Here is a 52,500-nt window from a genome sequence, read left to right as displayed (position 1 = left end):
ATGATGATGATGACGATGATGATGACGATGATGATGACGATGATAATGACGTCATGTCCGGCAGAGAACAGTTCGAGCCCTGGTACTGTAAGGGCTCTTAAACAGCACCAATGATCATGATGGTGATGGTGATGATTATGAGGATGATGGTGATGGAATCTTCTTCTTCTTCTTCTTTCACTGCCGTTTCATCGTCTTCTCCATCACGGTCACGTGATAGTTGTGCCTCCCACTCCCAACATCCGTTATTCATTAGCATATGACCTAAAAAAAAAAAAGAAAAAAAAAAAAAAGAAGAAAAAAATACTTAAAAAATTGCACAGCCCAGCAGTGCCACTGACTCACTTTCCAGCTGACGGATGGCTTCTTGCAACACGTCCTCCACAGTCTTTTCGTTGATGTCGATGGTGATGGACTGGATCGTCTCACTGCCCGACACGGCGTCCGTCACGTCACTCAGGTCCTTCTCGTACTTCTCTCGTTGCTTCCGGTACGCCTTCACCTCCGGACACTTCAACAGCTGTGTGTGGTGTGCAGGAGTGTGGGTGGGGGCGGGGGCGGGGGGGGAGGGGGGGAGGTAAGAATGAAAGAGCAAGAAAGTGTCTATTATTATGGAGACATCAGAATCGTATTGCTTTAATGGAATTGAGGTGTATGCTTTCTGAAAAAAATAAATAAATAAAAACCACGGTGAAAAAAAGTGGATGTTTCTCCAAGTGATCGTGGTCTTTGTCAATGTCAGTGCAAGTGCAAGTGCAAGTACGCGCGCTATCACTTACTCACTCTCTCTCTCTCTCTCTCACACACGCACACACACGGGCGCATCCCACCTCCACCTGCCATCACACACACACACACACACACACACACACACACACACACACAGAACTTGGCTAAGGACAACTTTTTGCTTGAAGGACGTATATGTATGCACTCCCACATTCGCGCAAACTATACATGTTTACACAGACGATTTTAGTTTTTACCTCCTTTACAGGAATATCTTCCCCTTCTTTGATTTTGACTGGTTCCACACCTGAAGTCACAAAGAATTAAACAAACGCAGGCTTGCAAACTGTCACCTTATCATACATGTATGTATATATATATATATATATATATATATATATATATATATATATATATCGCTAAAGGCGGTGTAAATTGCAATTCTACTTTATTGGTCTGGAATTTCATGTGAAATTGTAATGGAGGCATTCTGTGAAAGGGAGAAAAAAAAAGTAAAAAAAGTAACCAAACGAACAGTGAGTTTGAGGAGAGAAAGGACATAAAGTGATGGAGAAAGAAAGAAAAGAACAAAGAAGAGAAAAGAAATAAAGAGGAAATGAACGAAGGGAAATTTAAAAAGAAAAAAAAAAGAAAAAAGGGAAAGACAAGAAAGAAGAATCTAGGAAGAAGGAAAGAATGAGAGAACTAATCTTGAACAAACGAACAAAGAAAGAAAAGACAAAAATCAGCTAAAAGAGAGAGATTTATAATAAGAAAAAAAGAAAAAAAGAAAAAAAAAAGCAACACAGAAAAAAACCACGTTCAGTTTACTCTCCCCACACAAACACACTTCTCGCACACAACACCTGTACATAACCCCCAATTCCCCCACCCCACCCCATTCCGCCCCCCTTCCTTACACGTTTCTGAAGAACATTCCTCAACCCCCCCTACACCCTTCTCTCACACGCCCTCTCTACACTCACCCTTGAGTTCACTGTTGTATATTTTGTTTTGTTATTCCTGATCTATTCTCGGTAAGATGGGTGTGCAACACGTGTGTGGTGTTATATCGCCATGTGGTGTTGTTCCCATATGGCTCGAAGTTCTAAATAGTTCACTTCCGTTCACCACACCATGGCGACTTGAGTGGAATTGTCTATGCGGCTGTGACATAAAAACACCCGCACACATACATACAGCCAGTCCTGACATGCCATCATGCCACACCATGCACCCTGGATGTACATAGGTCGGTGACCTTACATTCATATTCTGGAGTTCTTGAGTTCTGCATCCACCCTTACTGTTTCCTCTCCCGACATACTTCCACTCACCCCATCCTCACCCTTCCCTCCCCCCAAAAACCCCATCCCGCCTCCCTTTTCTGATTCATTCTCTCATACATCCGTCTCTGAAGCCCGGAGTACAAAGAAGAAAACTGAAAGCTGGCGTGCAAGCTTCCAAGGATGGTGCCTCTTCAGGATTTACACGGAGCAGCATGTCGCCAGCAAAGAAGTGAACAGACACACAGGCATCAACAACATCGTGGATTAGGTGAGACAAAGCAACGTCCTGAGGATAAACAAAATCAGACGTTCTTTTACGTGCGCTATGTGCATGCTGCACACGGGAACTCGGTTTTTCGTCTCCGAATGACTAGCGTCCAGACAACCACTCAAGGTCTAGTGGAGAGGGAGAAAATATCGGCAGCTGAGCCGTGATTCGAACCAGTGTGCTCAGATTCTCTCGCTGCCTAGGTGGACGCGTTACCTCAAGGCCATCACTCCACTTATGATGCCCTTAGATGAGTGCCATCAAGGAAAAGAAAGAGAGGCAGACCACTGGACTCATGGGGAAAAAACTGTGGAATAGGAGATGAAAACAGAAGGCAAGACTAACATGGTTCATGCAAGACTAACATGAAGATTTGTTGGTGCCTAATGCTCCAGCCGGAGTGAAGACGATTTACGGTAACTTTCTTTTACACACCGCCTCACCCTCATCACCACCCTCATCCTCTTCGGTGGACTCTTCCTTACCTCCATCACCAGCCTTATCCTGTTCAGTGGACTCTTCCTAACCTCCATCACCACCCTCATTTTCTTCAATGGACTCTTCCTACCTTTATCACCACCCTCATCCTCTTCAGTGGACTCTTCCTTACCCTCATCACCACCTTCATCCTCTTCAGTGGACTCTTCCTTACCCTCATCCCCACCCTCATCCTCTTCAGTGGACTCTTCCTTTCCCTCATCACCACCCTTATCCTCTTCAGTGGAATCTTCCTTACCTCCATCAACATCTTTATCCTATCAGTACTCTCCCTTACCTCACCTCCATCACCACCCTTATCCTATCAGTAGACTCTCCCTTACCTCCATCACCACCCTTATCCTATCAGTAGACTCTCCCTTACCTCCATCACCACCCTTATCCTGTCAGTAGACTCTCCCTTACCTCCATCAACACCCTTATCCTATCAGTACTCTCCCTTACCTCCATCACCACCCTTATCCTGTCAGTACACTCTCCCTTACCTCCATCAACACCCTTATCCTATCAGTAGACACTTCCTTACCTCCATCATCACCTTTATCCTATCAGTAGACTCTCCCTTACCTCCATCAACACCCTTATCCTATCAGTATTCTCCCTTACCTCCATCACCAACCTTATCCTATCAGTATTCTCCCTTACCTCCATCACCACCCTTATCCTGTCAGTAGACTCTCCCTTACCTCCATCACCAACCTTATCCTGTCAGTGGACTCTCCCTTACCTCCATCAATACCCTAATCCTATCAGTAGACTCTTCCTTACTTCCATCACCACCCTTATTATCTTTAGTGGACTCTTCCTTACCTCCATCAACACTCTCATCCAGTTTCTTCGCGTCCATCGAAGATTCAGTGACGGACACATTCGGTCCATTTTGGTCTTGCTCTGGTGGTGGTTGTTCTTCTCCTTCTGCGCCGGTGGTGGCGACGATTTCTGCTTCTGGTGCTGTTGTTGGCGATTCGGTGTTTTCTCCTTCAACCGGTGCTGTAGGCTGTTCAGGAGATTCTGGTGCTGTTGCTGGCGATTCGGTGTTGTCTCCTTCAACCGGTGCTGTGGGTTGTTCAGGAGATTCTGGTGCTGTTGCTGGCGATTCGGTGTTGTCTCCTTCAACCGGTGCTGTGGGTTGTTCAGGAGATTCTGGTGCTGTTGCTGGCGATTCGGTGTTGTCTCCTTCAACCGGTGCTGTGGGTTGTTCAGTAGATTCTGGTGCTGTTGCTGGCGATTCGGTGTTGTCTCCTTCAACTGGTGCTGTGGGTTGTTCAGGAGATTCTGGTGCTGTTGCTGGCGATTCGGTGTTGTCTCCTTCAGCCGGTGCCGAGGAAGGTTCAGGAGATTCAAGCACTGTAGCCAGTTTTGCCTGGCCAGCTGAAATGACAGGATGATTGAGTGGGTGTACTTTTATTGTACACTGGATATAGAGACAGAGAGAAAAAGAGAAATAAAAGTTGATAAAGAGATATAAACTGCTCTAACCTGTAAATTTTCCAGAAAATCTCCCATCCTCCATCTCGTTTCACCTGTGTCAGCCATTTCGTTTGGCACTTCAAGAATAAATAAGTATGGAACTCTACTTACCTGTGTCAGCCATTTCGCTTGATACTTCCAGATTAAAAAAAAAATGGACCTGTACTTACCTGTGTCATCCATTTGGTCCACTACTTCTAGACTAAAGAATTAGGGAACTGTACCTACCAGTGTCTGCATTTCTTTCCACCACTAATTAACACAAGTGCTTTGGACCTGTTCGTTCGTTCTTTTGTTCAACGCCAATCCATAATTGTGATTTTTGCGACCCCCCACCCCCTCCTCTTGCATCATCCAGTCACTCCCATACTATTACCCTACTCACTCTCTCTCTCCTCAATTTTTGATATGCATTGAAAAAATAGAATAACTAAAAATGCAAATACAAAAAAATAAAGAAAACAGTACCAGATGTTTACTAGTCGACCGGTAAAATTACAACACAGAGCCAATGGGCTGTTGATTAAACTTTGAACCACTTCAAACATAACGTGATGGTCATAATGCAACGTTTTCAATTGAAACAGATGGGACTGGAATTCACTCACAGATGATGTGCAAGGGGGTAATCACTACATAAAGTTACTTTGAATGGAAGCTTTGTTGTTTGGACATCCAGCCAGTCTGTAAACTGGAATGGAGAGCTTTTATGCTGGTGAGCTTCTGTACTGGTGAGGTGAGCTTTTGTACTGATGAGCTTCTGTACTGGTGAGGCGAGCTTTTATACTGATGAACGTTTCTGCTGGTTAGGTGAGCCTTTGTCTGGTCAGCTTTTGTACTGGTAATGTGAGCTTTTATACTGATGAGCTTTTCTACTGGTGAGGTGAGCTTTTGTACTGGTCAGCTTTAGTACTGGTAAGGTGAGATTTTGTACTAGTGAGCTTTTGTACTGGTGAGATGAGCTTTTGTACTAGTGAGGTGAGTGAGCTTTTGTACTGGAGTGGGGTGATGGCATGGAGGTAACGCGTCCGCCTAGGAAGCAAGAGAATCTGAGCACACTGGTTCGAATCCCGGCAGAGTCGCCAGTTTTTCTCCCCCTCCACTACACCTTGAGTGGTGGTCTGTACGCTATTCATTCGGATGAGACGATAAAACGAGGTCCCATGTGCAGCATGTACTTAGCGCACTTAAAAGAACCCACGGCAAGGAAAAGAACCCGCCGCAACAAAAGGGTTGTCTCTGGCAAAAATTCACTTCGACGGGAAAACATTAAAAAACTGCAGGCAGGAAAAAATACACACAAAAAAAGGATAGCGCTCTCAGTGTAGCGACACGCTCTCCCTGGGGAGAGCAGCCCGAATTTCACACAGAGAAATCTGTTGTGACAAAAAGAGTAATACAACGCAATACAATACTGGTGAGGTGAGCTTTTGTACGAGTGAGCTTTTGTACTGTTGATGTGAGCATTTGTACTGGTTAAGTGAGCTTTTGTACTAGTGAGCTTTTGTACTATTGGGGTGAGCTTTTGCACGGGTGAGACAAGCTTTTGTACTAGTGAGGTGAACTTTTGTACTGGTGAGGTGAGCTTTTGTGTACAGGTGAGGGTTTTGTACTGGGAAGGTGAGCTTTTGCATTGGTGAAGTGAGGTTTTGTATAGCATTAATGAACTTTTGTGTACTGGTAAGGTGAAGTTTTTGTACTGGTGAGTTTTTGTACTTGAGGTGAGCTTTTGTACTGGTGAGGTGTTTTCGTTTTGGTGAGGCGAGCTTTTGTACTAGCAAGGCGAGCTTTTGCACTGGTGAGTTTTCGTACTGGTGGTGAGCTTTTGTACTGGTGCGGTGAGCTTTTGTACTGGAAAGGAGAGCGTGAGCTTTTGCACTTGAGAGGTGAGCTTTTGTACTGGTGCTGTGAGCTTTTGTACTGGAGAGGTGAGTGTGAGCTTTTGTACTGGTGAGATGAGCTTTTGTACTGGTGAGGTGAGCTTTTGTGTGCAGATGAGAGTTTTGTATTGGGGAGGTGAACTTTTGCATTGGTGAGGTAAGCTTTTGTGTACAGGTGAGGGTTTTGTACTGGTGGGTGCGGGGAGGGGGGGGGTGAGCTTTTGCATTGGTGAGCTTTTGTGTACTGGTGAGGTGAAGCTTTTGTACTGGTGAGTTTTTGTACTGGCGAGGTGAGCTTTCGTACTGTTGAGTTTTTGTACTGGCGAGGTGAGCTTTTGTACTGGTGAGGTGTTTTCGTACTGGTGAGGTGAGCTTTTGTACTAGCGAGGCGAGCTTTTGCACTGGTGAGGTGAGTTTTCGTACTGGTGAGGTGAGTTTTCGTACTGGTGAGGTGAGCTTTTGTTCTGACCTGTGCCCGCCGTTACGTCATGCTCTGCGCGGGCGGCTTCTTCTGCCGCTCCGATCATGTCCTCTTCCTTCTGCCTGGTGAACACAAGGCTCGTGTCATGCAGCGCTATCACTGTCATATCCATCGTGTCAGAAAACTGTGCGGACCGAGTCGTCAGATCCACTATCGCCGTCAACAACAATAACAAAATAAAACACTTTTGCACGAAAGGTGGTGTGTGTGTGTGTGTGTGTGTGCGTGCGTGCGTGTGTATGTGCGCGCGCGCGCGTCTGTGTATATGTTTATGTGTGTGTCTGGGTGTTTGTGTCTCTGTGTGTGAGACAGAGAGATTGTGGAGGAGAGAAAGACGTGTTTGTGATCTGTGTGGGTGATCAGTAACTCCTTTTCCTCTGTTTTCATGTTGTACTCCTGCTGAATCTCTCTCTCTCTCTCTGTCATCCGAATCCACATCCCCACCTCTCTCTCTCCTCGCTCTCTCTCACACATAGAATCCAATCCAACCCAACCCAGCCAACCACCACATATCTGGCCTGCTCCACACAACACAGCACAGCACAGCACGACACGACGCATCACAGCACAACACAAAACAACACAGCACAGCATAACACGACACGACACAGCACAGCACAGCACGACACGACACAGCACAACACAGCACGACACGACACAGCACTGCACAGGACATAACAAGACACAGCACAAAACATGACACAGCACAGCACAGCACAGGGCGACACGACAAGACACGGCACAACACAGCACAGCATGACACAACACAGCACAGCACAGCACAACATGGCATGACTCGACACAGCACAGCACGACACGACACAACACAGCACAGCATGACACGAAACACAACACAGCATAGCATGACATGACACGACTCGATACAGCACAGCACATGACACAGCAGAGCAAAGCAAAGCACCGCACAGCACAGCACAGCACGACACAACACAGCACGATACGACACGACACAGCACAGCACGACACGAGACAACACAGCACAGCACAGCACGACACGACACAACACAGCACAGCAGGACACGACACAGCACAGAGCGATACGACACAACACACACACACTTCTTCTGATCCTCCTCGGCTTTCTGCGCGGCCTTTGCATGCTTCTGCCTGGCAATGTGGGCCGCCCGCTCCTTGAGGATCGCCTTTCGGTTGATGGCGTAGTAGCGCTGGACGAGGAAGAGGCCGTTGGGGCTGCCGTCCGTGAGGAAGATGATGCTGTCGAACTCCAGTTTCTGCTCCACACAGGCCTCCCACATCTCGAGTGTGTGGGGGAAGTCGTCCAGGATCCAGCCGCCGCGTCTGGGGGGTTGAGGGGGGGGGGGGAGGCAGAGAACTTCACTTTCACTTGCACTTTCTCCAGGAGGCGCACAGCGCTCCAACAAAGCTATGTATCCCACACCACATCTGCTTTTTGGCAGATGCCTGCCTGACCAGCAGTGTAACCCGACGCGTTTAGTCAGGCCCTGAGAGCATGCATGTTGTATTTATATATACCTATCCGAGTGGATTTCTTCTACAAACTTTTGACACAAAATTTTTCACAGGGGGTTCATTTTCAGTGCGTCAAGTGCCTACTGCACACGGACCCTCGGTTTTTCGTGTCATCTGAATGACTGGACGCTCAGTTTGATTTTCAAATCAAACCTGGGAGAAAGGGCGAGACAAAGATTCGATCCCAGACCCTCATGGACACAGTGTAGGCAGATAAGCACCTCGACCATTCTGCTGCCTTCCTCTTAATGGGAACGGGAATGGGGACAGGTGAGGGGGTGGGGTGGGGGTGAAGGAGTGTGTGGGTAGGGGCATAGCAACAGGAATGGGGACAGGAATGGAACAGGTGACCAGGTGGGGGTGAAAGAGTGTGTGGGTAGGGGCATGGCAACGGGAATGGGAACAGGTGACCAGGTGGGGGTGAAGGAGTGTGTGGGTAGGGTCATGGCAACGGGAATGGGGACAGGTGACCAGGTGGGGGTGAAGGAGTGTGTGGGTAGGGTCATGGCAACGGGAATGGGAACAGGTGACCAGGTGGGGGTGAAGGAGTGTGTGGGTAGGGGCATGGCAACGGGAATGGGGACAGGTGACCAGGTGGGGGTGGAGGAGTGTGTGGGTAGGGTCATGGCAACGGGAATGGGGACAGGTGACCAGGTGGGGGTGAAGGAGTGTGTGGGTAGGGTCATGGCAACGGGAATGGGGACAGGTGACCAGGTGGGGGTGGAGTGTGTGGGTGCGTGGGTGGCAATGGGAATGAGTGGCAGCGTTATGTATTCATACTGAATGTCTTTGAGTCTCGTATCATTTATGTAACATTTACCGCAAAGGAATTTCTGTTATTGGAGACAATGATCTGTATTCTAAACGGGAATAAGAATGGATGGATGGGGAAGGGAGAGAGAGGCGGAGGAGGGGTGACAGACAGACACGCAAACAGCAACAACCAAAACATAAAACCACCACCAAAAATAAACTAGCACCAAAATACTTTTTAAAAAAAGAAAAGAAAAAAGAAAAAAAAGTTAACAAACCAAACCAACCGAAAACAGAACACACACACACACACACACACACAAGCGCGCATTTGCACGCACGCACAAAACACGCATGGAAGAAACACGTGTATGTGCATCCTTAGAGTACGGATATGGAATTGAGTGCCTCATTTATGCAGAGACTGTTTGAAAGGAATGTTTGAAGGATTGTGAGGGAATGAAAAAGGCAATAAATTCCTGGTTTGTACAAATGAAAATGAAAGAGCTCTCTTGCCATGTTTCTCTCTATTGAATCCATACGGGAACGCAAAAGATTCTACGCTCACCTGAAGAGAGGACAGGGAAACCTTGGAGGGACATATCTGCTTGAAAGGTGAGAAACACACTGAGGTGCATTTTCCAGAAATTACATTCTCTCCCTTACCCGCCACTCCATCACCTATCTAATCCTCTACTCTCTCCCCACACAAACCAGACATGCACGTTGTCTGGACCAATCAGCTTCACGAGCAGCAGAGAACTCAAATACATAAGCAGCACCTCTCTGGTGCCATGCTGTGTACATCTTCATTCCTTGGCTAGAGCACCACAATCCCGGTCTTCAACCCCCCTCCAATAAACCGTCTTTAATCACATCCACCCCTCACAACCCACACAGTTTGGAGACCATGCATCCCTATTGCTCTCATTCACTGAGGAAGGTGAGGGCATCCCTATCACTGAGGAAGATCAGGACACCCCTATCACTGACAGGGGAAGATCAGGCCACCCCAATCACTGACTGGGGAAGATCAGAACATCCCTATCACTGACTGGGGAAGATCAGAACATCCCTATCACTGACTGGGGAAGATCAGACCACCCCAATCACTGACTGGGGAAGATCAGGACACCCCTATCACTGACTGGTCCGGACACCCCTATCACTGAGAAGGTCAGGACACATCTATCAGTGACTGGAGAAGGTCAAGAAACCCCTGACCACTGAAGGTCAGGACACCTCTGTAAATGACTTGTCAGGACACGCCTGACCGGGGAAGGTCAGGACACCCCTATCACTGACTGGGGAAGGTCAGGATACCCCTATCAATGACTGGGGGAGTTCAGGATACCCATATCACTGACTGGTCAGGACACCCCTATCACTGACTGGGGAAGGTCAGGACACCCCTATCACTGACTGGGGAAGGTCGGGACACCCCTATCACTGACTGGGGAAGGTCAGGACACCCCTATCACTGACTGGGGAAGGTCAGGACACCCCTATCACTGACTGGTTCAGACACCCCTATCGCTGACTGGGGAAGGTCAGGACACCCCTATCACTGACTGGGGAAGGTAAGGACACCCCTATCAATGACTGGGGGAGTTCGGGATACCGCTATCACTGACTGGTCAGGACACCCCTATCACTGACCGGGGAAGGTCAGGATACCCTTATCATTGAATGGGAAAGGTCAGGACACCCCTATCAATGACTGGGGGAGTTCAGGATACCCATATCACTGACTGGTCAGGACACCCCTATCACTGACTGGGGAAGGTCAGGACACCCCTATTACTGACTGGGGAAGGTCAGGACACCCCTATCACTGAGGAAGGTCAGGACACCCCTATCACTGAGGAAGGTCAGGACACCCCTATCACTCACTCGAGGCCCTGATACCTCTATCACTCACTCGGGTAGGTCAGGACACCCTTATCACTCACTCAGGTAGGTCAGGACACCCTATCACTCACTCAGGTAGGTCTGGACACCCCTATCGCTCACTCCACTAGGTCTGGATACCCTTATCACTCACTTGGCTAGGTCTGGATACCCCTATCACTCACTCGGGTAGGTCTGGACACCCATTCCGCCTGTCCACCTCCATCCTGTTGATGGCAATCCGCACCTCCTCCACCACCACGTTCGGCGGCAAGATCATGGCCTTCTTCTCCGCTGCCTTCACTGCTGCCTCCACCAACTCAACCACCTCTGGGTGGTTGGCGTCCACCTTGCTGGGGTCTTCCTCCTGGCCCTCCTCAGCTTCCTCTTCAGGTTCATGCACCAACACTATCGGTTGCGGGGCTTGTTCTGGTTCCGTGTGTGCCTCTCCTTCAGGTTCCTGTACCACCACTTCCGGTTGCGGGGCTTGTTCCGGTTGCGAGACTTGTTCCGGTTCCGTGTGTGCCTCTCCTTCTGGGTCCTGTTCCACCGTTTCTGGTTGAGGGGCGTGTTCCGGTTCCGTGTGTGCCTCTCCTTCCGGTTCCTGTACCACCACTTCCGGTGGCGGGGCATGTTCCGGTTCCGTGTGTGCCTCTCCTTCCGGTTCCTGTACCACCACTTCCGGTTGCGGGGCATGTTCCGGTTCCGTGTTTGCCGCCCCCTCTTCAGGTTCCTGAACCACCACTTCCGGTTGCGGGGCGTGTTCCGGTTCGGCTTCCGTGTGTGCTGCATCTTCTGGGGCGGCTGTGCCTGGTGGTGGTGGTGGGGGAGGAAGACAAGACAAAACAAACAGTTTCATTTTCAAGGACACCCCTTACATTTTTTTTTATAGATGTGTGTGCGTACATATATATATATATATATATACACACACACAAATACATACATACATACACAGCAGATGTGGTGTAGTGTATATGGATCAGTCTGCATGCCTCGACACTTCCTTGAAACTTAAACTTCCTGGTCATCTGCACAGCAGGTGAGTAACTTCTAAAACTGTACTGTCATTTTCTTTGAGGAAAATTTGGATTACTCATATCTATTATCGTTTTTTATTGCCATCTTGAACCCAAGTTCTGAGGATAAGTTGCTGTGCCTGTGTCCTCTAAAACACATTGCGCGCATCAACTTTTAATTCTATTCTTCTGTTTAATTACTCAAGAATGTAGAATATCCAAAGGATTGATGCTCCTTTTCTATTCATTACACATGTATATACCCTCCCCCTTTCCCACGCGTGGTTAAGGCAGCAGAAAAATATTAACGTTATCTAAATATGGAGCACACTGAACTGAAGAATAATGTGGTTTCCATGCGCGAGACTTGCTGAAAGATGAATCCCTCCTTTTCTGTCTGTCTCCTGTTTACGATATTTACGAACCGATTTTGCACGTGTACCAACAGGGAAGAAATCCGAAATCTACTGCATCAATATTTCTATTTAAGTCAGGTTTATTTATTCATGTGTCATTTAAGATATTTTATAAGTACTGCTTGTTAGTTTTTCAAATTACTTCCGGACTGCCTAGCTGGTTTGTGATCTTTTTTAATAGATAATTTATGTTCCTCTTATACAGTAGATGAAAATAAGAATGATAGCATTTATTGAAATAATGATAATAATGACGGCTATGATGATAACAACAATAACACTACTACTACTACTACAAGAGAGGCAAAGCCTTCAAGACTCACTTGTGATATGCACTTAATCCAACAAAGGAATTAAGAAGTACAAGAAAAAGAAGAAGAAAAAAATGGATAACCTGGCAAACACACACACACACAATTTTATCTAGATCTATATGTGTTTGAAAAAAAAAGTGTACCACTGAGAACGTGGGTTGCTACAGATGGAATTGTTCCGTTTCAAACATGCAATTTTCAATTCTACGAATTCTCAATCTTAACGAAAAGCAGATAATATTATTTAGATCAATATATGTTGATAGGCCCACTGGTAACACTAATTAATAAGAGGTCGCTTATTCACCCACAAGGTCAGTCAGTGGATGAGACATTTGAAGTAGAACATCGAGTATTTTACTGGCCTGAGTAAGAAAGATGCTGCGTCAAACTAACTGCCGAAGCTACACCTTGCCTCAAAAGCCCACGGTACTAGCAAACTATTTCTACCGTCAGATGAGAGCAAATAAACAGCGGAGTTGTTACACGCCAGTTCTTTCAAAGGTATGCGATATACTGCATTTCCCGAACTGTACCATTCCATTTTATATGGGTTACTTTGTGACGTCAATCAGCCATGGCACGACTACTTGCATGTTCATTGTACCAACCTGCTGCCCCTTTCGTGTCAACTGAAAGGACTATGCTGCAACAGCTATTTTCAGACAGGCAGCGATCAAACAAAACATCCTTCGGTACCTCGAAACATTGCTGTCTGCTAGGAGTTGCTTGGCATATTTCTACTTGGCCTCCGAATGATATGGAAAACCGTACATTAAAGATTATGTCAGTGTTAAAAAAAAACCCCACTTAATACATCTTTCAAAGCTAGGTATTATATGTTTTACAGACTTGTACGCTTGGACTACTATAGATCGACGTACAGTTGGCAAAGGTCAGAGTTGTCTTCGTGCATACAGAATGCGACGTGAGGTAACTGAAATTGTGCTTGGAAAATCGATTTTTTATGTTTGTATGCTTGTTGGGGACATTTATGCAGTAACTTTTCAGGCCAATACGCAAATCTCTCTCTGCATAAAAATTCAGCTGCGTTCTTCGCCTCCTGTCAGTTCTATATGTCATCGTGAATTATTGAGTGAATGTGGCACACCGTAATCCAAGATGTCCGCCTCCGTCGATTGGCGTGGGATCTGTCAAGTACAGTTTCTGTTATGTTTATTTTAGTTAAAATGCAGTAAACACGTCGATGTTGTAGTTAGCATCTTTCTCAAATGTAAATAGTGTAAGACCTTCCCACTGAGTATAAAATACACAAGCCTTTTTGTGCTTCGAGTCGTGTTTTTAAAATGAAATGTTTTAGATGAGTGAGATATGTTATAAGATAATTATCTCCTTGCTGATAATTACTTTTCAGCCTGTAAGTATAACGTCCCATTAACAGGTACATTGAGAGATATGTGTGTAAATGTAACTTCCATATCGAACAAAAGAAGTTCCATTTTCAGCAACGAAAATATCAATGAGCTGCTATTGTTTATTGTGTCAGTATGTCACATAAAAATGCTAAGTTTTGTGTATAAAAAGAAAGATGTAACAGCAATTTTTTTGTGATTTCCCCCCCCCTTTAATGAACAGAATACATGAATACAATAAGGGCATAATACATTAAATTACATATATATTACGAAACGTAAAGTGGTAATATATCAAAATAAAGAGGCTGGTCTTTCACATTTCGCTTTCCAAAACAATGCACCAAATACAAAAACAGCAAAGTGCATTCGACGCCAGCACACAATTTTTGTAAAAATATTCAAATCTATTTTATGCCCTTCCCAAGGATGCAATTCCATTATGATTAGAATGTATGGAAAGTACTGATCATTTGCTATATATGTGCCAGATTTGGTATCAACTGACTAAGTATTTCTAGAGAAAATAACAATGTTAAAGTTTACCACACACACAACCGAACACAGGGTTATTAAATAGACTCACATTGTTTACACAAGTGAGCCAAAAATGATGATAATTATGGTAACAACAATTATTATTATTGTGTACATTTGATTATTTATACTGATATTGTCAAAAAAAAGTTTCCATGCATATGTCGATTGTGTGTGTGTGTGAGTGCGTGTGTCTGTGTGTGTGTGCGTGTGTGTGGAGAAATGATTATGCCACTGTAAGACTTGGAATGAAATGAACAATCTTGCATCTCTACAGAAGATGGTTGACCGGCCTCCTTTCTCATGCCCCATATACCTACCTTCTTTCTGTGTGTCGTCTGCCACATTCCCGTCTGCCTCCTTGTCTTCTGCTGGTGCTGGCTGCTCTCCTGTGGCCTCAACTTTCGTTGCTCACCGATCAGCACGCACACGCACACACACACACACACACAACACACACACCACCCCACACCACACACACAAACACACCACACACACATACATCACACCACACCACACACACGCACACAACACATACACACCACACCACACCACACACACACACCACACACACACACACACACCACACCACACCACACCACACCACACACACACACACACAATTTAAACTTTGAAAGCCCTTGACCGCCGCAGGACGTAGCGCTTACGTCCATAGTGACGTCACCGATGACATCATCAAAAAAAGAAGTTAGAATATCTTCAGAAGGCTTTAAATACACACAATTGGTCTAGAGTGGTATATCTCCAGACCATTTTCTCAGAAATGGCCTGATCGTTTTTGGATAGATTTATGACTTGAGACACCACTTTCTGTTGTTGTTGTTTTTTTTTACCCCGGGCAGTCAAGGTGTTTTAATGCAGCATATAATTCTGTATGCAGAACCACTCGTGGAGGAGAGGTGGTCCAGTGACTATGCGACCGCCTGGGAAGCGAGAGAGTCTGAGCGCGCTGGTTCGAATCCCTTTCTGACCAGTAGCTTCTCCCCTTCCACCAGACCTTAAAAAATTAAATGGTGGTCTGGACACTAGCAGTCATTCCGTGTGTAACATGCACTTAGCGCACGTCAAAGAACCCACGGCAACAAAAGAGTTGTAGAAACATCCACTTATAGAAGACAAAAAGGAAGTATAAAGGGTCAACGCTGTACGGTAGCGACACGCTCTCACTGGAGAGATCAGCCAGACATTTCTGTTGAGGCAAAGAATAATACACTACAATACACTACACTATAAATACGCTACAATACACTACACTGCACGCATACGAACGAAGACGCGTTGGCATGTGCACACTCACGCACAAGGACGCTCACAAAAGATCTTACGTACGCATGGAACTCGTCCACATGGAAAGCACACACATGCCGAAATAGAGAGGCTCGTTCTTACACGGCGCACGCATGCTCATGACAAGTAGGAAGTCATTTGGTTTGTTGGTGGCTTGGTTTGGCTTCTGTTGCTGCTGCTGTGGCGACTACTACTGCAGCTGCTACAATTAATGATGCTGCCACAACTACTATTACTACTGCTGCTGTTGTTACTGTTATTGCTGCTGCTACTACTCCTACTACTGTTATTATTATTGCTGCTGCCACTACCACTACTGATGCTGTTACTTGCAGCTGCCATTACTACCAGTATTGCTGTTGCTGTTATTGCTGCTACCACTACTATTGCCGTTACTATCATTGCGACTGCCACTACTACTACTACTACTACTACAGCTGCTACTGCTGTTACTATCATTGCGACTGCCACCACTACAGCCACTGCTGTTACTATTACTCCTGCTGCCACAACTACTACCACTACTGCTGTTACTATTATTGCTACTGCCACAACTACTACTGCCACTACTGCTGTTACTATTATTGCTGTTGCCACTACTACTACTACTACTGCTGCTGCTGCTGCTACGACCACTACCAGTAAGAACCAGGAAGGCGGTAGAATGACTAAGACGCTCATTGCCAATACAATGTCCGCGGGGTTCTGACTTCCCAAACCCACTCTCTCCCTTTCTCCTCCCAAGTTTGACTGCAAAATCAAACTGAGCATCTAGTCATTCGGGTGAGACGGTACACCGAGGTCCCGTATGCAGCGCGCACTTGGCGCACTGAAAAACAAACTAGCCAGCGACAACATCAGTAAGTGTTGTCCTCTAGGCCAAGTCTGTAGAAGAAATCCACTCTGACAGGTACACAGATATATAAGCAGGCACTCAAGACCTGACTAAGCGCGTGGGTTATGCTACTGGTCTGGCATCTGACTAGCAAATGTGGTGTATTGTATTATGGAATTGTCCGATCGACCATCATGATCTAACTATCACGTGTACAATACGAAATTTATGAAATATGATTTATTTCTAGCAGGGTTTCTTATTCCGGAATCTTTTATTTCAATGTTCGTGTTACTTTAGAACAGATCTCTTTTACTGCATATCACTTTTCTGATACTAAACCTGTCAGTTAACAATTCATGATAATTTTATAGAAGCATTTCTTGTCCTGAAATTGTGTTTCTTGATATTCATGCTATTTTACAAAGTGTGTGTGTGTGCGCGTGTGTGTGCGTGCGTGTGTGTGTGAGGGGATGGAGTGGGGAGGGTTGGAGGTATGTGTGGAAAATGTACCCGCGGTGTTGTATTACTTGCTTGTGTGCATTCAGCTTTATATATGTCGCTTTTTTGTATATATATATATCTTTGGTCCAACCTTTGTTTTGGCGTGTGTGTGTGTGTTGAGCTTGGCTGTGGACTGAATTATTGTGTAGGGTGAGTGACGAACCTGTTGATGCACAATTAATATCCAAATAGATGAATGAAGGTGTATTGTGTTGTATTGTACTGTATTGCATTGTACCACCACCACCACAACCACAAGAGCACTTCACCTTGCTCTGTCTCTTTGGCCTTCTTCTTGGCTCCAGCACTTTCATGGATCCGTTTTCTGACGGTCTCTATGCTTTCGGCCGTCACTTTTTCTCGCACCATCTCCACCATCTTCTCCTTCTCCAACCCAATCCGGGGCTGAATGATCTGGTCCACGTTCAGTACCTGTGCACGGAGGGAAGGGGTGGGGTGGGGTGGTGATGCAGGAAGGGGAGGTACAGGTGTGAAAATGTGGGTGAAGGACTGTTTCGGTGAGTGGGGGAGGGGTGATTCACTGATATATATATCTATATATATATATATTTTTTTTTTTTTTTTTTCCCCCCGAACAGACAGATTTCCCCCGCACAGTATCGTATTCATGTGATTGAAAACATGACAGATGTGCGACCGTGAAATGTCAGTTCTCTCTCCACACACAATCGACCCCAAACGCCGTCTCCACCCCCACACAACACAACACACACACACACCACACACACACACACACTGACCTCCGCGCCAAACGTGTGGGCCAGCACATAGCAGAGGGTGGTCTTTCCGGACAGGGGAGGGCCCAGCACGGACAGCTTGCAGGGGGGCCGGGGCTGGGGGGGCAGCAGGTAGGGGCGGGGGTCCGCCACGAACTGCTCCATGGTGTCCGCGCTCGACAACACGTACATCTTGTCCAGAAACCTAGGGGGAGGGTGGCGGGGGTGAGTAAGGGGGTCGGGGGAGGGCATACCCAGGGAGAGATTAAAAAGGTGGAGGGTGGATGTATATGTAGGCATGCAGGTGGGTAAGGAGGTAGGTAGGTAGGTATGTAGGTAACAGGTAGGTTGATATAGAGAATAAGAATAAAGAATGATTTGGCAGGTGACTGAAATTGTTGCCCAATGGGTGGTAGGTAGATTAAATCTTTTGGGCACTTTCACAGGGTGATTTGACAGGTAGCTGAAAACTGTTGCGCAGGAGGTGTGTAGAAAAGTCTTTTAGACACCTCAACAGGGTGGTTTGACTAATAGGTGAAACTGTTGCACAGGAGGTCTGTAGAGAAGTCTTTTAGGCACCTTTACAGGGTGATTTGACTAGTAGGTGAAAACTGTTGCACAGGAGGTGTGTAGATAAGTCTTTTAGGCACCTTTACAGGGTGATTTGACAGGTAGCTGAAAACTGTTGCACAGGAGGTGTGTAGATAAGTCTTTTAGGCACCTCAACAGGGTGATTTGACAGGTAGCTGAAAACTGTTGCAAAGAAGGTGTGTAGATAAGTCTTTTAAGCACCTCAACAGGGTGATTTGACAGGTAGCTGAAAACTGTTGCAAAGGTGTGTAGATAAGTCTTTTGAGCACCTCAACAGGGTGATTTGACAGGTAGCTGAAAACTGTTGCAAAGAAGGTGTGTAGATAAGTCTTTTAGGCACCTCAACAGGGTGATTTGACTAGTAAGTGAAACTGTTGCACAGGAGGTGTGTAGATAAGTCTTTTAGGCACCTCAACAGGGTGATTTGACTAGTAGCTGAAAACTGTTGCACAGGAGGTGTGTAGATAAGTCTTTTAAGCACCTTCAAAGGGTGATTTGACAGGTAGCTGAAATTGCTGCACAACAAGTGTGTAGGTCAGTCTTATGCACCTCAACAGGGTGACTGGGTAGGTAGCTTAAATTGTTGCACAATAACTAGGTAGATGAGTCTATTATGTTCCTCAGTAGGATAATTTGGCAGGTGACAAAATTGTTGCATGTGGATTCATCTTTATGTACTTCAATAAGATGATTTCGGAGGCAGGTAAAACTGTGCCACTACCCATGTGGATAAGTCTTTATGTACCTCAATAAGATAATTTGGAAGGAAGGTAAACCTGCATCACTATCTCACCCAAGTTCCATTAACGATACATATACAACCAAACTCTTTTTTTTTTTCACCATGCTCTCCTCTGTCGTTGCATATATTGTTTTTGAGATTGGATTTTCTTCTATAATCATTTCTCCTTAATTTCCAAACCCCAAAGCATACTCAATCGTTTCAAATTGTTTCTTATTAAGAATGTCACTGCAAAGGTTAATTTTCGGTTTTTAAATCATTATTCTACATAACATTGACAACTGATCATCTTTTGAAAGTCGAAGGTCCCTATTGCCACCCGTCTGTTTCCCCATCCTGAACCGGGCAGATATGTCCATGAATGTTTCAAAGTTAATAAACTGATGATCATTGTTTTCTTCTGCAGATATGTATTTCCCATTCAGTCTGCAGTCACGCACTCTTGGGTGTGTTCTTTAATCACTTTTTTTTCATTAATTCCTTTATTAACGTTTTTCTGTTCCCTTGGTCGATTCTGTTATGAATAAATGAGTGATTTCTCTCTCTCTCCATCTCTCTCAACACACACACACACACACCTACCCACGACCTAACACACACACCCACTTCCCCACCACGTCACTCCCCCTTCACCCCCACCCCCAGTCACACACTCACCACTCCCCTCTCCCTCCCCCCCCCCCCACCTACCCACGACCTAACACACACACCCACTCCCCCCCCCCACGTCACAGCCCTTCACCCCCACCGCAATTCACACCCCCCCACCACCACCCCCACACACGTACACACACACACCTCCACCCCACACCCCTAGCCCTCCCCCCCCCCCCCCCGGCCCCCAAACCCCCCACCCCCTTGTATTACCCGACAGCAAAGTTGGCTTTGCCAGGCACCCTGTTCCCATCGAACAGGGCAACTGGACAGTGGCGGAGCCAGCGACTTCGCCGCCAGCGGTACCGTGGAGCCACCATCCGCCTGGGGGCCAGGGCCCGCATCAGTTCGTCCGTGGGCAGGTTGTCCTCTTCGTTGAAGTCCGCCCCTGGCCCCCCGGCCCCCTCTTCCTTCTCCTCCTCCTCCTCGTCGGCGTCAGGCTCCTTCAGCTGCTGCACCGTGGCTGCCGGGGTCACCAGGAAACACTGCAGTCTGGTTACCACTTGCTGAACAAACAACACGTGTGTGTGTGTGTGTGTGTGTGTGTGTGTGTCACGAGCCTTTTACTGGGGAAAAAGACTATTTGTATTTGTATTTCTTTCTATCACAACAGATTTCTCTTTGTGAAATTCGGGCTGCTCTCCCCAGGCAGAGCGCGTCGCTATACAACAGCGCCACCTTTTTTTTTTTTTTTTTCCCATGCGTGCAGTTTTATTTGTTTTTCCTATCGAAGTGGATTTTTCTACAAATTTTTGCTAGGAACAACTCTTTTTTGCTGTGGGTTCTTTTACGTGCGCTAAGTGCATGCAGCACACGGGACCTCGGTTTATCATCTCATCCGAATGACTAGCGTCCAGACCACCACTCAAGGTCCAGTGGAGGGGGAGAAAATATCAGCGGCTGAGCCGTGATTCGAACCAGCAAGCTCTGATTCTCTCGCTTCCTAGGCGGACGCATTACCTCTAGGCCATCACTCCACCTGGAGACAAGGTGTATGATAAGTCAGACGTGTTCGACTAGGACCATCAGAACAGCAGAGGTGATAACAACTGCTGTCCTGACTATTTAGGCTAGAATTTTTTTTTTTTTTTTTTTTTTAGAGAGTGTCTTGCCCATGTTACATACCCACTCTCTCGGCCAAGAGGGTTTTTCGGATAGTCGGCGTTGGGATAGTTCCCCAAAAGGCCAGCTAGCCCCCAAGGCTGCAGCACTAAGAGCCAGTGCAATTTTGCCTCCTGGTTTGAGAGTCACAGTCCTTCACAGGAGACATGTAGAAATAACGACAAAGGAGAAAGAAAACAAAAACAAAAACAGGGAGAGACAGAGACAGAGAGAGACAGACAGACAGAGGAAGAAAGAGAGAGAGAGGAAGGGGAAGAAAGAGAGAGATAGAGAGAGAGAAAGAGAAGAAGAGGAAGAAACAGCGAGAGAGAAAGGGAGAGAGAGAGGGGGGGGGGAGAAAGAGAGAGAGAGAGAGAGAGAACCGTTGAACAGTCAATGACCTTGGCAAGTACATCAGCGGGCTGGTTTCCGTCCAGGTTGATAATGTACTCTGGGTCATGGGCTGCCAACAGGTCCTGGCGTGAGAGAATGGAATGCATATTAACCCCATGGCTGCTGTCACACACACACACACACAAATGAACACCTAACACTCACACACATGCACACGCACACCAATCACAAATAAACGAAGAAAGAAAGACCCCCCACACACACACACCTCCATCCCCCGACACACACACACCCCTCCACCCCCCCCCCCCACCGTCCCGACACACACACACAACCCTCCACCCACCCCCCACCCCCCCGACACACACACACACGCACACCCTCTCAACTACCTGGAAGACAGGAGCTATCTTGGTGTTGTAGAAGTTGAGCGTGTTCTCAGCGTGCGGACTGGCGTCCTCCGGCCTGACCAGCAGGCGGGCCAGCACCTGTTTGCTCAGCTTGTCCGACGACCCCTCCTCCTCCTCGTCCTCCTGGTGCAGTCCAACACCCACGCCCGTCAACCACTTGACCATCAGTACTTACAGACGGGCTTCGCCAAACAATGGGTCGTTGTTAGGCTCAACTTCACATCTCCACATAAACTTCCTTGTGGAATCTAAGCCTTTGACAACTTGACTTCATCTGGTATGGACGTTTGTGAACAGGTCGTTATTCAACTCAAACTCAGTTATCCCATGTTGTGGAATAAATTCAGCAGGGTCAGATTCATTGATTATCTTATAAATAACCCCCCCTCCCTCTCTCTCTTTCTCTCTCTATATATATTGTACATACGTATAGAAAAAGTGTGTGTGTGTGTGTGTGTGTGTGTGTGTGTGTGTGTGTGTGTGTGTGTGTGTGTGTGTGTGTGTGTGCATACATGCGTTCCTGTACGGGCATGCATTCCATGTCAACGTGGGACAAAATAGTTTTCCATAGCTGTTGCAAGGGACAGAGAGGACCCCATTAACCTCTGAGTGTCTTCAACGCGTGTTTAACTTGTCACTTACAAGATCCCCTTCCTCTTCCTCCTCCTCCTCCTCCTCTTCTTCTTCGCCGCCTTCTTTGGGCTGTCAAATAAAAAGCAGTCACGCCTGATTTAGCAGGTCTCCAGTTTCAAGTTTCAATGACCCTTTCACTCATATTGGAGTATAGAGGACCAGTACAAAATAACGATTTCATACCCAGAATAAAGAAATACATGAAAAAACAAAAAAAACAAACACCAAAAACAAAACAAAAAAACAAAACCCAAACACCAAAGTCTTTTAACCCCATGAGTATCTGGCCAACATTTTGCAAGTTAGATAAACTTACAACAGAAACGACTTTTTTGTTTGCCTCAATTGAGCATAATATTAAGAAAAAAAAATTAATCGATTTCAAAGACATTTTACAGCATGAAGCAACTGTCGCTGGCCTTTTAACCCCTTAACTGCTGAGCTGTGGTGAAAGGAGATCAGAGTGGTCCGAGGTTGAAGTGCAGTTGCCACTGTCTGTGCACTGGTCACAGGTAGGACTGGTTTTACTGGACACAACAACGTACGTGTTACAGCCCCAAAACAAACACAAGTCCAAAAACAGACTGGCGACAGACATCCTGACATGTAACCTCTGTCTTACCTCAGTGAGATGACATCCTGACATGTAACCTCTGTCTTATCCAGTGAGATGACATCCTGACATGTAACCTCTGTCTTACCTCAGTGAGATGACATCCTGACATGTAACCTCTGTCTTACCTCAGTGAGATGACATCCTGACATGTAACCTCTGTCTTATTCAGTGAGATGACATCCTGACATGTAACCTCTGTCTTACCTCAGTGAGATGACATCCTGACATGTAACCTCTGTCTTACCTCAGTGAGATGACATCCTGACATGTAACCTCTGTCTTATTCAGTGAGATGACATCCTGACATGTAACCTCTGTCTTATTCAGTGATATGACATCCTGACCTCTAGCCTCTGTCTTATTCAGTGAGGTGACAAACTGACCTGTAACCTCTAATTCAGTGAGGTGACATCCTGACCTGTAACCTCTGTCTGTTTATAGTGAGGTGACAACCTGACCTATAACCTCTGTCTTATTTCAGTGAGGTGACATCCTGACCTGCAGCATCTGTCTTATTCAGTGAGGTGACATCCTGACCTCTAACCTCTGTCTGTTTTTAGTGAGATGACATCCTGACATGTAACCTGTCTTATTCAGTGAGATGACATCCTGACATGTAACCTCTGTCTTATTCAGTGATATGACATCCTGACCTCTAGCCTCTGTCTTATTCAGTGAGGTGACAAACTGACCTGTAACCTATGTCTTACCTCAGTGAGGTGACATCCTGACCTGTAACCTATGTCTTACCTCAGTGAGGTGACATCCTGACCTGTAACTGCTGTCTTACCTCAGTGAGGTGACATCCTGACCGTAACTTCTGTCTTATCTCAGTGAGGTGACATCCTGACCGAAACTTCTGTCTTATTCAGTGAGGTGACATCCTGACCGTAACTTCTGTCTTATTCAGTGAGGTGACATCCTGACCGAAACTTCTGTCTTATTCAGTGAGGTGACATCCTGACCGAAACTTCTGTCTTATTCAGTGAGGTGACATCCTTACCGTAACTTCTGTCTTATTCAGTGAGGTGACATCCTTACCGTAACTTCTGTCTTATTCAGTGAGGTGACATCCTTACCGTAACTTCTGTCTTATTCAGTGAGGTGACATCCTGACCGAAACTTCTGTCTTATTCAGTGAGGTGACATCCTTACCGTAACTTCTGTCTTATTCAGTGAGGTGACATCCTGACCGAAACTTCTGTCTTATTCAGTGAGGTGACATCCTGACCGAAACTTCTGTCTTATTCAGTGAGGTGACATCCTGACCGAAACTACTGTCTTATTCAGTGAGGTGACATCCTGACCGAAACTTCTGTCTTATTCAGTGAGGTGACATCCTGACCGTAACTTCTGTCTTATTCAGTGAGGTGACATCCTGACCGTAACTTCTGTCTTACCTCATTGAGGTGACATCCTGACCGAAACTTCTGTCTTATTCAGTGAGGTGACATCCTGACCGTAACTTCTGTCTTATTCAGTGAGGTGACATCCTGACCGAAACTACTGTCTTATTCAGTGAGGTGACATCCTGACCTCAGTCCCAAAACAAACACAAGTCCAAAAACAGACTTGTGACAGACAACCTAACCTGTAACATTTGTCTTACCTCGGTGAGATGACATCCTGACATGTAACCTCTGTCTTATTCAGTGAGATGACATCCTGACATGTAACCTCTGTCTTATTCAGTGAGGTGACATCCTGACCTGTAACCTGTCTTATTCAGTGAGATGACATCCTGACCTGTAACCTCTGTCTTACCTCAGTGAGGTGACAACCTGACCTGTAACCTCTGTCGTACCTCAGTGAGGTGACAACCTGACCTGTAACCTCTGTCGTACCTCAGTGAGGTGACATCCTGACCTGTAACCTCTGTCTTATTCAGTGAGGTGACATCCTGACCTGTAACCTCTGTCTTATTCAGTGAGGTGACATCCTGACCTGTAACATGTCTTATTCAGTGAGATGACATCCTGACCTGTAACCTCTGTCTTACCTCAGTGAGATGACATCCTGACCTGTAACCTCTGTCTTACCTCAGTGAGGTGACAACCTGACCTGTAACCTCTGTCGTACCTCAGTGAGGTGACATCCTGACCTGTAACCTCTGTCTTATTCAGTGAGATGACATCCTGACATGTAACCTCTGTCTTATTCAGTGAGGTGACATCCTGACCTGTAACCTGTCTTATTCAGTGAGATGACATCCTGACCTGTAACCTCTGTCTTACCTCAGTGAGGTGACAACCTGACCTGTAACCTCTGTCGTACCTCAGTGAAGTGACATCCTGACCTGTAACCTCTGTCTTATTCAGTGAGGTGACATCCTGACCTGTAACTGCTGTCTGTTTTCAGTGAGGTGACACCCTGACCTGTAACCTGTCTTACCCAGTGACGTGTAACCTCTGTTTGATCTCAGCGAGGTGACAACCTGACCTGTAACCAGTCTTATCTCAGCGAGGTGACATCCTGACCTGTAACCTCTGTCTTACCCAGTGACCTGTATCCTCTGTTTTATCCAGTGACCTGTAACTTCTGTTTTATCTCAGCGAGGTCACATCCTGACCTGTAACCTCTGTCTTATCCCAGTGACCTGTAACCTGTCTTACCCAGTGACCTGTAACCTCTGTTTGATCTCAGTGAGGTGACATCCTGACCTGTAACCTCTGTCTTATCCCAATGACCTCTGTCTTATCCCAGTGACTTGTAACCTCTGTCTTATCCCAGTGACCTGTAACCTCTGTCTTACCCAGTGACCTGCAACCTCTGTCTTATCCCAGCGACCTGCAACCTCTGTCTTATCCCAGTGACCTGTAACCTGTCTTACCCAGTGACCTGTAACCCCTGTTTGATCTCAGCGAGGTGACATCCTGACCTGTAACCTCTGTCTTACCCAGTGACCTGTAACCCCTATTTGGTCTCAGCGAGGTGACAGACCTTCACCGACGTGACCAACATAGCGGTCAGCAGCAGTCAATGGGTGAGGAAACGCGGAGACAGGCAGGCTGACAGAAAGAACGAGGAACAAAAAAATCAAAAAGAAGAAAATAAATGAGCGAATGATCTAATGCTTGTTTCGATGCTTTTCCCGGGCGTGAAGCTATACTTTGTACTGAGATAAGCGATGAAAAACGAAATGATTTTTTTTTCAAGTATAAAAATGACAGAAACATATGAAAACAAGAACAGAAATAAGGACAAATATAAAAGAAAAAGAAAAAAAATGACAACAAGGAAGAGACTGACATAAGCTTTCAGCTGGGCTTACAGCAAACTGAGAGACGTGTGATCACTGGTTTCTTCACTGCAGTCCAACGACTAAACATTTACAGTTTTGTCTTTTGTGAAAGACTATGGCTCTCAAACTAGGAGGTAAGACTGCACTGGTTGTTGGTGCTGCAGCCTTGGGGGCTAGTTGGTCGTTTAAGAACCATCCCAACGCCGACTGCCCTTAAACCTTTTTGGCCGAGAGAGTTGGGATGTAACTTGGGCAAGACACTCTCATTTTGATCAAATTCTGGTCCAGATAGCTCGGGCAAGCACTTGCCTCCTCTGCTGTCCTGACGGTCTTAGCTGGACACGATTGACAATCATACAAGTTATAGTTTCACAGGTTTATCTGGTGCGTGCAGCTGTCCAGAAAAAAAAAGAAGAAAGCAGGGAAGAACAGCAATGAAAGACGAAAAAGAGAAAAGAAAGTGGGTGTTACACGTGACCTTTTTGACAGGTTTATCCGGAGCGTACACTTCCCTGGGGTACACCTTCCCTGTCACAGGGTCCACCTTCAGGCCATGGCGTCGCTGAAGCACGTCCTCGTCACTCATCTGAGACCATGTGCGGTAGGGCAGGATAGGGTAGGAAGGACAGGACAGGACAGGACAGGATCGTCATCATTCATCCGAGAAAACGTGCAGTAAGGCAGGATAGGACAGGACAGGACAGGATCGTCATCATTCATCTGAGAAAACGTGCAGTAAGGCAGGACAGGACAGGACAGGACAGGACAGGATCGTCATCATTCATCTGAGACAACGTGCAGTAAGGCAGGATAGGACAGGACAGGACAGGAAAGGATCGTCATCATTCATCTGAGACAACGTGCAGTAAGGCAAGATAGGACAGGACAGGACAGGACAGGACAGGATCGTCATCATTCATCTGAGACAACGTGCAGTAAGGCAGGATAGGACAGGACAGGACAGGACAGGAAAGGATCGTCATCATTCATCTGAGACAACGTGCAGTAGGGCAGGATAGGACAGGACAGGACAGGGCAAGATCGTCAACATTAATCTGAAACAAGATAGGACAGGACAGGACAGGGTAGGATAGGATAGGATGGTATGGTATAGTACAGGATAGCAAAGGGCAGGATAGGGCAGTATAGCCAATATGGTATGAAAAGGCAGGAAAGTGCAAGACAGGATGGGGTAGGAAAGGGCAGGATAGTGGAGGATAGGATAGGACAAGTAGGGAAAAGCAGGGCAGGATAGGACAGTGTATGATAGGACAGTATAGGATAGAAAAGGGCAGGGTAGTATAGGACAGGATAGGATACGAAAGTGTAGGACAGGACAGGACAGTAAAGGATAGTAAAGGGCAGGGCAGTTTAGGACAGGACAGGACAGGGTAGGACAGGACAGTATAGGACAGTAAAGGGCAGGGCAGTATAGGACAGGATAGGAAAGTGTAGGACAGGACAGTATAGGATAGTAAAGGGCAGGGCAGTTTAGGACAGGACAGGGAGGGCAGGACAGGACAGTATAGGACAGTAAAGGGCAGGGCAGTATAGGACAGGATAGGATATGAAAGTGTAGGACAGGACAGTATAGGATAGTAACGGGCAGGGCAGTTTAGGACAGGACAGGACAGGGTAGGACAGGACAGTACAGGACAGTAAAGGGCAGGGCAGTATAGGACAGGATAGGAAAGTGTAGGACAGGACAGTATAGAATAGTAAAGGGCAGGGCAGTATAGGACAGGATAGGAAAGTGTAGGACAGGACAGTATAGGATAGTAAAGGGCAGGGCAGTATAGGACAGGACAGGACAGGACAGGACAGGGTAGGACAGGACAGTATATGACAGTAAAGGGCAGGGCAGTATAGGGCAGGGTAGGACGAGACAGTATAGGACAGTAAAGGGCAGGGCAGTATAGGACAGGACAGGAAAGTGTATGACAAGGCAGTATAGGATAGTAAAGGGCAGGGCAGTATAGGACAGAGTAGGACAAGACAGTATAGGACAGAAAAGGGCAGGGCAGTATAGGACAGGATAGGAAAAAGTAGGACAGGACAGTATAGGATAGTAAAGGGCAGGGCAGTATAGGACAGGATAGGAAAGTGTAGGACAGGACAGTATAGGACAGGACAGGACAGGACAGGGTAGGACAGTATATGACAGTAAAGGGCAGGGCAGTATAGGACAGGACAGGACAGGGTAGGACAGGACAGTATATGACAGTAAAGGGCAGGGCAGTATAGGACAGGACAGGACAGGACAGGGTAGAACAGGACAGTATATGACAGGAAAGGGCAAGGCAGTATAGGACAGGACAGGAAAGTGTAGGACAGGACAGTATAGGATAGTAAAGGGCAGGGCAGTATAGGACAGGATAGGAAAGTGTAGGACAGGACAGTATAAGACAGTAAAGGACAGGGCAGTATAGGAAGGATAGGACAGGGTAGGACAGGACAGTATAGGATAGTAAACGGCAGGGCAGTATAGGACAGGAAAGGACAGTAAATTTAGGACAATGTAGCACAGGATAGGTTAGGAAAGCACAGGCCAGCATATGACAGGACAGAATCGTAAAAATGTAGTATGGGGCAGGCAGAACAGGACAGTAAAAGGGTTGGAAAGGGCAGGCCAGTACAGGACAGGGTAGGGTGGGAAATGACAGGGCAGGGTGGGAAAGAACTAGGACTCTATTATAAGGCAGGACATGATAGGAAAGGGGACAGGGTAGGACAGTATGGGACTGGATAGGGAGAGGAAGGATAGCCTGGGACAGGAAAGGGTAGGAACTGGTAGGACAAAACAATACAGGGGAGGAAAGGGTAGGACAGGGAAGGAAATAATAGGACAAAACAAGACAGGACAGGTTAGGGTAGAACACAGAGTAGGGACAGGAAAGGGTGGGACAGACATGACAGTATAGGACAGAACAGGAAAGGCTAAGGTAGAGTAGGGTCTGGCACACATAGGGTAGGACAGGGTAAGATAGGGTAGAGCAGGACATGATGGCACGCGTGCTATGTCATGCATGGTGGAAAGAATATGCTACTTGATAATCCTTACGATATTTATATCTGATACAGCCAGAATAGAATAGAATTGGAAAGGACAAGACAGGACAGGGTAAGACAGAGCTGGATAGGGCATGAGACTTGATTAAAGACTGAATTCAAGCTTGGGAAGAGGCATTGTTAGCATGTGAACATTTCTTTTGTCGTTTACTATCATGTCAGTAACAATTGAAATTTGAGGGACACATCCACACACATAATCAGACAGACAGACAGACAGACAGAGACAGACAGACAGACACAGAAAGAGGCTTGAAATCACAAAAAAGACGTCTCGCCTCAGTCGACGTATCGTCATTTCTGATCACACTCTTACATTATCGTGCGCTGACTTTTAAGGGGGGACACGGCAGCGCAAAAGAGACCAAAATTATGAATTTTCATGATTTGGTTTTTTGATGGATTTTGATTCTTGAACATCTCTTCTATCATATGCATAAGTTTTTCCACTATAAAGATGTATTTAACAATGAAAAAATTGCCAATAAAGATTGCTTGCTGAATCACGGAAGTGTTCATTAATAATTTTTTGTTCAATTTCGACGCAAGTCGTCAAGTTTCTGGCCTTGACAACATACCTTTGACTTGCTCAATGATGAGTAAATCTACAACCATGAGACTGCATGATTGTTTTATGACATGTTATTGAAGTTTTGTCACGAGTATGTATGAAAATATTCTCTGAAGTTTTAATTCATAGCAGTTCCAATATTTTTACTCATTAAAAAAATTTGATGATTTCGCAATATCCAAAATTTCAAAAATTCATGAAAAGTACAATAATTGAAGAATCAACACAATCTCACGTGAAAATGAAGATAATGTCATTGTGTATCAAGTCCACATAACAAAAAAGTGTCTGCACGCACGACATGGACCACAAAACTGATTTCTTCGAGACATTGTTTGGCGGTCATTTTGATTTGTTTCCATAGCAACGGGTATTCACAGAAATCTAAGAACACTTTTTTGTGATCCACAAGTGATGATACACCTAGCAGACAAAAAAGGAGAGATACAGTCGGAGAGAGAGAGAAAAAAAGGCGTTGTTTGACTGTAGTGTCTGGCCTTAAGTCACAGCAGTTCATCGTCGTCATCGATTTCTCCACGTAAAAAAGTCCACCACGAGCTTCCAAGTCCTTGTCAAAGATACGGACTGGCATCGTCGTGGCAGAATCGGTTGGGCATTGCACTTCTGACCGGGTGTGCGTTCACCAGTGATGAAGGGTTGAAGACCCTGTTTCGCCATGGTGTTGTGTCCATGGGAAAATTGAGGTACCACGAGAAATCTCCGCCCTTCCTCTGACTGTTTGTTACCTTTTGAAACTTCCTCGTGTCAATACAAGAACCTATGGTGAACGTTCTTTCTTCTTTGCTGCTCCTCACATCTGGAACAACCTTCCTCATCATATCCGTGCATCTGATTCTATTTCTGTCTATAACAGTATAAGTACTCTCAGCTTCCTTTTCTCCAACACCACCCATGTCAGCTCACTTTGGATGTATGTACAGTGGGAAAGGGAGAGTGTGAGTGGGGGGAGGGGTTTTTGAGAAAGAGTTGTCATGCATGTTTTATGTTACTTGTATCATTTTTCTTTCATGTAAACAGTAAAGCGCCCTGAGCTCTTAGTGAGAAAGGGCGCTATATAAATGTACATTATCATTATTACTTTTTATTATTACTTCACGTCCATTTTTCTCACTGCTCCCAACAGTGAGTGGGTACATGACTTTGGTCGTTGAAAAGTGGAAACGGCGATTGGAGACGGCTGGGTCCCGCCTTCCTCCTGTGCCGAGTCCTATCAGTATCAGTATCAGCAGCTCAAAGAGCAGTCACTGCGTTCGGTCAAATCCATATACGCTACACCACATCTGCCAAGCAGATGCCTGACCAGCAGCGTAACCCAATGCGCTTAGTCAGGCCTTGAGAAAAAAAAAGATAAATAAAATACAATAAAATAAAATAAAAATAAAATAATAAAATAAAAACAAAATAAAATAAATAAAGTAAAAGATAACAAAAATTAAAATAATAATAATAATGATTTTAAAAATAAATGAATAATAATAATAATACTATACACACGAAGACAGGCAGATAGCTGGCTATATACACGCCGTACACACCTTGATGTTGATGAGGAAGTCAGGCTGTAGGTCCCAGCCGTTAATCAGCGACATCTGGTCCTGGATAGTTTTTGTCGATTCCGACAAACACGGTAGGTCATCCAGAATATAGCCTGCAAAACAGAAAACTCATGAGGAAAGGGGAGGTGGAGGAGGGGGGGGGGGAGGGGGGGGGGAGCTGAAACACACACACACATACACACACACAAAGGTATATCCTTCAAGACTCACATGTGACGACTGCTAAATCCCAAAACAAGTGATTCCATAAAAACAAAAACAAAAAAAACTGACAAGACTACACACACACACACACTCACGCACACCTAAAACAACATGATCATTACGATTACATTGCCTAACGTTCTGTGTAAACCCACGTTGGCCAAAAGTGATGTGGTACCCACAAACCAAGGACGTACAGATATGAAAAATAGCTTCTATCAGTGCGACAGGGTTAGACAGTGACCCATGAGGTTCAGTCAGGAAGAATGGCTTTTTACAGTGAGACAGGGTTTGACAGTGACCCATGAAGAATGGCTTTTTACAGTGAGACAGGGTTTGACAGTGACCCATGAGGTACAGTTATGAAGAATGGTTTTTTTTTATAGTGAGACAGGGTTTGACAGTGACCCATGAGGTACAGTTATGAAGAATGGCTTTTTTTTTTTTTTTTACAGTGAGACAGGGTTTGACAGTGACCCATGAGGTTCGGTTATGAAGAATGGTTTTTTACAGTGAGACAGGGTTTGACAGTGACCCATGAAGAATGGCTTTTTACAGTGAGACAGGGTTTGACAGTGACCCATGAGGTACAGTTATGAAGAATGGCTTTTTACAGTGATACAGGGTTTGACAGTGACCCATGAGGTACAGTTATGAAGAATGGCTTTTTACAGTGAGACAGGGTTTGACAGTGACCCATGAGGTACAGTTATGAAGAATGGCTTTTTACAGTGAGACAGGGTTTGACAGTGACCCATGAGGTACAGTTATGAAGAATGGCTTTTTACAGTGAGACAGGGTTTGACAGTGACCCATGAAGAATGGCTTTTTACAGTGAGACAGGGTTTGACAGTGACCCATGAAGAATGGCTTTTTACAGTGAGACAGGGTTTGACAGTGACCCATGAGGTACAGTTATGAAGAATGGTTTTTTTTTATAGTGAGACAGGGTTTGACAGTGACCCATGAGGTACAGTTATGAAGAATGGCTTTTTTTTTTTTTTTTACAGTGAGACAGGGTTTGACAGTGACCCATGAGGTTCGGTTATGAAGAATGGTTTTTTACAGTGAGACAGGGTTTGACAGTGACCCATGAAGAATGGCTTTTTACAGTGAGACAAGGTTTGACAGTGACCCATGAGGTTCAGTCAGGAAGAATGGCTTTTTACAGTGATACAGGGTTTGACAGTGACCCATGAAGAATGGCTTTTTACAGTGATACAGGGTTTGACAGTGACCCATGAAGAATATCTTTTTACAGTGAGACAGGGTTTGACAGTGACCCATGAGGTACAGTTATGAAGAATGGCTTTTTACAGTGATACAGGGTTTGACAGTGACCCATGAAGAATGGCTTTTTACAGTGATACAGGGTTTGACAGTGACCCATGAAGAATATCTTTTTACAGTGAGACAGGGTTTGACAGTGACCCATGAGGTACAGTTATGAAGAACAGCTTTTTACAGTGATACAGGGTTTGACAGTGACCCATGAGGTACAGTTATGAAGAATGGCTTTTTACAGTGAGACAGGCTTTGACAGTGACCCATGAGGTTCAGTTATGAAGAATGGCTTTTATTTACAGTAATACAGGGTTTGACAGTGACCCATGAAGAATGGCTTTTTACAGTGAGACAGGCTTTGACAGTAACCCATGAGGTTCAGTTATGAAGAATGGCTTTTTTTTTTTTTTTTTTTTTTTTTTTTAACAGTGAGACAGGCTCTGACACGGACCTACGACGAAGGAAACAACTAACTGATATAAATGTCGGAAGCAGGGTGAAGGTTGAAGAACATAACTGAGGGGCCCAGTTTTTACCGTGGTGAAACACTTTAGGGGCGGCAACCATGTCGTGAATCAACTGTATTACAACCGCCTCGGACACGTCTTCTCCCTTGGTCAGTGTCTTGACGCAGGCATTTCCCATCATGGTCTTTTTCTGCATGTGCTGGCTTATCAGGTGTGTGGCTGGAAGAAAAAGAAAAAAAAAAAAAGATCCACATACACACACTCACAAACGCTTCCGTGGATATATTAACGTAACCAAGCGACACGCGCGTGCGCGCTCTCAAATGCATGCATTCACTCACACAGGTTTCAAGTTCTCAACTCCTGTATAGAGCAACTCGTGAACTTACGCAAATAGCAAGAGCGTGAAAATGTTGTCCAACAAAACTGAACAACATTTCACAAATTCTTCAAGCTTTCTTAATCAATGTCAATTGTCCATGTTCACTATCATTTAGTAAATTGCAGAAACAGAAAACCAATGTGGAGTAACATACATATTTGACTTTTTTCCTATCGGGTCGTCAATTTGATACCAAACACGGCCAAGTTTCATTTTTTAAGATTTGTTTCTCAAACAAATGTAAAAAAACAACAACAAAACCCCCATAGATTTCAAGTCAATTATCCATGTTCGAAATTATCAGCTGTTTCACAGTCCAACAGCATTGATGAAGTGTGTGTGTGTGTGTGTGTGTGTGTGTTGTTGTTGTCGTTGTTGTTGTTGTTGTTGATTGCGCTTTTCTCTGTCCCATTTTTTAATCCACGAATGTGTATCGTTTCATTTCGATGTAAATCAAGCATTTCATTTGGAACACGATGGTAGATATACAACAGATAGACATAAAGACACACACACACACACACACACACACACACACACACACACACACACGTGCGCACGCAAGAGAGTACATGTCTGATTCGGAGTAACCAGACATACAGAACGAAAGCCGGCAGACATTCACACATGCGGACAGGCGGAAAGATACAATGTGTGTTCGCACACTGGCAGTCTGGCCAACTTCTGCTTGGACGAAAAGGAAGCGGGCACATGTGAACACAGCTTAATGCGTACACATGCAAGAGCATCTTAGAAGTTTGAAAATGTGTGTGTGTGTGTGTGTGTGTGTGTGACGCATGCACACCATGCTTGACGTGCTAATCATCCTCATTCACTCATTGTTCAACACGCACATTTCCCGACAACAGTCCACATACTCGCCAGCATAATTATAAGAACACGCTGCACATTTTCCAGTAAGCACGATTATGCTCTGTTTCAGTTTCAGTTTCAAGATGGTATCAGAGCGAGCGAAGTTGTTCATATGAGTTCGCTGCACCATACCTGCTTGAAAAAAAAGAGAGAAGAAAATAAACGAAAAAAAGGGGGTGGGGGGAGGGGGGAAGAAAAACTGAAACAGAAACTGCCTGGTTTCAGCATGCATTCAACGTGCTGGTCAGGCCTTGACACCTTTACCCTCAGTGTGCGTAAAACATCAACATACAATGAAATACAATATAATCATAATAATGATGATAATGACATGAAGGCTTATACAGCACGATTTCCCGCTTTCAGGATCGAGCAGGCTCACGTACCGTACCGCACTTTACAGTAAATAAAACAAACAAACAAATATGTAACATTTCAAAAAATATAATGATAAAAGTGAGATAAAACAATTCACACCCACATATCATTCACTGCACAAAAAAGGTACAACACACACACACACACTCACACACAACTAATATATCAACCTGAAAGCTAGAAATGACACTGAGAATCAACAGAGGTAAACAAACAAAAGAGTAAAAATTTTGATGAACTACACATTGAACACATAACACAAAATTCACCTATTTGAGAAAAATAAAACACCACCACAGACACTTCACATAAAAGTAACCAATTTAGAATATACTATAAGCATATGAAGTGATAATTCAATCACAATTCACGACCACTCAGTCACACAACGCATATACAAACAATGTTTAGCATGCAGATCATTACTCATGATTAAAAGACCAACAATGATCTCAGTAAAATAGGGCAACCACCAAAATGCCTGTCACAAGAAGCGAACGGTGTTCAATTTTGAGTGTACTGTTGAAACAGTTTAGTTGTTGTGTTGTTGCTGTTTTTGTTTTTTTTTTTTTTAATAAAACCAAAGTTAAAAAAACAAAAAAACAAGCAAAAAACGTATGTAAGTATATACATGAAAACATCATTATAAAGTGAAAGATGCGCAAGAGGTAAGTGTGATTGCGGGCCTGGAAGAGACCCATTGACCATCAGTGCTCACAGTTCAGCAGTTGACATTTCCACTCATCGGCCACCAGTTTAGCAAGCGTGCTCTTGCCCGATCCCGGCTTGCCCAACACCATGAAACACGTGGGCTTGGTGGAAAGGAAGCGGATCTCCGTCTGGACATCATGGGAGCACACACAGTATGGAATATGTGTGCACGTGTGTTCATGTGAACACACACACAGACGCACAATCAAACACACACAGACATAATTATATACACACACGCGCTTGCTTGCATTCACACACACACACACACACACACACTAAACTCAGACACACACCAACACTCAAATACACACATACACACACACGCGTGTGCACTCACAGACATACACGTGCACACGCACACACACGCACACTACCCCACAACTCCCATCCCCGCTACACACACACACACACACACACGAACACACTTTCCACCACCACCACCCTCCCCAATACACAGACACACACACACACGTTACCCCCACCACCATCCCTCCCCTCTACACACACACACACACACACACACACACACACACACACACACACACACACTACCCTACCGCACATCTCTCCCCTCCCCCGACCATCTCCCCCTTTCACACTTGATGAAGTCTCCCGTCGGAACGACGGATGAGTAGGCGGGCAGGTTTATCTGTCGGTGTGTGTCCTCATATGGGAGAAGAGGCCGATTCTGGATGCACAGCACTTCCCACAGGTGTTGCAAGGGAAAACGTCTCCAGAAGTTGAGCCCTGCTTCCTTCGCTCACGCTTCTCCTTTATGGCCAGCGTTCTGTCGTTCCGACATTAGCCTGGTTGCCTGACCAGCACAGGTGATTTTTTTTTTTTTTAGTGAGGAGTTGTGCAGTCCCTTCCCCACTCTCTCGCCTACCGACGCTCACAGTCCCACAGGTGCTGATACTGCCACGTGTAGGACGGCTTTGGCAGGTGCAGGTTTTTTCTTCAGAGCTCCGTCTCCTAGGAGGACTTCCAGCCAAGGATAAGAGCTCCTCCTGCCCTTTGGTCATCCCCTTCCGATTGGGAAAGGTTTCCTCCTCCGCCTGGTCCGTCGTTGGGAGACTTCACATGCGGCAGGTAGTACTGGGTTACATGGTACCAGTAGCAAGGGCTATGCCCCTGACCTGACACACACACAACCCTACCAAACAACTCCCACCCCATACCCCCTCCCTCCCACCTTCCCCTCCTACACACACACACACACAAATTACCCTACTGCACAACTCCCCCCCCCCTCCACACCTTCTCCACCTCACACACACACAGCCATACCACACAATCCTCCCCCCCCCCCACACACACACACCCTTCCCCCCCTTACACACACTCACTCACCTCATCCTCAGGATAAGGGTCGGTTTCTCTCAGGTACGGGGCATTGTGGATGACAACCTGTTTGACGTTGGGCAGTGTCAGCGGCACTGCGGTCAGATGGATGTCGGACTCGGACACGCTGGTCAGAGATAACGTCATGGAGCCCCGAAAGGCCTGTTTGCTCCCCTGTGCCGAGGCGGCCTTGTCGATTTTCTTTTCTTCTTCTTTCTCTGTCGCTTCATCTTGTTGTGGCTGTGGTTCTTCGTCTTCCTTTTTGGTGACCGGAGGCTCTTCTGACTCGGACATTGGGGCGTGTTGTTGTTGTTGTTGTTGGTGGTGGTGGTGGTAGTGATGGTGGTGGTGTTAGTTTCGTTGTTTGGTGGCTTTCTGGGTTTTTGTGGGGTTTTTTTTTTGTTTTCTTTTTTTTTGGGGGGGTTGTTTTTTGTTGGTTTTTTTCTTTCTTCTGTGTCTTTCTGTTTGTCTTTATCTATCATATTATATTATCATTATTATTATTATTTTATCTACTTATTATCTATTTCATTTTCTGTTTTTGTTGTTGCTAGCCTGTTTTATTCTTCGTTTTAATTTATTCCTGTTTTATCTTTGTTTCTGGTTGTTGTTTTTTTCAATTCCCATCTGGTTTGCTTTGCTTGTTTTCCTTTCAGTTTGTATCTTTCCGGTCTTTCTGTGATGCTGTTGATCTAGTTTGTTATCGTCCCTTACGTATCACAGTGTGCATGAGTTCTTTCCACAGATCTGGTAGTCCTGTGCTGTCTGGACAGCTGTCTGCTCACACACACACACACAACACACACACACACACGGCTCATTGATTGATTGATATGGATACTTATTTTGCGCCTATCCTCGGTCGGAGACCAAACTCTAAGCGCTTTTCAAACACGGGGACATTTACACCACAGGCTGCCTACCTGGGTAGAGCCGACTGACGGCTGCCATTGGGCGCTCATCGGTCACAGACATACACGCTCGTTCACACACACACACACACACACGGCTCATTCACTCAGACATACACGCATACGCGCACGCGCAGATTTTATGAGTCTCCTTACTTACTTGCTGACTACAAAATCATACTTAAATTATACTTAAATTACCTAGTTTAGAATATAGAAGACTGCGCGGTGATTTAATAGAGATATATAAAATGACTCATGGTTTTTATGACAGTAAAACTATATATTCTTTGTTCACCTTGAACGACAACAATGTTACACGAGAACATTCGTACAAACTGTTAAACGTTTCTGTTAAAACTTCCAGATTTGGACTTTTTTTTTAACTAACAGACTAACAAATGTTTGGAATAATTTGTCACAAGATGTTGTCTCCGCAAGAACAGTGAATACTTTTAAAAATCGCGTTGACACTTACTTTCAAAAATTAAAATACAAAACTCATTTAAATATTCTTTAATAAGCATTGCGCACTATTAGATTATAGAAATCTCTCTATACATTTTATGGGGGCTCTCACTTCCCCCCATTTCAAGCGGGCAAAAGGCCTTACAGGCCTAAAGGCCTTCATATTGATATGATATGATAAAGGATATTTCAGCTGTGGTGGGATGGGAGCGCTGATTTTCAGAACCTTGATACAGGGTTAAACCAGGTCTATCTTTTTTCAGGTCAAAATGTTGCTTTGAACTCAAACAAAACAACAGAGGCGATATCAAACAAAGCCAATTAAAATTGTTGGGTTACTCTATGAACCTGTAACCAAAGTCTGGCGCTCTCTTTCTCACACGACGTGAATCCCTCCTTGTGTGAAGTCTCTGCCCACTTCCACTCTACTCCCTCGATTCTTCCACATTGTTCACATAAATCTATATGACTTTTTTTTTTTTTTTTTAACACTATCAAAAAGAAGTATCAGGCCTCGCCTACATTTTACAATGCACATTTACGCGAAAGTTAAATTCTCCGAAACACGATATTTTAAAAATACAGTTAGATTAGAATTTAAATGCCTGGTGTGCTCTAAAAATATGGAAACTGCAATAATGTATTGAAATAAACTGTAGCTCCAGGCGAGTACTCAAACTTTTCGAGGGTTCTTTTTTTGTTTGTTGTTGTTGTTTTTTTCAGATGTGCACTTTTGTTCCCTAAAATCATTGTTTTAATTTATTTTCATTTCGATTTTGATCAACAGATCTATATGAATATTTCCCCGACAGTTGCCTTTCAAAGGTGAAAAAAAAGTTGACGAATAGATTTAGGCCTTGGGCTAGATATTACTGAAGTTATTGCACCTTAGTTCAGACACCTGTCATAACAAATTGCATCTATCGTCCCTTCAGTTCATTTATAAGTTAACTGACATCCAAAATCAAGTTCAACTTCAAGGCCATTCTCAAATGATATGAACTTTCTGTGCACATGAACAAGAAAAGAATTGACTCCGACGATCCAAACACTCATTTGATAAATCTAATCAATCAAAGCACATGTACACTTTCCAGATTTTTTTTCTTCCAAATATGGATCTCAGCTCAATGGATGCATAATGTGAACAAGTCGAGATAGGCTCCACATTCATCGAAACTCTTAGAACACATCATCTGTATCAGGATTTAACCGTTTAAGCTCAAAGACCCAGAAACTTAAAAGCATTAACTAGATCTAGCCAAATGATAATAACAATGCGTATTCTGAACTGGTTTATCTGAAGTCATCCTTAAATAGATTCTAGAGAAAGAGACCTGCCCTACCTTTGTAACCTGTAGACTGAACTAGATTTGATTTGCTGTGGACTGTTTCAGGAAACCATCGAAATCTTTGAACAACGATAAAGAGTGGTAACTCTGTCCATTTACAAGGTACACAATTTCAAGTCACTACTCCTCATGCTATCTTGTAAATGGAGAGAGTTACCACTCTTCGTTGTTGTTTAATCCTTAACTCTCCTGGCCTCATTTTTTTTTCTTTCACATCGAAATATTTGTCGTTTGCAGATTTGTAAGCAGAAAAAAAGAGGCTTGATGAACCCGCAAAGCACGCATGCAGTCCTTTGTCCTGGTTTGAACAAGCGCGAAGGAATGGCTCATTTTTTAAAGTTGGGATCATGTAGGTCGGCTCTAGGATATGAACGAGATTAAACAGACTTCATGGAATCATTTGGGACTACAGGCTAACAAACATACGATACAATGCTGGAACCCGCGTGCAGTTCAAACTAGGCCTGGATCAAATGTCCGATCTGATCAAAAATCGTCCAGTAAGCTACCGAACCTGCAATATCGACCGGTTCGAGTCAGTTTCAGTTCAGAGACGGCAGACAGATCCACATACACAACAACACGACATCTGCTAAAAGAGAAAAAGGGTGCAAATGCCTGACATTCACATAACATAACTCGTCGACCGGGCATTGAGAAAATTGATTGTGCTTGGTGTCACCACCCCTCAGCCCTGTCACCAGTCTATGTGCTTGGTGTCACCACCCCTCAACCCTGTCAGTTTCAGTTTCAGTTTCAGTAGCTCAAGGCGGCGTCACTGCGTTCGGACAAATCCATATACGCTACACCACATCTGCCAAGCAGATGCCTGACCAGCAGCGTAACCCAACGCGCTTAGTCAGGCCTTGAGAAAAAGAAAAAAAAAGGAAACAGGGTGACTAAATAATAGATAAATACATAAAAAAATAAATAACTACCACCACTACTAATAACATGTATAAGGCGCAAAAATCTGATGAAGCCAATATAAGCGTACATAAATAAATAGATAATTATAATATAAAAAGAGTAGTAGTAGTAATAATAATATTAATAATAAATAAATAAGACAACAATGATGATAAATAACGATGGAAAACGAAGCACAACTAAAAACACAAAGAATTCAGCTACTCAACCAACAAAGGACATGAAAAAAGCGCACAGCAACACCGAGTCACACGACCACAATGCCCTGTTATCACCGGTCTATGTGCTTGGTGTCACCACCCCTCAGCCTTGTCCTCAACGGTCTATGTGCTTGGTGTCACCACCCCTCAGCCTTGTCACCAGTCTATGTGCTTGGTGTCACCACCCCTCAGCCTTGTCCTCAACAGTCTATGTGCTTGGTGTCACCATCCCTCAGCCTTGTCACCAGTCTATGTGCTTGGTGTCACCATCCCTCAGCCTTGTCACCAGTCTATGTGCTTGGTGTCACCACCCATCAGCCTTGTCCTCAACAGTCTATGTGCTTGGTGTCACCACCCCTCAGCCCTGTCCTCAAACCGTGTGTGGACTGCAACTGGAAGCTATCCCTCAAATGTGAACTTGTTTTGCTGTTGTTGTTGTATACATTTTTTTTTTTTCGACAGTGGGGAATAGGTTCTGGTCTTTTTGAAATGGCACAGACATGGAAAACTGTTCATCAAAGTATTTACTGCTGTCAGACATCTTGTCATCACCAATGATTATGACCACTCTATTTCCTCGGTTTTTCTTTCATTCCTTCCTCCTTTTGTCTTTCTTTCTTTCACTCTACCGTGTTTCTTCTTTCCTTCTTTCTTTATGTTACTGTTTCCGAGGCTACTGAACAACATAACTGAATTTCTGTTACTGGACACAACTTAGAATCCCGGCTGCAACAGCATCACATTTTAAATGAATTGAAATACATTGGATTCATATAAGATCAGTTCTTTATGACGTTTAATGATAACCCTGTTTAAGAACTAGTTACAAGGGATAGTCGGTACGTGAACTGGGTTTGGAAGAACAGATAAGATTTTTGCTTCGTCGAAAATACCGAGAGGTTAACAATGCAGGCAACGTACGTGATAAATACAAATTAAATTTCACAGGAATTCAAATTATCCGCAAAAAAACAACAACATACCTTTGCCCATGTGGAGTGAACATCGAAGACAAGGCTGCAGCTGACGGTTCCACTTTCGGTTTCAGATTCAAGAAGTTGTTAAAGTGTGCTGAATGATCCATATACGCTACACAGCATCTGCGTCAAAAAAAAAAAAAAAAAAAAAAAAAGCAGATGCCCAACCTACTTATACACCAAGCGCTGTGATCAGGACCTTGACAACAGTCAGATTATCCAGCATCATGGCAGGGGAAGAAACAGGTGTGGAGAGAGAAAGAAGGAAGAAGAGGGACTAAGTATGTACACGGCAGTTAAAAGATGACATTGGTGGAAGCTATTACACAATCTTTGGAACATTTACACTTTAAGCATAATATTTTTCTTATCCTGAAGGACGAAACTTGTGTAGAGGTCGGCTCGGTGCAGTTCATCGGATACTTTTCTGATACTGATTGTTCATCGGATACTTTTCTGATACTGATTGTCAGTTCATCGGATACTTTTCCGATAAATTATTGATTTTTATGTATTCAGATCAGGTTGTAACAGCGCTTGGAGCTCTGTGCATGCTATTAACTATTACTTCTATGTAGAAGAAAAATGACCTGTGTAATTCTTGGCCAGCTGTAGACAAGGCCCGTAGTTCAGTGTGTGCACCATGAACCAAAAGACGCTGGTAGAATGGAAGCACACGATGCAGTGATGAACTTCACCAACCCGACTGACACTGGCTGTTTGACTCAAAGATGCTGAACAACTGCCGCAGGTGACTGTACCTCTCGGGCCTGGTCGAAGCCAGGTTGTTGTTCTTTTTTTAATGAAAGAGAGCATAGCACACAGCTGTGGTACGAGAAGAGGGCGTTACTTTCAGGGTGTCTTTTGTGTTCTAAAACCTACGTGGATATCAATAACCACCTGGCTCTCGTCATACTAATCGATCACCCTTTCTAAAAAAAAATACACAGATACATACAAGTTTTCCCAGATGAGTGCTTCTTCCGTGCAGGACAACACATTAACACCTTTGCTGCTGAACCCTGATGACATTAATTCAGTGTGGCATAAGTCTGAAGTGCAAGAACTACGTTTTGTCTATTTTTGTGAAGTGCAATAACTACTTTTTCTCTACTTTTGTGAAGCGCAAAAACTACATTTTGTCTACGTTTGTGAAGTGCAAGAATTGCACTGTGTCTACTTTAAGGTAGTTTGATTTATTTTCGCGGACCATAACGAATGCAGCCCCGGGAGAAAGGAGTTCAAAAACGTAAGTGGATCATCACCCTTAGCTGTAACCCCTTTCTTTATGACTCGGGCAACAGACCTTCACTGACGACAGTGTTCATCATCAGCAGTTAATGGGTTAAACAACACTATTCCCACCGCGAATGAAGAATCGAAGTGCAATGATTCGTTACGTTTTGAATGCTTTGTCTTGTGTTATCCTCTCACACGATTTGAATTTCCCAAACCGAAAACTTTTAATTCTTTCTCTTGAATTCCGCAACTCCTACAACACACACACACACACTGCCGCTTATTTTCCACGAGAAGTGTGGGAAAAGATCTCTAATGCCATGAACGCGGCGTCTAGCGGGTTACTCAGTTCACGTGTGGAAGGCCCAGAGGCCTTGCATGTTCCTTTCCGAAGAAATCTCTCTCTGAGTCATTCTTTCTGTGAGGTGATCAATCTGATGGTGTGGTGATGGCCTTTTACCTGGATTAAAAAAAATCCTAGGTACTCTTTTACTTTTCTTAGGATTTCAGAATTTCCCAGATGAATACCGTTCGTTGCTGTTGCGTTACCAGCAAGGCTCGCTCATTTCAATCCCCGGCTTTATACCTGCATGCATGCCCATGGCAGTACAACTATGTAAGCCCTTGCATCTGTAAGTTGCGCATTGTCTCATGTCACTCTGCCCTCGCCCCCACACCCCTTCCGCCCCCCCCCCCCTCGACCCTCCCCCCTCCGCCCCCCCCCCCCCTTTTTTTTCTCCTTTTTTGTTTGTTTGTTGGAGGTGATTGAGTCAGTCAGAATCATGACATGTTGATTTCCAGGTGCACGCCGGAAAGGATGATAGGCACTGGACAGCATCTGTCACCACCACAGCTTCAATTTCCATTGTCAGGCTGGAAGTTGTGAGTTTGTACGTGACATTCTCTTCCCCAACCGGACTGTGTTTTGGTGGCCAAGCCATCTGTATTAATGATAACATCCCTTTCCTTACTGTTTTCTTCTATGAATAGCTTCAACTCTGCATCAGTTCTGCCCTCCGGTCATCCTCGATAATGTCTTCTTAGAGTAGGTGAGATGATTCTCTTGAAAAGATGCTTGGGGTTTTCAAGGTTTTTCTCCTATTCTTCAGTTCAGTGTTTCTTTCAGGTGTTGTAGCTGGCAAAATCATCAAGTTGGATTGTTTCCTCAGTCTGTTTGTCCCATCCAAGCCATGCAGTGATCTCAGTCCGTGTCCCAGACGGCTCCCTTTTGGTCACGGTACGTTCCTTGACTGCATCAGTCATACACGGCAGTGGGTTTTGTTTTCAAATGACGCATTCCCAGGACTGACACTGTGACATTACGTAGGGTGCTAAGACAGTCAGGCATAGCCAGACAATGCTCGGATGATACTGATACATCGCAACAGTCACGTCAAACACTTGGAGCCCCACGGTGATCAAGGATCCCACTTACAGCACTGACTAAAAAATACCACAATTAAGGGTCAGTACTAAGGTCAGTGATGGGGCCAGGGTTGCTATGAACGTCTCCAGCAACTTGAAGTAGCATATATGGATTTGTCCGAACGCGGAGACGCCACCTTCAGAAACTGAAGCTTTCTCAAGGAAGCGTCACTGCGTTCGAACATTTTAAATTTTTTTTAATGAATCCTATAATTATTTCAGTATACCGTCGCTACATCACATCTCGGCTAGGAGGAAGCCTGATCACTGAGCAGCATAACCCACTGAACGCGTATAGCCATGCCTTGAGTGCATGCACATCAAATATTTTTTTATTTGTGTACCTAACAGAGTGGATTTCTTCTACATAAATTTTCAAGAGGACAATAAAATTATGTCGCCCGGCATAGGTTCTCAAGTTCAGTTCAATGCACCAAGTGTTCGTTTAATTATTTATTAAGAGTATGCTCATCTAAGATAATGACATTAGACTGAAACTAAATGGCATCATCATTATTATCAATGTAATTATTGTTAGCATTCTTGTTTCTATCATCATGATTATTATTACTTAGAATCATTCATTTCTGAAAATCAGTGCACCTGTCAACTGTACCGAGTGTGTGCTGCTTACGGGGCCTAGGTTTACCGTCTCGTAAGAATGAACAGACGTTCAGTTTGGTTTTCCAGTCCAACTTGGGACAAAAGACGAGGCCGGGATTCAAGTTCAAACCCTCAAGGTCAGTGTATTGGCAGATAAGTGATAGGCCTAAGTGTCAATTTCATTTGGTGCCACAACGTCACCGAGTGATTTTAAAGAAAGATAACTAAGATTGCAATCAAACAAGGGAGAGTATCCTCATGCACACTTTCGTCAACGACAGCAAAACTAAGGCCTAGCTCAAGGAAATAAAGGTTTGAACATTCTGTGTTACGTGTCGTAACTTTAAAACTGTTTTATATAATTAGTTCTGCAACCTTGATCAACGAAAAAGGCTAGCAAGTTTAGCTGTTGTTGTTTTTGTTTTGTTTTAAAATATGTTTTCGTAACTGCAGTATTTACTAATCAATGGAAATAATTCTCGGAATGTTGACAATGACAATGTTTGAATCAGGTGATGTTATCAGGTATGCCACCCGCAGTGACCCCCTATTAGTGCTTACCCCACAGGAGCCCATTACAGTGCCGCTCATAAACAATCTGTATTAGTGTCTATGATTTGCCCAATGGGTACTGAATGAGAAACACTCTCATGTTTCGGCGACCGATCCTGTGCCTGTACAAGTCCGGTGCACTGGTTTCCCCAACAAGGGGTTGACAGATTCCAAATCAAGATTCCACGTGTTTCGGAGCTTGTACATTTCTTCATCTACTTCTTGATCGGCAGCCAACTTCATTTTTGAGGATTCTGTAGCACTTGCAAATGATATTTTTGCATTCAGTCGCAATCACTTGCGGGAGTTACCTAGTGAAATGTGTGTGTGTGTGTGTGTGTGTGTGTGTGTGTGTGTGTGTGTGTGTGTGTGTTTGCAGTTTTTTTGACCGACCACAGATCATATTGCTCTTATGAAAAACAATGTAATATATGTTCCAGTGTATGTGACTTTTTGTGAGTATACTACATGAGAGTGTATAACCAAGACACATGTATGCATACACACACACACACACACACACACACACACAAACACACACACACTTATTATTATTATTATCATTATTGTGGTATGCACAAGTGCCCTAGGGTGTGTGTGCAAGTGGATGCACACATACAAATGTACACAACACTTGTCAATGGACAAGATACTTGAATCTCAACAAGAAAAAAATTAATCATTGCATTTGTTTGTTTCACATTAGATTTGTTTCTTAACATCCAAAAGTGATAAATTAGTGAAAATCCATCTTCACTAAAAAAAAACTTTGATAAAACTGCTAATTCAGTTCAGAAACGTACAGTCATTTGGCTGAAGAAGTCAGTGATGTTTTGTTGCTCATGAAACAACTCAGTGCTTCAATTTCATCATAGGCTGTCAATGCAGAAAAACATCCAGATGATCCTTGGATGTGATAACATGCTTGATAGTAATGATGCTTTAATATCTAATAGTAATACTTACAAATAAACATTTCGTGATATGTTATTAACTGTCATAAGAATCTTTAACAGATTTACATGTATGATTTTTTATTCATGAATCGGGGAAAGGAAATTTACTTTGTGGCACCGCCATCTCTCTGACTCAGTTGCCATTTACAAACTTTTTTTTTTTTAATTTGTGCTTACAGGAGAGAAAAAAAGTTGAACAATTCATATTATTATACATGACAGATTTGTGTCAGGTCACTTGATGGTACATCACAGTTGTAAAATTACTAAAAAAAAAAGAAAAAAAGAAAATCAAAATGCTAATGTGGGTTGTGATGTTGTCTTTTCAGAAAGAGGCTGAGAAAAAGAAAAGAAAAAGCAATGTCAGCCTTCATTTCAGTGCTGTCATCAGTACTGATCCTGTCACTGACAGTAAGTGCGACAGCTGGGGGCAGCTTACCCAAACTCCTCCTCATCACTTTTGATGGTTTTGGCTGGAACTTCTTGAACAAACTGCCAGCCTCTGATCTGCCTGGCTTCCAGGCATTCATGGAGAAGGGGGTGCATGTACGGTGGATAGAGAATGTCTTCCCCTCAGTTACTCGAACGAATCACATGAGTCTTGTCAGTGGCCTGTACAGTGAGAGTCACGGCATCGTTGAAAATGACTTCTTTGATCACACGCTGCAAGCTGCCATGCCCAAGCCTGGGGAGCTGAAGGAGGAAGATTCTCAGTGGGTGGATGTTGGAGCGGAACCAGTGTGGGTCACCAATTCCCAGGCTGGCAATGGAAGGCGCTCCGGCACGATTTTCTGGCCTTGTGCTGACGCCAAGATCAAAGGGAGAATGCCAGATGAGATCCGCAGGGGAGAATGGAAAGTGACTGAACAGGAAGTCAGTGCCACTGACAGAATTGATCTGGCACTGGATTGGTTGACAGGCAAATCTGTGCAGCCTGTAAATTTTGTGGCGGTGTATACAGAAGATCCAGACGAAACCTCGCACCTTTGGGGACCTGATTCTGAACAGGTACTGGGTGCTATTCGTTCTCGTGATGAGATCCTTCAGCACCTGCTGTCGGAGATGAAGAAGAAGAACCTTGAGGATGAAGTGAATGTGATCATCACTGCAGATCATGGGCAGCTGCCAGTATATCCAGAGGCAGCGATCAACATGGACTTGCTGATTGATCCGTCATGGTACACAGCCTACCCTCCTGTGAACATTACCACCATGAGCAACCTGTGGCCCAACGAAGGTGAGTCACACAGGAATGGTGTGCTTCTGCAGACTGATTTGGGATTTTGTCCTTTGAGTCTACAGCTTTAGTTTGATATTTCTGACAAAATGTGTGGCTGTAGTTACCAGAAATCTAAATTCATGTGCAGAGTATGCATCTTTGAGTTTGAAAAATATATATTTGTATATATAGATAGGTATAGATGTGTTTGTATATTAATATAGATAGATATATAATAATATATATCATATATGTATGTGCATGCATATGAATGTAAATATAACACACACTCTCTCTCTCTCTGTATATATCTATATCTATCTGTATATCTATATGAGTATATCAATCTATCTATCTACCTATCTATCTATCTATCTATCTATCTATCTATCTATATTATATATATATATTTATCGAGACATCTTGCTATAGCGCATAGTTTTGAAGCTCTATGCATGTTAGAATATATATATCTATCTATCTATAGATATCTATCTATCTATCTATAGCTATCTATCTATCTATCTATCTATCTATCTATATATATATATATATATATATATATATATATATATCTTACATAGATAATAGATAGATAGATAGATACATAGATATAGAGAGATACAAATATACATTGTGTGTGTGTGTGTGTGTGTGTGTGTGTGTGTGTGTGTGTGTGTGTGTATGATGTTATAACTTGTATAGAATGATTTAAGAGAAAACATCAGTAAGGTTATAAAAAAAGAAAAAGAAAAAAAAAGGATTGAATACTGAGTGTCATGATTGTACTTTTAATATAAGGTTTCACTTCTGATAGTTTTATAAGGTACTAAGGTAATCTTACTGAACTGTTTCATTCTCATTCTAATATTAATATCCTCAAACCTCTCTCTCTCTCTCTCTCTCTATATATATATATATATATATATATATATATATATATTACTCTGATTCTGCAGTGTACAAATTTGAAGCAAAATTCTGTTGGTTCCACTGTTGATTATATTTTGGCCCCATTCATTGTGAGAGAGACTTCACTCCAGTGATCTCTTTCTGTTCACAGTGACTGGTTCTGTTCATGCATGCTGATAGTGAGAGATCTAGTATATGAGTACACATCAGTAGATGGTAGGTAACAATAGGAAAATGGGTTGGGGTATATATATATATATATATATATATATATATATATATTATATATATATGATTGATATATATATATATATATATATATATATATATATATATATATATATATATATATATATATAGAGAGAGAGAGAGAGAGAGAGAGAGAGAGAGATGTGTGTGTGTATGTATATATGTATATATATATGTATATATATGTATTAAAAAATTTCCTGCATTTTAATTACAATTTTTAAAGATAAGCCAAGACTACTGTTGTTCTTATATATTTATAATTGATATTTTACCGGTCTCTATAATTTCCTCAGTTCTTTCTACAAGGAGCAGAGCCCAAGACACCAAGAGAGTGTGATCTTCTTGCATATATATATATATATATATATATATATATATATATATATATATGCGGGTGCAATAGCCGAATGGTTAAAGTGTGGACTTTCAGTCTGAGGGTCCTGGGTTTGAATCTTGGTGGCGCCTGGTGGGTGGAGATTTTTCTGATCTCACAGGTCAACATATGTACAGACCTGCCAGTGCCTGAACACCCTGTGTGTGTTTACGCACGCAGAAGATCAAATACACGCGTTAAAGATCCTGTAATCCATGTCAGCATTCAGTGGGTTATGGAAACAAGAACATATCCAGCATGCACACCTCTGAAAACGGAGAATGGCTGCTTACATGGTGGGGTGATTAAACAAAACGGTCATACATGTAAAATGTTAAATATTTGTCTGAGTGTGTATGTGTGCGTGCCTGAAATCTGATTGAATGACACAGGAAACAAATGATGAGCGCCCAATGGCAGCCGTCAGTCGGTTCTACCGAGGTAGGCAGCCTGTTGTGTAAATGACCCCGTGTTTGTAAAGTGCTTTGAGTTTGGTCTCTGACCAAGGATAGGTGCTGTATAAGTATCCATATCAATCAATCAGTCAATATATATATATATATGTAAATGTGTGTGTGTGTGTGTGTAGAGAGAAATCTTGATTTTTTCCTCCCAATTATTTCTATGGCCATATGAATTGTGATGCATAATGAATGTCCATTTTCAGCAGCTGAATTTTAGCATGATTTCCAACATTCAGAGTAAGTTTTGGTAATAAAATAAAGATAACAAGAGAGGCAAGGCCTTCAAGACTCACTTGTGATACACTTAAAAAAAAAAAAAAAATCCAAGCTTTTTATGTATTGAGTATAATTTCAAAATGTAATGTTTAAGATGAGAAAGATCAGTTTAAAGCAAATTAAGTCCCCTAGCATTAATTGCAGAGTAATTTCCCATTTTTACTATCTGCACCAAAACGTTTGCAAAATAAATAAAACTTCCATGCTTAGCAAAAGAAGTTCCTGTTTGAATAAAAAATGATAATAATGACTGCTCTTGTTGTTGGGTCAGAAAATCAGATCAAAGTGCCAAGTTTAGAGAATACAAAAAATATAAATATAACAGTAAATGCAGTTTGCATATAATTAGGCTTTTTTCTTTTCTTTTTTTTTGTGTGCCCATCCCAGAGGTGCAATATTGTTTTAAACAAGATGACTGGAAAGAACTGAATTTTTCCTATTTTTATGCCTAATTTGGTGTCAACTGACAAAGTATTTGCAGAGAAAATGTCAATGTTAAAGTTTACTGCGGACACACAGACACACACACACACACACACACAACACACACACAACCGAACACCGGGTTAAAGCATAGACTCACTTTGTTTACACAAGTGAGTCAAAAACTGCTGTATTTGTGTTTAATAATATAGATTCACTTTTATTCAGCCATTCGTGTTCGCACTCATACAGGTCTTGAAACAAAATGAACAATATTGCACAAATAAATTTCACAATGATTTTATTGACATGCGAAATAAATTACCATCACCATGCACACCCTTTGGTGCCTTGTCTCCCCCTCCTTGTCATTTTTCTCAGGAAGGGGTCACTGTATGTGGAGTGATGGCCTAGAGGCAACGTGTCCGCCTGGGAAGCAAGAGAATCTGAGCGCGCTGGTTCGAATCACGACTCAGCCACCGATATTTTCTCCCCCTCCACTAGACCTTGAATGGTGGTCTGGGCGCTGGTCATTCAGATGAGATGATAAACCGAGGTCCCATGTGCAGCATGCACTAAACACACGTAAAAGAACCCACGGCAACAAAAGGGTTGTTCCTGGCAAAATTCTGCAGAAAAATCCATTTCGATAGGAAATACAAATAAAACTGCATGCAGGAAAAATTTTTAAAAAATGGGTGGCGCTGTAGTATAGCGACACGCTCTCCCTGGGGAGAGCAGCCCGAATTTCACACAGAGAAATCTGTTGTGATAAACTGAAATACAAATATGAATACAAATGCGTTCAGACTAATTTATACGCTACACCAGATTAGCAAGGCAGATGCCTGACAGTAAGCATAGTCAGGTCTTGAGTGCATGCCTATACATATATATGTGCACTAATCAGAGAGGATTTCTTCCACCGAATTTGGCTTGAGGACAACAACACTTTGGTTGCCATGGGCATGCACTTTCTGTGTGTCAAATGCTTGCTGCACACGGGACCTCGGTTTGTCGTCTCATCTCACCCAAATGACTAGATAAGATCAGTTTCATTTTCCAGTGAGTCAAACTTGGGAGAAAGGGTGAGACTGAGACGACTGTGAGAGTGGGAATCGAATCCAGACCGTCACGGACACTCTAACTCTGTGTGTGTGTGTGTGTGTGTGTGTGTGTGTAATTGTATAACATAATTCATCGTGGCAGAAAAACAAGTGCTGGTAACCATGAAACAAATCTTCCATTATTTTACTTTTAGAATAACTTTGCGAAGACTAAAAAAAAAAAAAAAGGAACACAATGGAAACCCTTCAAAGGCTGCAGGTGGGGGGCCATTGGAATGCTTTGTATGCCTGACTGATGTGTTATTTATTGTAAAGCGCTTTGAGAGGTTTGAAAGCACTATATTATATATTGTATTGTAGTTCTCTTTTGATCACAACAGATTTCTCTGTGTGAAATTCGGGCTGCTTCACCTGGGGAGAGCGCGTCGCTACACTGCAGCGCCACCCATTTTTTAAATATTTTTTTCCTGCGTGCAGTTTTATTTGTTTTTCCTATCAAAGCGGATTTTTCTACAGAATTTTGCCAGGAACAACCCTTTTGTTGCCGTGGGTTCTTTTACGTGCGCTAAGTGCATGCTGCACACGGGACCTCGGTTTATTGTCTCATCTGAATGACTAGCATCCAGACCACCACTCAAGTTCTAGTGGACTGGGAGAAAATATCGGCAGCTGAGCCGTGATTCAAACCAGTACGCTCACATTCTCTCACTTCCTAGGCGGACACGTTACCTCAAGGCCATCACTCCACTTATATGTGTTATTATTATTATTGCTTTCAGTATATTTCTAACTAGAGAGTGCATTATACATATACAATATGTCCTTGCCTTTCCCTATCGCTGTCTTCTGTTTTGCTGTTTTCAGATAATATTTCCTGTCTAGAGTA

At 43.9% G+C, this 52,500-nt stretch overlaps 3 protein-coding genes across 3 annotated transcripts in view; 1 reads left to right on the top strand and 2 right to left on the bottom strand.

Moving 5' to 3' along the window:
* Nucleotides 1–11,091: 11,091 nt before the first annotated feature.
* LOC143297817 (uncharacterized) lies at nt 11,092–14,830 on the bottom strand. The gene is made up of 2 exons (XM_076610324.1): nt 14,750–14,830; nt 11,092–11,580 (listed from the first exon to the last, which is right to left on the bottom strand). Exons 1-2 carry the CDS (start codon nt 14,774–14,776, stop codon nt 11,179–11,181), a joined length of 429 nt encoding a protein of 142 aa, XP_076466439.1. The 5' UTR covers nt 14,777–14,830; the 3' UTR covers nt 11,092–11,178.
* A 795-nt stretch (nt 14,831–15,625) lies between these two features.
* On the bottom strand, nt 15,626–37,162 carry LOC143298269 (adenylate kinase 9-like). Its single transcript, XM_076611084.1, has 12 exons — nt 37,025–37,162; nt 35,679–35,799; nt 33,397–33,546; nt 31,352–31,464; nt 26,634–26,741; nt 22,308–22,367; nt 21,648–21,788; nt 21,303–21,377; nt 20,014–20,306; nt 17,838–18,018; nt 17,346–17,508; nt 15,626–15,639 (listed from the first exon to the last, which is right to left on the bottom strand). Exons 1-12 carry the CDS (start codon nt 37,160–37,162, stop codon nt 15,626–15,628), a joined length of 1,557 nt encoding a protein of 518 aa, XP_076467199.1.
* Nucleotides 37,163–45,379: 8,217 nt separating this feature from the next.
* The window catches only part of LOC143297877 (ectonucleotide pyrophosphatase/phosphodiesterase family member 5-like), a 16,293-nt gene continuing 9,172 nt past the window's right edge, over nt 45,380–52,500 (top strand). The window contains exons 1-2 of the mRNA XM_076610406.1: nt 45,380–45,432; nt 46,958–47,865. Coding sequence (XP_076466521.1) covers nt 46,989–47,865 — 877 coding nt within the window. The 5' untranslated portion in view covers nt 45,380–45,432; nt 46,958–46,988. The remainder of the gene's footprint in view (nt 45,433–46,957; nt 47,866–52,500) is intronic.

The sequence above is a fragment of the Babylonia areolata genome, chromosome 23 (assembly GCF_041734735.1).
Source record: "Babylonia areolata isolate BAREFJ2019XMU chromosome 23, ASM4173473v1, whole genome shotgun sequence".
NCBI lineage: Eukaryota > Metazoa > Mollusca > Gastropoda > Neogastropoda > Buccinidae > Babylonia > Babylonia areolata.
Note: the sequence above shows the minus strand (reverse complement) of the source record. Positions and strands in the feature narration are given on the sequence as shown.

Coding starts and splice junctions, on each gene's coding strand:
- LOC143297817 (XM_076610324.1), bottom strand. CDS start 14,776: ATGTGGCAGACGACACACAGAAAGAAG. Junction 11,581..14,749: donor AGACGACACACAGAAAGAAG/GTAGGTATATGG, acceptor CACCACCACCAG/GCACAGCCGCCCCAGAAGAT.
- LOC143298269 (XM_076611084.1), bottom strand. CDS start 37,162: ATGACGTTATCTCTGACCAGCGTGTCCGAGTCCGACATCCATCTGACC. Junction 35,800..37,024: donor ACCCTTATCCTGAGGATGAG/GTGAGTGAGTGT, acceptor CATGATGTCCAG/ACGGAGATCCGCTTCCTTTC. Junction 18,019..20,013: donor AAAGCCAACTTTGCTGTCGG/GTAATACAAGGG, acceptor CCCTCCCCCTAG/GTTTCTGGACAAGATGTACG.